The sequence below is a fragment of the Hippopotamus amphibius genome, chromosome 4, assembly GCF_030028045.1.
Source record: "Hippopotamus amphibius kiboko isolate mHipAmp2 chromosome 4, mHipAmp2.hap2, whole genome shotgun sequence".
Taxonomy (NCBI): Eukaryota; Metazoa; Chordata; class Mammalia; order Artiodactyla; family Hippopotamidae; genus Hippopotamus; species Hippopotamus amphibius.
Window position 1 is genome coordinate 185,736,926 of NC_080189.1, and position 72,089 is coordinate 185,809,014.

At 43.8% G+C, this 72,089-nt stretch overlaps 1 protein-coding gene, 1 non-coding gene and 2 pseudogenes across 2 annotated transcripts; 3 read left to right on the forward strand and 1 right to left on the reverse strand.

Annotated features, from left to right (window-relative positions):
* Positions 1-32,640: 32,640 nt before the first annotated feature.
* LOC130852519 (kelch-like protein 8) lies at positions 32,641-34,492 on the reverse strand (annotated as a pseudogene).
* A 17,241-nt stretch (positions 34,493-51,733) lies between these two features.
* EIF5 (eukaryotic translation initiation factor 5) lies at positions 51,734-60,478 on the forward strand. Its single transcript, XM_057731852.1, has 11 exons — positions 51,734-51,945; positions 53,010-53,289; positions 53,401-53,482; positions 53,771-53,943; positions 54,219-54,330; positions 55,652-55,797; positions 56,050-56,208; positions 56,617-56,778; positions 57,112-57,276; positions 57,586-57,720; positions 58,157-60,478. The coding sequence occupies exons 2-11, from the start codon at positions 53,218-53,220 to the stop codon at positions 58,244-58,246; spliced, it is 1,296 nt and encodes a 431-aa protein (XP_057587835.1). The 5' UTR covers positions 51,734-51,945; positions 53,010-53,217; the 3' UTR covers positions 58,247-60,478.
* Positions 55,184-55,309, forward strand: LOC130852862 (small nucleolar RNA SNORA28). Its single transcript, XR_009053566.1, has one exon. It is a non-coding gene; the product is annotated as a small nucleolar RNA SNORA28 (small nucleolar RNA).
* A 9,005-nt stretch (positions 60,479-69,483) lies between the features above and the next one.
* LOC130851619 (40S ribosomal protein S18-like) lies at positions 69,484-69,987 on the forward strand (annotated as a pseudogene).
* Positions 69,988-72,089: the final 2,102 nt, after the last annotated feature.

Here is a 72,089-nt window from a genome sequence, read left to right on the forward strand (position 1 = left end):
CTGGGGGCTGGGCTGGGCCAGGTGACCTCCAAGGCCTCTGATTATGAAACTCAGCAACTCCCTCAGACTCTGCTGTCATTTCAGAAGCAGGAACCCTGACCAGGCCTTGTGCCCCTCCTCCCCCACAGCCAATTGTATTTCCCTGAAGAAACCAGCCTGAGGCTTTGAGGTGAGTGGGGCTTGAGCTGGGAGAGAAGGGTCTTCGCTCCCTCAGGTGTCCCCTGGAGTTCCGCTCACCCTTCGAAGAGGCTGGTCAGGGAGAACCCCACTCCATGCAGGTCGGAGAACAGCTGGGCTCTCAACCCAGCTGCACAGACCCCCTTTGTCCCACTGTTATCGAACCAAACTTGGGTCCTCTCACCTGTTCACAGTAAAACCAATCTACTGACACCAGCTTGTGGTGAAGGAAGGCACAGTGTTTATTGTAGGGCACCAGACAAGGAGTCCAGGAGATCTAGTGCTCAAAATACCCAAACTCCCTGATGGGTTCTAGGAAGGTCTTTTTAAAGGCCAGGTGAGGGAGGGGTGTTGTAGGGTATGTGATCAGCTCATGCACAATTCTCTGATTGGTTGGTGGTGGTAGCAGGACAGTGGCACAGAGGTTACACTATCAATCCTCAGCCTCTAGGAGGTCTGGGGGCTACAAGTGCTCATGATCATCAAGTGGTTAACGTCTTCCATTCAGTGGGTTTTAGCATCCATGAAACAATTCAGGAAATGTGCATCAGATACTGTTATCTGGGTACTTCTGAGAGGAGCTAGAGCAGATGATATGGGGGACGGGTCTGTCCCAGGAAGTCCCCATAGGGTCCTGCTCAATTACAATATCCTCCTTTTCTTAGATACTCCTGAATCCTGAGAACAGGGGCAACAGACAGCTCCAGCTACTTCCTGCTGAATGGGGGCAAAGTCAATTTTTCAGGATTAGAGGAGAGAAAATAATTGACTTTCATTTTAAAGAATTCTTGAGTCCCAAGTTAGCATCAATATTTTGTATTATGAAAACATTACCTTTGTTTGTTTGTTTGTTTGTTTGGGGCCATGCTGCATGGCAAATGGGGTCTTAGTTCATTGACCAGGGATTGAACCCGGGCTGTCAGCAGTGAAAGCACAAAGTCCTAACCACTGGATGGGCAGGGAATTTCCACATTACCTCTGTTTCCTTTGCTTTGTCATGGCTCCCAGACAGACATTTGAAAATTAGTAGACATATTACAATTAGGGTAATGATCAAAATGCACCCTTAGAATATTTCCTGAAGGAACCTTCCTGTTCCATGTAGCAACCAGGACAATAAGTTGTTTCATTTTTTTTAATTAGGAGAATAAGTTATGGAGCAGGTCCTCTACAAATGTCTTGTACAAGTAGGCTTTTGAATTATTCTATTTATTTGGGTTTCAATTTCTCCAGGGATATTAATATATATCTAAAGAATCCAGTGCCTTCTGCTAGGAGCCTATAGCCTGGCTGTCCAGTTTGTCACTACTGTTCCTAAAGTAAGAGAAAGATTTCATGATTACAAGAGCAGACCTTCAGACAATAAAGTTGCAGTTGGCAGTTGCTAGCAGGTATTGTTTTGAAAACAGCTGGTAGTGTCCCTAAATCTGATACAGTTCAGAAAATTCAAGTTCTCAACAATACAGGAACATGTCTAAAATCACAGCCATGATGGCCACCTTGTTTTACCTTGAATGTCTGAACCATAGCTACCCCATTTTGACTTTTAAATGCATTCCCCTCCTCAATGGCCAAAGCAGATGTACAATATACATTTAATAAGTCACAAAACAGGCCACTCTGGTCAGTAAAATTTAAGTTAAACCGTGTATAAGACAGGATGACATCGTCATACCTCGATATGTGAAGATTTTTCCATCATTTCCCCTTTTGATTATAAACCTTTCGATAGACCAAAGTATTTGTCCCTTGATGCCAGGGTCATTGCTCCCTGCCCTGGGTCTGTCATGTCCCTCATTGCTAAGACTCCTATTTTTATATATATTTGCCTACTTATCCACATGGGGAGAATGTTAATCAGACTTAGTAAATAGCTCAGATGTATGTTAACAGGGGAACATTGTATAGGTTATACATTTTTTCAATTATACCCAATTGTCACACAAGCGTTTACATGTGCTCTTAGCAATAGATTTACAGCAAGCAGTGTTACACATCATGAGTAGTAATACTCTGTGACAACTCCATTAAAGAATTCTCTCCCTATCCTAGAAATTGAGGGCAATAGTGCAGATAAAAACAAAACAACTATCAATGTTGACAGAGAGACAAACATTTGGTAAACAGTTCAGTGAGATTAGTATGATAGGTCCTACAGGCCTGATCCAGATTCTTGTGTTACCTGCCCACCTCTGCTACCTTCTTCTTCTCATCCTGGTATGCACGTTGTTTGGGGTCAGCAGTCCTTTCTATAAACTAGTCCAATGCAGAGGCCCTTCTTAAGTGGGAAATACAAATCCAAGAGTCAATTCAGTATCACAGCACATGAGCTAATTGGGAGTACCTGATAAGAGCCCTTTTATCTAGGTTGGAGACAGTCCTTTAAATAATGCCTTTTTCTATGCATAATCCCCTGGCTGCAGATCATGGGGCATCTGATATTCATCCAAAGATAGATGGCTGTGACAAGCTTCAAAAACAAACTTAGAGTATCCTTTTAATAACTAGATTAAACTTTACAATACGGAATTCCCTGGGTTCAGAGGTTAGAACTCCATGCTTCCACTGCAGGGGGCATGGGTTCAAATCCTGGTCGGCGAACTAAGATCCCACAAGCCACATGGCATGGTCAAATAAATAAACAAACTTTACAATCATATGACAAGCAACAAAGAGTTATCTGGGAAGTGAGTCTTACACAGTGCCCCCTAAATTTAATGTACATTGAAACATAATCTTTTTCTCTTTAAAATTACCCTCATTTTTAGCAATATAGCCAAATTAAGGTTAATTTGTTTGCACAATAAGTCTGGTTAATTGATCACATAGGCTTTTCAAAATTGACTTGCTGGAACTTTTCACAAGGAATCTCAGACTGAACTTCTAAAAGGCCTTTCAAGGCCAGGAAATCCACACCAAGAGCTTGTCACAGATTTCACCTTACAGATTTGGGTGAATTCCTCCCTTTCTGAGGTCCCAAAAATACCTTGAGATTCTTGAACCTCTTAGGAGGTGGCATTCTTTATTTGCCCAATAAAGCTGCTGGGAACTTAGAGTTTACAATTTCTGGAGGGATCAGGTAGAGAGAAAAGATCAATGTTTCAATTATACTTTAAAAGGTGTAATTTGCCAAATTGTTATAAATCATAATTAGCTTAAGGGGAAAGATTTCCTTTATCTGGAAAACACAAATTAAAAGCCAGCAATATTTCAGACAAAAACAAAAAAATTATAGCCATGTTCATCAGTTTACTCAATCCTATGTAACTAACCCCTTTTGCTAATAGTTTCATGAAATCAGTTTCCATTAGACTTTTAAAATATCTTACCCAGTTCAACAGTATGATCTGAAAGTTATCAGAAACATGTACTTGTCAAAAAGTCCTTTCTACGAATCCTTTTGAAGATGACAATTTTTGCAAAGCATCAGCTTAATTGTCTATGAATGACAAAAGACTTTAAAAAGCAAGGTTAAAGATCGGATTGCAATATTTTTGACAAAGAAGCTTAACCAAGTTGCTGTGACATATAACATTTTAAGATAACAACTAGAACTATGACTGATAACATTATACCAAGACATTCAAGTTTCAGGAATTTTATATAATTTCTAGAATGTCTATGTTAATAACATTTACCAATACAGTATAATCTGAGGAGGCTTATCACTCCTTTGACAATGCTTCCTGTGTAACATACCAACCAATCCTAGTTAGTTTAATATTTCTCTCTGAGATGTCTTAGGGGCCCTCTGAAGCATCCCAAAATTAGCCAGATGTCAAAAGAACTTTAATTAGAATTTGATAGGAAGGTTTTCAAAAATATCAAAAAGTTTCAAAACACTTGGTCAAATAGGATCATGGGTCACTGTGAATACTTATTCACTTAACCAAGATGACAAAAGATTTAGAAAGCAAATACAGATCACTTAAAGACAAAGCAGTTCACATGATCTGTTTTCAAAAGCAGCATTCCAAGAAAACTTTGTTCTCTTAACAGAGAGAGGAAAAAAAATCTAATCCTTCACCAGCCTACTTTTAATAACAAAATCCATTTACCTAACTAAATTTAATCTGATCCCAGCCTGTCCATGCACAAAACTCCTTTTTCAGGGTTCCCTTTTTACAAACCTTCCACAACTTTCTGTATCCATATTAATTGTCCCTTATTTTTCCACCCAGAAACGACCAGCTCTAGGATAAAAGTACATTTTTTTCCTTTGACAAAAATGTATTTTCATTCTTCACATCTTCCTTTACTAAAAACACACATCCTACTTTCCCAGCATACTGAAATGTTTCCCTTAGTATTTTAGTATTTTACATATACTTTTAACCCTTAAAAACCTTAATCTCTAGAAAAAAAAACAAGAAGCAAGCAATTGTGAACTGTCTGTCATACCAGCACTTCCTGATTGGAACTTATCAACATATTCCCTAACTTCTAGAAACATACGCTTACTCATAGCAGAATTTCTTTCCTCCGTGTGATACAAGACATGTCTCTAATAAATCCAAGCATTTTTAGTTTTCCTCTCATAATGCAAAGGCAAGTAAACTTAGACCCACCCAGCAATTAATGTTCCAATATTTTATCCTCTATGAAATGATCCACATAGTCAATGAATTCGTGTTACTTGACTTAATTTAGCAAGTTGCCAAAATCTGGAAACTATTCTCTTTTTTTTAACTTTTTATTTTACATTGGATTAACAATGTTGTGACAGTTTCAGGTGCACAGCAAAGCGACTCACCCATGCATACACATGTATCCATTCTGGGGAGACTACTCTTAAGCAGACATTCCTAAGACATAATTATTCCCAAAGCATTCACCCAAAAAATTAGTATCTAATTTACATTTAATTTCCTTAAGAGTTTTGTCACATCAAGTTACTTTCCTTGCTGACAAATTTGCAACAGATATAATAAGGTCTCATTTGACCCCTAGTAAATCTAGGTACAACAGAAGTACTATACTTAACATTGATGAGTCTAAAGACGTGTATATTAATCAAACCAATGAGCTTAAGCTAGCTTTAATACCAGATATTAGTTTAATAAGTTCATTCTGGCCAGTTTCTTTTCTATTTTTGAGAATTTATATATGTACTCAATTTTGTTTAAGCCAATTAAATAGAGCTCATTTGCAAATTAATTTTGACATCCATCCATAGAGATCTCATAGTTTTCCTGCTTAAATTTTATAAATTTATTTATTTATTTATTAGCTGTGTTGGGTCTTCATTGCTGCACACAGTGAACGGGGGCTGCTCTTCATTGCAGTGTGTGGGCTTCTAGTTCAGTGGCTTCTCTTGTTGTGGAGCACAGGCTCTAGGCATGCAGGCTTCAGTAGTTGTGGCATGAGGGCTCCATAGTTGTGACTCACAGGCTCTAGAGTGCAGGCTCAGTAGTTGTGGCACATGGGTTTAGTTGCTCTGCAGCATGTGGGATCTTCCTGGACCAGGGCTCAAACCCATGTCCCCTGCATTGACAGGTGGATTCTTAACCACTGCACCACCAGGGAAGTTCCCCTGTTTAAATTTTAAAAGTCCTTTTTTTACCCCCTGCAGTTTCACAGGCCCCACATTGGGTGCTAAAATTGTTACCGAACCAAAGTTGGTGTGCTTGCCCACATGCAGTAAAGCCAACCTATTGATACCACGTTGTAGTGAAGGAAAATGCAGCATTTACTGTAGGATACCAGACAAGGAGACCTGGACAGATAGTGCTAAAAAGCCCAGGTTCCCTAATGGGTTTCAGGGTGGCCTTTTTAAAGGCAAGATGAGGGAGGGGAATCACAAGGTATGTGATCACCTGTGTACAATTCTCTGATTGGCTGATGGTGAGGTGACCAGGTGATATCACAGGGGTTCACATTATCAAACCTCAGGCTCCGATAGGTTTGGGGGCTTCGTGTTCATGGTCATCAAGTAGTTAATTGCTTCCATGTGGTGGTGGTTTTAGCACCTGTAAAACAACTCAGGAAATGTGCATCAGATACTATGATCTGGGTACGTCCAAGAGGAGCCAAAGCAGAGGACATGGGAGAGGGAAGGGTCTGTCCCAGGAAGGGCCCATAGAATGCTGCTCAGTTACAATACTCAGCAGGACACAGAGATGGGCTTCTCTAGGAAAGGCAAAGATGGAACCATGTTGGGATAATCTCTCCCACATCCTAAATTCCTGTGAAACATGTAAAATTGCACAACATGCCTGCCACAAAACTGTCAGATCTCAAGGTTCACTTGACACCCACTTTCCTTTTCAAAACCTGACTTTGTCACCACCCCCATCCCAGGTCTGCTGGCTGGGGTGGGCGGGAGACTTGCGAGCAGAGGGGCACCAGGCCAGGTACTCAGGGCCTAGTGGAGGCAAGGCCGTGGGTAGCGGAGGTCATGCACAAGGTAAGCCCAGACCTCCGGAACCCCGGGTCAGTCTGTCCAACCTGGGTAAGAAAGGTGAATCCAGCTCAGCTCCCATGGCCAGAGGCTACAGGGACCACCCCCTCTCCCTCCTTGGACCCTAAAGAATATGGTGGAGGGTCCAGAGGGTGGGGACAGACACTCTGACCTTTGTCCACCCTTGTGTCTGCAGAGGACCTCACTGTCCACATCCTTGGAGCCCACCTGAGGGCCAGCATGGGCACAGGCTGTGGCCCCCAGGGTAGCAGCACTGGGTGGCCAGTCACTCCAGCATCCACTCCTGACCACTCCATCAGAGTCTGAATGCACCCCTACTGACCCCCACCCCTGGGAAGCCCATTGCTTCTCCTCCTCCATCCCCAGACTTTCAATTAGCCTTGACTCCCAGCAGCTCAGCAGGGGAGAAGACAGGAGAGAAGGGGTGGGGTGTGGAGGCTGGGACCCCAGACCCAGGATGAGGAAGAGGAGATGGCCTCCTTCCAGGGCAAAGCATATGAATTTCTCAAGAAGGATACCCTTCCAGCAATGTCAAGTAGCGGGGGCCACCAGTTATTTCAATAGAGTTAAATAAATCAATAAAACACAATATGAGTGTTTTTTTGGCTATTTGGTCACCTGAGTTAGAAGGAAATCAAATCCAGAAATGATTTTAGCAGAAAATTAGAGAAGATTCAACTCACCAGACTTTAAAATTAAGACAAAAAGAAAAACTTTATGCAGACATAGAAATGAGTGCTACACAAGCGTGTACACACACATGGAGGATTTATTCAAACCACTTAAGTGACAAAAAGAGAAATGACAAACTGAAATTGAAAGAAGTAGAAAATGTAAACATCAGGTTTATGCCAGATGACTCAATAATCCATGCTCATGATTATGCTTCTGAGTAATCAAAACAAGGTAAACTCAGCAAACTTAAGTCGACAAAGGTTGCAGTGAATTTAGAAGGTTTTCCATGCAGACCTTCTCCGGGTGCTTTTGCTTTTCTCCCGGCCTGTGAGGAGTAAAGTCACCCCTCTGCCCGCTGCTCCCTGCTGTGATCAGTTAAGGGAAGGAGAGGAAAACACCACCAGCAGGGAAAGGCGTGGGCGGGGTGGAAGGGCAGCAGGTGCACAGAGGCACCTGAACAACAGAGAAGGGGGGGCGCCACTGAGAAGAGGGGAAGCACTGATGGGGGGCGGGGGGCAAGTGGCCGCCCCGGGCCCCGGGAACGCTGGGCACCTCGCCTGAGCTAATCGTCACGGTCCACACCTACAGCTCGCATCTAACCCTGTCTCGGCCGCGCTCCCCTGGGGCTGACTCCTGGAGCCACACCTCGGCCTCGCCTGGAGTCCCCAGCAGGCCTGGCACCCTCGTCCCCGCGCGTCACTGCACGGGTTCCGGACACCCGAGGGCTTCTTTACTCCCGGCTGTGGCATCTGGATGAGAAGAGGATACGGCCTGGGGTTGCTGCGAGGGAAAACGAGGTGATCGACCGGAAGCGTGTTCTCCGTGTAGACCGCCTGATTGGCTCTCACAGCGTCGCTTAGAGATTGCAGCTGTGTGCCGCCACCTAGTGGCCGTGATTGGAAGTGTCCGATGGCGAAGGCACATGGCCCACCTGGGGGGCCCACCTGCGGGGCCCACCTGGTGGCGTCGGCTCCCAGGTGAGACCGGAGAGTGGAACTGGGTTCTTTCCCTTAGAAGAAAGGTGGGAGGCTGATCAACAGGGGAAATTTTCTGAGTAAAATTTCAGTAAACATTTGAAGGCTCAGAGTTCTTTCAAGAAAAATTCTCTCCAAATAAAAATAGGGAGCGAGGCAGAGAATGAGGCAACAGTGATTGTTACAGCACCAGGGGTGCCCCTGACCACACACTGGGCGCTGTTAGCACCTCTGTGGTTGTCTGACACAACCACCTGGGCTTTCACACTCCAATCCACAGCAAGAGACGCACTCCAAGTGTGACCCCACACACACCCACACAGACACCTGAAGGAACACTTACTCCTACCCTGGGGGACCCCTTCTGATCATTGCTGTTCTGTACCACTTAGCGTTGCCAGATTTAGCGATAAAGATGCAGGACTCCTAGTTAAATTTGACTTTCAGTAAACAGCAAAGACCTTTTTTAGTATGTGTAAGCCACATATAATATTGGGGATATATTTATACTGAAAAAATGTCTTAATCTGAAATTCAACGTTAACTGGATGTCCTGTATTTTACCTGGCAACCCTTTAAAATGCCCTTCACAATTCCCTAACCTGATGTTACTGGTGAGTCGCAGCCCCCAATTTGAAGACATGGCCTTAGAAGACAGGACCACAGCATTTCTTTCCACGGGGGAAACCAAATTAAGTGCAGGAATTGCATTAGAAGCCAGCAGTCACCACCACTCCTTGCTGAGACCCACCCTCCTTCTAGCTGTGGAAGAACCCCTCTCCCACCCCACCCCCACCCCACCTTCCCCAAAGGCCTGCACACACTGAGGTAAAAGGTTCGTGGTTTTTTCAGAAGATGACTTTTGGAGACTTCCTAGGTGGCGCAGTGGTTGAGAGTACACCTGGCAATGCAGGGCACACAGTTTTGATCCCTGTTCCACATGCCACAGAGCAACTAAGCCCGTGCACCACAACTACTGAGCCTGCGCTCTAGAGCCCACAAGCCACAACTACCGAAGCCCGCTCGCCTAGAGCCCGTGCTCTGGAACAAGAGAAACCACCAAAATGAGGAGCCCGTGCACCGAAATGAAGAGTAGCCCCCACTCACCGCAACTAGAGAAAGCCCGTGTGCAGCAACGAAGACCCAACACAGCCAATAAATAAATAAATAAATTTATTTTTTAAAGAAAGCTGACTTTTCTGCACATAAACAACTAGTGGCAGTCACTTTGTTTTTTAAATAAATACTCAATTTACTAAAATACTACATTTAAAAACCTAGTTTTTCCTTAAGTGTTGATTGTCAGCTTAAAAATCTTATGCTGTTTAAGCCACTATGGAGAACAGTATGGAGGTTCCTTGCAAAACTAAAAATAGAGCTACCATATATGATCCAGCAATCCCACTGCTGGACATACACCCAGAGAACACCATAATCCAAAAAGACACATGCACTCCAACGTTCACTGCAGCACTATTTACAATAGCCAGGACGTGGAAGCAACCTAAATGTCCATCAACAGATGAATGGATAAAGAAGATGTGGTACAAAAAAAAAAAAAAGAAGAAGAAGATGTGGTACATATATACAATGGAATATTACTCAGCTGTAAAAAGGAATGAAACTGGGACATTTATAAAGACATGGATGGACCTAGAGACTGTCATACAGAGTGAAGAGAGTCAGAAAGAGAAAAACAAATATCGTATATTAACACATATATGCAGAATATAGAAAAATGGTGCAAATCAACTGCTTTCAAGGCAGAAATAGAGACACAGATGTAGAGAACAAACATATGGACACCAAGTGGGGAAAGTGGGGACAGTTGGGGGGGAATGAATTGGGAGATTGGGATACCAAATTGTACACTCTAAATATATGCTGTTTATTGTATGTTAACTCTATCTCAATAAAAGTTCTTAAAAATAAATAAACAAAACATTTCATTCTTTAAAACAAAACAAAACAAAACAAAACAAAAGTTGTGCTAAATGAAAGAAGTCAGATGAAAAAAGCTACCGATTGTGTGATTCCATTTATATGAAATGTAAATAAATGTCAGGACAGGCAAATGCATAGAGAGACATGAAGTAGATTAGCAATTGCCAGGGCCTAGGGAGAGGATAAAATGGGGAGTGACTGCTAATGGGTACAGGGTTGCTTTCTGTAGTGATAAAAAGGTTCTGGAATTAGATGGGGGCAATGGTTGTACAACTTCACGAATCTATTAAAAACCACTGAATTGTACACTTCAAAAGAGTGAATTGTTACCTTGCAAATAACCTATAATGGAAAATAATCTTAAAAAAGAATAGATTTATATATATAACTGAATCACTTTGCTGTGTACCCGAAACTAACACGATAGTGTAAATCAACTATATTTCAATATTTTTAAAAGAAAAAAAATCTTATGCTGTTTATAAACTCAGTCAATTTATTTTTATTTATTTATTTATTTATTTATTGTCTGCATTGGCTTCTCCTGAGCAGGAAGGACAGGGTGGCACATTCACAGCTGGAGCTGGAGGAGGGACTGGGCTGCTTTGAGCACGGCTCAGCCGTCTATATGGTTAAAGAAAATCAGCCTTTCAAACATCTCGGGACTCTCAGCATAGTGGTTTCCCTTCGGGGTGACGGAGCCAGGCATTAGGGAAGCTTCGAAGTGCAGGTGTAGGTTCTGTTTCCTGATCTGGGCACTGGTTCCCACAAGCAGTCAGTTTGTGAACATTCATGTTCTCACACGTGTGCTTTTCTGCATGTAGATCATACTTCAGTAAAAAGTTCCAAAGTTTGCTTCAAAAGTCAGTTAAGCATCTCTTCCTCCAGACACCAAACTCATAAGCCTAAAGTTCACATCTCTGCAGGCCCAAGTGGAGCAGCCTTTTATACAATAGGGTTCCAAGAGTTTTACCCCAAAGCATGAATTTATCCCAGCGCAAGCACCCCGACGTTAACTCGTTGTTCTGGTATTTGGGTCAATCAGCTGCTCTCCACCAGCCATCATCCCAGGCCCTGGACCCTTCAGTGGGCCCCGGGGGGGGGTGCGGGGAGGCTGAGTTCCCCCACAGAGTGCCCAGCAGGGGCAGGTCGGGCTGATGTAGGGGGGAGGGGGCAGCAGGACAAGATGCAGGGGTGCGCTATGGGGGAGGGGGACGGAGAGGTGGGGGACCTGAACTACAGGGAGCACGGGGAGAATCATCGTCGTCCTAAATGCCACTTTATAGCTTCCAAAGCTCTCTCAAGTCAATTTCCTCATTGCATCCCTGCACGAACTCTTATTACATCATCCCCAGGCTATACATAAGGTCACTGGGGCCAACACAAACCAGCAAGGAGTCATGCCAGGACCGGATGCAGAGCTCCTGACCCCTGCAGGAGGTCACAGGACTGACCCCGCAAAACTCCACTCGCCAGCCAGAGAAAACTCACTCGCAAGCCAGTCGAGGCCCAGTGGTCGGAGGCCTCCCCTGGGGCCCTGGCCACCGTGTTGCCATCTAAGTACCAGCACCACCAAAGGGAGAGACAGAGCCTGGGTCCAAGCCAGTGGCCAGGAAAACTGGGGCAAGTCCTTGCTCCACCCCCATGTATGAGCAGCCAGACCCAAAGTGTGGGACACCCTGATGGACAACGTCTTAAATGTCCACAGCATTAAACTAAGGGAGCGGGGTGACAGCTCCAGTCTCAGAGGCCTTACAGACAGGTAGGTGTCTTCCCAATGCTCTTCTGATTTTTCCCTGATCATCCTAGTCAACTGCTGGAAAATTCTCCACCTTAAGGAGGTGAGAGAGACATGGTGGTCCAGTGGGTAAGACTCTGAGCTCCCAGTACAGGGGGCCAGGGTTTGATCCCTGGTCAGGGAAGTAGATCCCGCATGCTGCAACTAAGACTAATAAATAAATAAATAAAAATTTTTTTGAAAAGGAGGTGGGAGACCACACCCACACACAGATGGAGTCCAAGGCGGAGTCCCTCTGCAAGGTTGTCCCTTTTAACTGTGACCCACAGAAAGAAATTTACTTCCATCGTTACCCAGTGCACTCAGGTGTGAATACTGGGCCTTTGGAGCCGAGACCAGGAGAGACAGCTTTAAGCTCAAGTGACCAGGCCCAGGTGTGGTAACCCCAATCCCATCCCCACCCGCATCTCCCCACTGCCCCTCCGCAGCCTATCTGGGAGGAAAGCCTGGTGCGGTCTCTCCTTCCCCAAAGTCTGTGGGAAATGTGGAAAGCTAGGATTGTGGCCCCTTTTTCTTGCCCAGGAAGAAAGAAGTCTTGGGTGGGAGGAGCCTGGGACACAAGGCCTGGGACTTGAGCTCCAGCCAGAACATCAAATTAAGACACCGGTGAGTGGTTTCTCCCCAGGGCCTCACCTGTCTCCTCTACAGAATAAAACCAGGATTTGATGATTTTACTAAAGATCACTCCCACCTTACGAAAACAGACTCACAGAAACAGAGAACAAATGGATGGTTGCTGGAGGGGTGGAGGGAGGTGATTTGGAGAAGGGGATTAAGATGTACAAACCTCCAGTCATGGGGATGTAACATACAGTATAAGGAATGTGATCAATGATATTGTAACAACTTTGTATGGGTTACTAGACTTATCCTAGTGATCATTTCATAATGTATGCAAATGTCAATCATTAGTACACCTGACACTGACATGACATTGTACATTAACTGTATTTCAATTTAAAAAAAAAAAGACTGTTCCCACCTTCACTTATTCCACAAATGTTGATTAAGTTACCAAAATATACCAGACACTGTTTTCTAGGACCACCATAAAATACTGTGGACTGGAGGCTTATTTTCTCACAGTCTTGGTGGCTGGAAAGTCCCAGGTCAAGGTGTTGGCAAGGCCGGCTTCTACTGAGGCCTCTCTCCTCGGCTTATAGACTGCTGTCTTCTCCCTGTGTCCTCACACGGTCATGGTCATGCCTCTGTGAGTGTCCGGGTCCTCATTTCCTCTTTTTTTTTTTTTTTTTTTTTTGGCTGCTTTCATGGCTCACAGGACCTTAGTTCCCTGACCAGAGATCGAACTTGGGCTCAGGCACTGAAATCTCCAAGTCCTAACCACTGGACTGCCAGGGAATTCCCTCATCTCCTCTTTTTATAAGGACGCCAGTCATACTGGATCAGGACCCACCCTGATGGGCCAGTGACCTCTTGTTAACTTGACTACATCTGTCAAGACCCATCTCCAAATACAGTCACATCTGAGATACTGGGGTTAGGACTTCAACCTACCAATTTTAGGTGGACACAGCTCAGCCCATAACATGGATGTTGGAGCTTAAAAAAGATGAAGACACAGTAATGGGACCCCTCAGAGTCTGGTAGACATGACTACAGCCCAGCCCAGAGCAGAGCTCAAACCCAGGCAGGACCATCAAGGCAGGAGCCCAGAGGAGAGACGCACAAGGGCTCGCCTCACCCAAAACCACTGCAAGAAACCCCAGCTCGGCCCAAACAAATCTTGTGTGCAAGTTTCCCCCCCCCGCCCTCTTTCTCTGTGTGTGTGTGTGTGTGTGTGTGTGTTGGCCAGGCCACAGTTGCTAAGTCACCTATGCTACAGGTACCTGCGGCTCCTACCGCGTCCCCGTCTGCAGGGAAGCCTTTCCTGGAGCCCTGCTGTACCATCTTTCCAGGTGGTACCGGCAGCCTCAACACTCAGATCAATACCCCGAGAGTAAAAATAACAGCGCAGTACAGAGCAGATGTCAAATGAGTGAGTTCATGGCCAACCCTCCCCCTTCTACCTCCTCTTGCCCCCCAAGAAGTCACCCACCGTCTGGGCTGCCAGCTTCATTCAGCAAATACTATTCTTATAAACAGCTGACCCAGATTCTCAGCTTGAATTAGGACATTTCCCAGGCAGTCCAGGATATACAGGGATGAATTTAAATGTTGCTTAAAAGCACACAGGCCACTCTCTCAAGTGGAGACAACGGTGCCGGCAAAATCCAGAAGCCGCGGCCCCCAGGCAGGACCCCCTCACGGTTCATGCATCTTGGGCCTCGTTCCCCAAGCTCCATGCTGACTCAAGAACCACTGCAGAGAGATCTGTGTTTTAAACTTTAATTAACCTACATTCTTTCCTGGATCTCATGACCTGATTTTCCATTCTCTCTCCACTGGGACCTCCATGGTAGCAATAGAATCATGTTCCATTTTAACCCCAATACCCATCAGATAGGGACTTGACCCCCAAAGCAAAGGACGAAGACGTCGGGCAGCAGGCGGGACTGGTGACAAACACATTGGTTAGGGCCACTGTCCCCCCTGACCTTTGCATCTGGGATCACAGAGGTAGGGGTGAGGGGCCCTGTCCAGGACCCAGATCCAAAAATAGAAACCAGCCCAGGGTCCCAGCTGCTGAGCTCTGAAATTCATGCTTCCAACCGCCACGACCAGACAGGGACCTACTGCACCAAGGCTACAAAAGCAGGCCCGCTCCTAGGAGCTGGGGCTCCCCTGATGGCCGGCCAGACCTTTCCTAGGCCGCAGGCCCTCCAAGATGCCTTCCCTCCTTCCCTCAGGGTCATGGCTGCCCCCCTCCTCATTTTCACTTCCGTGGTCCTCCACCTCCTCAGCCAACCCCATTCCTCACCTGACAGTGGCAAAGGCCTCCCACCTCGCCTTACCACCCCACCCCCATCCCCACCCCCACAACCTGTCCTCCACGGAGCAACCGGATTGACCCCCACCCGTGGCCTGGCCCTGCTCCTCTCTGACCAGACATCCTCTGTACCCCCGTTCCGCCCTCTGCTCTGGCCAGATTGGCCCCCATCACTTTGCACTGCTATTCCCTCCACTGGAAGCTCTTCCTAGATGCCTTCCCTCCTTTGGGTTAGATGGGCCCTGACAACCCTGCTCCTGGTGCAGGCTCCCCTCCCCCCTTGCTCTGCTCCAGTTTCCTCCACGGCAAGGATCACCTTGTAACGGAAGAAACGATTGACTGCATCCCTCCCTCTGCCCCGCGGTGAGAACGAGGGCAGGCTGGTTTTCTGTTTTGCTCACCAGCAAAGCCCCAGGAACCAGGAAGCGTACCTGCATTCAACAAGGGGATGATGGAACAGAGGAAAGAAAAGCGAATAGACTTTAAACCATCATCTCCTAGGATTTTTCAAAATAAGAAAATAAAGGGGAAAGAAAGAAATAATAAAAGTTTCCAGAGCAGAAAAGAGACTCAAGTCCTCACTGAGAAAGAATAAGCCAAGTCCTAAAAGGAACAAAAGTAAAGTAAAATAAAATAAAATGAATTGTATCCAGAATATATAAAGAACTCTTGAAACTCAGAAAAGAAACACCACAATTTTTATTTTATTTTTTTTTAACACCACAATTTTTTAAATGGCCAACAGATTTGAACTGAGGCCACCAAAGAAGATACACAAATGGAAAATAAGCATATAAAAAGATGCACAACATCAGTAGTCATTAAGGAAATGCAAATTAAGGCCACAATGAGGTACACTATACACTTATTAGAAGGGCTGGAATTAAAAAGATGGACCATTTCATTGCTAGAGCTGTGACAGGTCCTTGCTCAAAACCCACCAACCCTCACCTTCAGCGGGAGTTAACACAAATCTTTAAGTCACACAGTCCGGAGATAAGAAAGGAAGACAAACAAAAACCAGGTGGAACCAGGTGGAACCAAGGTGGCGATGACTCTGACCTCCAACAGACCCCTGGTCCATTATACCCTGATCTTACTGCATTAGCGTATTAAATGACACACCTACCGGCAGCCATGACTGGAAGTTAAGGACTAAAAAACAAAATAAAAAGACGGTGGCACCCCCCTCCCTCCGAAAGCCCTGTCCCTTCCCCGCAGACTAATGCACGTGCATCCCCATTGTCATGATGTCAGATCTTAGTTCCCTGACCAGGGATGGAACCTGCGCCCCCTGCAGTGGAAACACCGAGTCTTAACCACTGGACGGCCAGGGAAGTCCCTGTCCTTACTCTTTCATAGCAAATCCCTCTCACCATATGGGCCAGAAGTTGATGTATGAACTATGTCCCTGCTTCTCCATTCTTTGGCCACTAAATAAAGCTTGTGCTGTGTCAACCTCAGCATCCGTTTTGTTATTTGGCTACGTGAACCCAAACAGAAAGAGAACCTTTTCATGCCAAGACAGAGGGTCTTGGCCAGGCTAGGGCCCAAGCAGGGTCCATATGACAATTTCTGTAACAAATTTTGGCAACTGCAGCAGCAAGCCATTGGACCCACCATTCTGTCCAATGGCTTGCTGGCTGACCTTGGGTGGACAAAGTCAGCTAAATAACAGGGCGGTTTGCCCCAATTCTTCTCCTCTGGGCCAGTGACAGCTACTGAATTCAGCGTGAGATTGAAAAGGAGCCAAGGGTCAAGTGGAAAGCTCCGCAGGTACAGACGCCACCCCTCCCCACAGCATATCTACAGCAAGGACATGAGCTACAGATTGGGGTTACGTCCAGGGGACGCCCAACACAGGGGGCGCTGACCCCGCCTCGGCCGATAAAGTCGAGGTTGGTTGTAAGGGTTGGCTGGTTAAGGGAAAAGATCCTGGCTGTCTGGTTGGAGACAGACCTCTGTCTAGAGGACTGGAGTGGGCAGTTGGTTGTCTAAATTGAGCCAATCCTCTGGTAGGTGGGGTGAGATTGGACAGTTGACCATCTGGTTGGACTGGTTCCCAGAAAGGCGACTGGACAGAAAGGGAAGCCCTCCAGAGGTCACTGCAAGGTAAGAACATCTCTTTGTTCTGTGTATGACATAAGCTCTAGTCTCTGTTCTTGATAAAAGTGAAGCTTCAGTCTCTATTCTATGTGGTCTTATCTGTCCTAACGCTCTTGGAAATCCTTCCTGCAACTATGGGCAAGGGTTGAGCACTTAAAGATGCTTGCCACTGGAAGAATCCCATGAAAGGATAAGTGGGTCAGGCTAGATGAGCAGCAGACACCCTGCCGACCAGAAGCAAATGCCTGTGTAAGCAGACACACTGTAAAACACACACAGCCCCAACAGCTGCAGCGTTCCCACCTCTAGGGCATAGTGAGAAATCCAAGAGCACACCTTCTGTGTTGTTTTGTCTCACCCCAATTTGCCATCCTGGGGCAGGGTACATGTCTCTGTCGAGTAGATCTCTCCCCACTACTCTCCATGGCAAGTCCCTAGGGATTCCTCCTCTGAAACACGAACCCTTTGAAAAATATTTTTGCCAGATTTCAGGAAAATTACTTTGCCTGGCCAAAGAAAGAAGAAGAGGATGCCCAAGTTGTCCAAAGTCCTTGGGTCCTAGTAGCTGTGAGTATAAAACATTGGATGTATACCAAGTGGGCATTGGGCCTCCCTGCCCGCGTACCTCTAACCAAGCAGGGATAAGCCCTTTCTGAACAAGCCTCCTTGACTGCCAGAGAGGCTCTCTGGCCAATTTATTTAATTAGAAAACCCTTATTTCCACTCCCCGCTTACCCTATCTCTGGGTAGTGCTCACTAAGAGCATCCACCTACATCAGGTATCTCCTATAGCCCCACAGAGGGTCCAGGAATGTCCAAAAACTTAAGAGGGGACCTTATCACCAAGACCCTCTTAGACAGCATCTCACCTTTCAGCCCCTGCAAAGATTGGTCCAGATTTCAGTTAGAGTACCTAGACCACTTGGTGTGGGCCAGATCTTTTGGGATCTGCATTGCCACCAATCTTAGGAGGAGGCTATTGGAGAGTTGAAAACAGATTAGAAATAAGGACCCCCCAGTATGGGTAACCAAGCCTCTATCCCAGCAAAAGGGCCACTGGAGTGCACCCTTCATAATTGGAAATTCTTCAAGTATCACCTGCTAACAAAGAGACTGCTTATTTTCTTTTGCAATCCCGTATGGCCCCAATATAAACTGGTGGGTGGAGAAAGTTGGCCAACTAATGGCTTTCTAAATTATAACACCATTTTCCAGGAATTTGGGAAACTGAGGTCCTACAAGCTATACAGCGCTACCCAAAAAAAACCAAACCAAACCAAACAAAAACCACCATTTTTCAATTGGACCTCTAGTGCAAGTGGGTTTTTTCATTTTTTTGTTTTTTGTTTTCCACACTGTATGGCTTGTGGGATCTTAGTTCCCCAACTAGGGAATGAACCTGGGCCCTTGGCAGTGAGAGGTCCTAACCACTGGACCGCCAGGGAATTCCTTAGTGCTAGAATTTTGAATGATGAGATTCCCTATGTCCAATTTTTTGTAGTGCTTTGCCAAAACAACGGCCTCTGTAAGAAATGCAAGATTATTTCTAATCACTCTCTCCCAGAATTAGAGTATTAGCCTGAGGATCCTCTTGACTTCCTCTCTCCACCAAGAGCAGCTGCCCCGCTCCTGACAGTTCATCTGAGACTCCTGAGTCATCTACCCCTACCTCTCCTGAATCCCTGATGCCCTCTACTTCCTCAAATTCACCACCTCTATCCCCGGTGCCCCCTCCTCCTCCATCCCCGGTGCCCCCTCCTCCTCCCAATAGGTTGGTTCCCTCCCTGACTGTCCCACCTCCATCTCTCAGTCCTCCCTTGGAGACTAGTCCAACACACACTCACAGCGGGGTTTGGTACCAGCCCTCCAGAATCAATAAGCTATTCTTACGTTCTTATATGCCACTGACCCTGTCAAAGCCCCTACCAAAGGGAGGAACTTGCAATAACATCCTGGACTGCTCTGAACTCTGACCACTGCTTCTTCCTTTGCCCCACAATTTAAGTGTTCCGGGATTGACTCCTGCGGAAATCTCACCCATCGGTTCCCTCTGCACCAACTAGATGAACACACTCAGAAACCAGACGGGACGTGTACATGTTGGGGAGGGAAGATACCGGTTGTCTGGCATGTAGTGTGTGGCCCTCCTGAGGCCTGGGCGAAAGCCACTAGTCAAGAATACCCCAGTGACCCCCACTATGCAGGTGGGCCTCTCTCCCCGCACTGCAAAGGCCCCCCACCCTTGGGCTGGCCTCTTACGGAGGAGGCTCGCTTCCTCAGAAGTGTGCCAGGCATGTGCTCCCCCTGGGTACCTGTTCCTTTGTGGCCCAGGGATAAACCAATTACCCATCAGAACAACCCCAACTCCTCCTTCCTTCTCTGGGATGGGCTCGAACCTATCCTTGTCCAGATAATGTCCAATCTTTCGCACAATGCACACTAGGCCGGCTAAGTTCCCAGGACCTAGGTATAACCATTCATAATGTCACCCAGCCCTGAGATCAAAGGGCAATAGGACTTATTCTGGCACGTGTAGGGATTGCTCTTGGATGGGAGGCCCCCGGGGGAGGTCTCACCTACCATGAAACCGCTTTACAAAGTCTCACACAGGCCCTTGAGAAATTATCCAAAAATATAGGTGATGCCTTGCGAGGACTCTGTGCCTCCCTGGACCCACTAGCAAATGTTGTTCCCAACAACAGGCTTGACTACCTCCTGGCTGAGCAAGAGGGAATTTGTGCAGTTATTAATACAACCTGCTGCACACCCGTCAATAACTCTGGTCAGATTGAGGCAAACATAAAAGAGACATGTGAGCAAGCTCAAAGGCTGCATAGATGCAGCACGCAAGGTCCAGACCCACGCACCATCTGGAGCGTGGTCACACAGAGCTTCCCCAGGTGAACCTGGTTTCTTCTGTTTCTTGGCGCCGCTAATGGTCGCTATCCCCCCGCTCATCTTGGGACCTTGCCTCTTTAACTGCCTTGTCAACTTTGTGAGTGAATGGCTTGAAGCCATCAAACTTCAGATGATGCTAACACAAGGGTACGAGCAGCTGGGGATGCAGCCTGGTGACCATCAGACACATTTTAGGCTTGTCAGGGACCAGCTCTGCTCCTCTGATCCAGAGAACAGCTGTGCCCATGTTCAGCAGGAAGCAGCTTCACAAGACAGACATCTGCCCTTCAGCGCACCTGGAGAATAAGGAGCAGTAACACGGAAAGGGGGAGTTTGTTGTCAGGGATGCTCCAGGTCCTGGCTCAAAACCCACCAACCCTCCGCTTTAGCAGGAGTTGACATAAATCTTTAAGTCACAGGTTCTGGAGATAAGAAAGGAAACTATAGGGACTTCCCTGGTGGTCCAGTGGTAAGACTCTACTCTCCCAGTGCTGGGGGCCCACGCTCCATCCCTGGTCAGGGAACTAGATTCCCCATGCATGCCACAACAAAGAGTTTGCATGCTGCAACTAGGAGTCCGCATGCTGCAACTAAGAAGTCTGGATGCTGCAATGAAGGTCCCACGTGCTGCAACGAAGACCCACCCAGCGCAGCCAAAATAAGCAAATATTTTTTTTTAAAAGGAAACTCCAGGGAAAGACAAACAAAAATCAGACAGAACCAGCTGGGACCAAGATGGTGACAAATCTGACCTCCAACAGACCCTTGGTCTCATAATACGCTGATTGTACTACGTTAGTGTATTAAATGACACACCTGTGGGCAGCCATGACTGGACATTAAGGATGAAAAAAGGATAAAAAGACAGTGGCACCCCACTCCCTCAGAAAGCCCTGCCCCTTCCCCACACACTAATGCACATACGTCCCCATCGTTAGCCTCACTCCTCCTCCCTTTGTCCTTCCATTTATTTATTTATTTATTTATTTATTTATTTATTTATTTACTGGCTGCATTGGGTCTCTATTGCTGCACGTGGGCTTTCTTTAGTTGTGGAGAGCAGGGGGCTACTTTCCATTGCGGTGCACGGACTTCTCATTGCAGTGACTTCTCTTGTTGCGAGACACAGGCTGTAGGCTCTCCGGCTTCAGTAGTTGTGGCTCAAGGGCTCAATAGTTGCAGCTCGTGGGCTCTAGAGCACAGGCTCAGTAGTTGTGGTGCACGGGCTTAGTTGCTCTGCGGCATGTGGTATCTTCCCGGACCAGGGACAGAACACATTTCCCCTACGTTGGCAGGCAGATTCTTAACCACTGCGCCACCAGGGAAGTCCCTGTCCTCACTCTTTAAAATCAAATCCCTCGCCTCGTAGGCGAGAACTTGATCTGTAAATTAAGTTTCCGATTCTCCATTCTTTGGCCACTGAATAAAACTTGTGCTGCATTCATCTCAACTTGGGTTTCATTATTTAGCTGTGTGAACCTACACGGAAAAAGAATCGTCCCACAGAGACAGAGGGCGTTGGCCCGTCTAGGGCTTAAGCAGGGTCCATATGATTTAATCGGGTAACAAAACCAAGTGTTGACAAGGATGTGAAGGAACTGGAACTCTCATACATTGTTCATGAGAATGTAAAATGGTTCAACCCCCTTGGAAAACAGCTTGTGAGTTTCTTTAAAAGTCAGACATACAGGGACTTCCTAAGTGGCTCAGTGGTTAAGAATCCACCTGCCAAGACAGGGGACACAGGTTCAATCCCTACTCCAGGAAGATCCCACATGCCACAGAGCAACTAAGCCCATGCACCACAACTATGGAGCCTGTGCCCTAGAGCCAGTGAGCCACAACTATTGAGCCTGTGTGCCACAACTACTGAAGCCCACGTGTGTGCCTAGAGCCTGTGCTCTGCAACGAGAGGAGGCACCTCAGTGAGGAGCCCATGTACTGCAATGAAGAGTAGACCCTGCTTGCCACAACTAGAGAAAGCCCATGTGCAGCAATGAAGATACAATGCAGCCAATAAATTAATTAATTAATTTTAAAAAGTCAAACGTACACCTACCATACAATCCAGCCACTCCACTCCTAGTTAATTACCCAAGAAAAAAGGAAATATATGTCTGTACAAAGATTTGTACACTAATATTCATTGCAACTTTATGCGTAATAGCCAAAGATTGCAAACAACCCAAATGTCGATCAGTGAGTAAATGGATAAACGAATGGTGGTATATCCATGCAATGGAACTTGGATACACACAACAGGAATGAATCTCAAAGTAACTATTCTCAGTGAAAGAAGCCAGACAAAACCCTGGAAAATATGAACTACAACTATTGAGCCCACATGCCACAACTACTGAAGCCCGCATGCCTAGAGCTCAAGCTCCACAACAAGAGAAGCCATCGAAGATGAGAAGCCCACGCACCGCAACTAGAGAAAGCCTGTGCATAGCAACGAAAGACCCAACACAGCCAATAAATACATAAATACATAAATAAATATTTTTTTAATTATGAAAAAAGGTTCAATTCACCAAGACAGTAATAAGATTTTAAACAACTGTGTACCTGATAGCACAGCCTCAAGATCTCAGAAGTGAAGGTTGGGAGAACTTCAGAGAGAAATGGACGGAGCCACCATCTTAGGGAGAGATTTCAACACATCCTTCAAATATTTGATCCTTCAGATATCGACCAAAAAGCAGCAAGAAGTTAAAAGATCTGGAACCTGGGACTTCCCTGGTGGTGCAGTTGTTAAGAATCTGCCTGCCAGTGCAGGGGACATGGGTTTGATCCCTGGTCTGGGAAGATCCCATATGCCATGGAGCAACTAAGCCCATGCACCACAACTGCTAAGCCTGAGCTCTAGAGCCCGCGAGTCAGAACTATTGAGCCCATGTGCCACAACTACTGAAGCCCACATGCCTAGAGCCCGTGTTCCACAACAAGAGAAGCCACCCTAACGAGAAGCGTACACACCGCAACGAAGAGTAGCCCCAGCTCTCTGCAACCAGAGAAAGCCCGCATGCAGCAACAAAGACCCAATATAGCCAATAAGTAAATAAATAAATATTAAAAAAAAAGAGAGAGAGAGAGTTCTGGAACCCAATGGACAACATATACAGAAAGAGAGTTTTGCAGCCTGTAAAGAAAGAATGCACACAGGGGTCCTTTATAAAACCCTGTCACATGCTGTCACGTGCTTCCACATGCTGCCTGTCCTCTGCCTGCCCTGTACAAGGCCCAGGGGCTTCAGAGTCCCCTGCGGACCACAGGTCCTGAAGATGGGGACAGCGGCCGGTTCGCTGGGATTTCCCAGAACCTGACGCTGGGGGAACGGTCACTCCACACCCCGTGCCTTCCCCGTGTCTGCCCTCCTGCTGCCTTGCCACACCCTGACTAAGACCTGTTTCCTCTCGTCACTGCTGTGGTCCTCTCCACACGCCCAGGAAGGGCGTAACCTGTCTGGGACACTACTCCCCAGGGGCTACTGCTCTGCTTGGAGCTTTCGAGAGCTCTCCCCTCCACCCGTTTCAGGAGCACACCCGCAGTCACACTTCAGGGGTGACACACCACTCCCTCCTCTCCCAGGAGCCCATGTCCCCTGCTTCATTCTGAGCCTTTACACCCACTGTTCCTTCTGCCTGGAACGTCCCCCACTCTGTTCATCTGGCCCCTTCCTGCTCAGAATTTGGGGCTTCATGTGACTGGTCACTTCCCAAGCCAGTGCCTTTGCTCAGCTCATCAGACTCATGCTGACCTCTTCTTTACATCCATCCATGTGCTAATCTGTCCACACCCCAAGAACAAGGACCATAGCCATCTGGGTCATCACCGTATCCCGGGGGCCTAGCACAGAGCCTGCACTTAGGAGGTGGCCGAAAAATATCCATTAATCAATCAAGAGCAGTGGATACAACACAGCACACACTTCTCTCCTAGCCAGTGGACACCCCGCAAGCACACGGCCTCACCTTTCTTCCCAACGCACTCAAAGATGTGCACGCAGCCGGCCAGGGCGACTCACGTCCTTTCTAAATGCAGGCTCTGCTTTCACACCTCCACCTCCACGCCTCTGCTCCTGCCATGCACCACTCTGAGACAGATGCCAAAGCCCCTCCTTCTCCCTCCGCTGCTGGGACTCCTTCCCTGCCCACCCCAGCCCGCGATGCGCATTGCCGCTCTGAATGCAAGGTGTTCGTGATCCACCCGTTGTCACGTGGCTTCCTACATAGACGGTCAGTTTTCTTGGAGTCACGGGATCTGGCGCCACGTGCCCAGGGGAGGTACTCAAGACATGTTCCTGGATTCAGGGAAAGCCAGTGCCCACGGAGGATATCATTGAAGATTAGCATCAGATGCCGTCTCAGGCCCTTCCCCTGAACCTGACACTTTCCTGAGCGGAAAAGAAGCTGGGGGTGACTTTTTCGCAGCTGTGTGAACAGAGGTGTTACCACACGCCATCCTCCAGGGCGATGAGGTCTCACCACTGACCCTGCTCCTCATCACTCAGGAGCTGATGTGGCAGGACGCTGCTCTGGGTGCCGCAGCAGTCCAGACGTCGATTGTAGCATCCAGTCTCCAAGAATCCGGCTGGAGAGCAACGGAGCGTCCAAAAGGGGGTCAGAGGGACCAGATGGAGGTGCAGATGGAGCTGTGTTTTCCTGTGTCCCCTGTTGGCCCTTAGGAGGATGAAGCATGATAAATAGCTCTTTTTGTTTCAAAGTCCAGGTCTCTCAAAGCAGCAAATTCTGTTGTTAGGCCTGGGAGGGTCATTGGCAATGTTGTTTCCCAAAAGAACAGCAGGAGGCTACCGGGCAGATGTGGAGCTCCCTGAACAGGCCATAACGGTCCATAAACAAGCACAAAACCTAGGGCTCATCAAGGGGGAGGGGAGAACGCAGGCATTCTCCAGGAGGAGCATGGTGAGAGCAAGAGGGGGCGTCAGGCAGAGAGAAGGCCCACAGCATCAATGGAAGAAGACCTGGTACCCAAGCCAGTCCCGGGGCAGCAGGAGCACAGGCTCCATCCGAGATGACCAAGCTCAGCCACCAAGAATCAACATCATGTGGTCACTTTGTTTAAACGTGAAAGTGGCCAAGAAAGTGGCCTGACTCCTGAAGGCATCCGGACCTGTGCTGAGACCACTCTGGGGAATTCCAGCTGGGCGAGAGAAAGAGCCAGGCATTCCTTAGTGGGAGGCCCGGCGTCCTACAGGAGTCTCCTCTGAGCCCCAAAAGTTTGCAGTGCCCACCCCTCCCTGGCCCCGAGGTCAAATCCCCACACCACGAGCAAGTCGACACAATGAACACAGTGATATCGGGGACTCTGCCCCTTGAAGCAGAACGTGACAGAATGGCCTCCAACACAATGAATCGTCCCTCACATCAGGTCAGTCATTTGGGCCCTCGGCATCTCCACTTGCACCCACACCCGCCAGCCACCTGGTCAGACACCATCTCTGCCTTCCCTCAGCCGTTCTAGGGGAGGCTGCCCCCCAAGTCTTCCTAAAGGAAGCCTGACCATAATAGTGGGTAAATTGCAGTTTCCTCCCACACTCCAGGCACTGCACCACCTGGCACTTAGCCCAATCTGCCGGGGCGGGCACCACGACCACCCTCTCCTCGCTGCCGAGAAGCAGAGTCCCCGAGGGGTTCAGTTTGTCCTGGGGTCACACGTCAGGGAGCTGTACAGCAGGAGTCGAACCCTAACCCACTCCCCAGCCTCCTGAGGCCCCAAGATGCCACAGCCTCCCCCCTCCCCCCACCTGTCCTGCCTTCCTCCCTCCGGATTCCTGGCTGTCTCCTCAATCCCTGCGCCAGCAACCCTGGGTTTCTCTCAGATGTCCTCCCCACTCCAGAGACCCCTTCCAGGTTCTCCCCAGGCTGATGTGCCCCTGGCCCTTCAGCTCCAAGCAGAGTGACTCGACCACCTGTCACCACAACCCAGTTAGGCAAGAGCCTTAGCTGACAACCCAACACACGCGTGTGTGCGTGTAAGGAAACTAGTGACCTGTTCTACTTCCTCTCATTTTCTTTGGGATGTTCTTTTAGCCGACGTTTTTTTTCATTCCACTTTATGTTATACCAAGTAATTTAGATAAAATGTGTGGCCCTCCCCAGTTTGCCTGGGACTGAGGGGGTTCCCAGGACTAGGGACTTTCAGTGGGAAAACTGCGAAAGTCCTGAGCAAGCTGCGATGACTTCGTCCCCAGAATTCCCCTCACAACCAAAGCTCTGTTAGTGTCGTGGATTCTGACTTCTAACCCTCAAAAAGAACCTTGCCCAGAACCTGCAGGAGCTGAATAGATGTGGGCCACGGTTTTATGAAGATCATTTATGTTGATGGCCCCACAGGTCCTGACTGTGGGGATGTTTCTATAAATGCTGACTGGGTTGCACTGGACCAGAATGGTTTTATTTTTTATTTCTTTATTTTTTAATTAATTTACTTATTTATTGGCTGCATTGAGTCTTCGTTGCTGCACACGGGCTTTTCTAGTTGCGGCGAGCAGGAGCTACTCTTCATTGTGGTGCACAGGCTCCTCGTTGCGGTGGCTTCTCTTGTTGCAGAGCACAGGCTCTAGACGCATGGGCTTCGGTAGTTGTGGCACACTGGCTCAATAGTTGTGGCCCATGGGCTTAGTTGCTCTGTGGCATGTGGGATCTTCCTGGAGTAGGGATCGAACCTGTGTCCCCTGCATCGGCAGGTGAATTATTAACCACTGCGCCACCTAGGAAATCCCTGGAATTGTTTTAAATTCCATTCCTAAACGGGGGTCTCCTTTGCGGTTCCTCGGGGCTCACCCCTTCCATGAGGGCACGGCTTCCAGTATTCCAGCTGAAGGGCCACATGGCGCTCCTGCACATGGCTAGATGCAGAGCAGCTAAACGGATTTGTACCCTGTCCAACGTGCCAAATCTAACAACCACACACAAGGCTGTCCAGGCAAGGTGAGATGACACTCTTGACCTCTGAACACTTTTCCTGAAGAACCTCACTTTGATAGCAGTGCACTGTGATCTCCCTTCAGTGAGACAGATCACAACCTCACCCGCCTTTGGGGGCCAGGGAGGGGCAGTGCATGTGTGAAAGATCCTCAGTGCGAGAGTGGAGGAGGGTGCCAGTATCCCCAGAGCACGCAACGACCTAAGGCATTTAATTCCCTGCCTCCCCAAAAATGGTAGCCACGTGCGACAGATCTGCAGGGGCCATATTCATTCTGGGTCTGCCAGCTCATGCCCCTGGCTCAGAGTTTTCTTAAAATAACCTAAATTCTCACACCAGATGTTAATAACCTGAGAGCCAGAGAAAAATCTATCTTTCTCAAGACATGTTAAATCTCACAGAAGGCCAGCAGAATCAGAGACATGAAAATGTTCACCAATGAATTCCTTTCGCATTTTAATTCAAAGAACCAAGTACAAATAATTGCAATTTAAAAGTTCTAGTAGGCATATAATACACACATCAAAATTTCTGCTGACTGTTGAATGTTGGATTTTGTTGGTAAATACTAAGCGCTGACTTGATCTGGCCAGTAAGGTGAAATTAAATAAATTTACCTATGTTAAAAATAGAGATTTGAATTCAAATTTGGAATGACATATTATCTGGAGAAAAAAAGTTTCTAGCCAGCAGTGAGGAAGAAAAGAGGCCTGAAATGATTATCTATGATCTAGATTCTGGACCAATTCTTTCTAAAACAACCCATATCTTCAGTCACAATTTCCTCTTCTGAAAAATTAAGAGTTGGGACCAAAAGCCCTCTCATGTCCTCCCAGATCTAAACAGTCTCTCACTCCAAAGCAGAAATTGCAAACTGGTGGCCCACAGGCTAGACATGACCCCTTCATGTTTTGTCTGATCTGCATGAAGTTTTTGGTCCTGTGTTTTGTTTTGTTTTTTTCATTTATTTTTTGGCTGCGTTTGGTCTTTGTTGCTGCGCACAGGCTTTCTCTAGTTGCAGCGAGTGGAGGGTACTCTTCGTTGAGGTGCACAGGCTTCTCAGTGTGATGGCTTCTTTTGTTGTGGAGCACAGGCTCTAGGCAGGCAGGCTTCAGTAGTTGTGGTGCTTGGGCTTGTTAGCTGTAGCTTGCAGGCTTAGTTGCTCCATGGCATGTGGGATCTTCCCAGACCAAGGACTGAAACTGTGTCCCCTGCATTGGCAGGTGGATTCTTAACCACTGCACCACCAGGGAAGTCCCTTGTTTTGTTAATTGAATATGAACGCCTTCATATGAAGGCTCTCCAGTTTGCCACAGTCCCTGCCATTCCTTACTGCCAGCTTCACACTATGCTATCACCTGTCTGGCCCTTGAAGGACTTAAGTTTACAACTCTTGCTCAGTGGGACTAAGAAATTTCCAGAATTATACTTGATTCCATTACACCTTAAACCCTGCTGAAGGGTGATCTCAATTTACTTTGGTTTCTACTCGTGTTGCAGAGTAAATTTCATGTCTTTAAATCTCCCTCCCTCCTTGGTAGCCTGTAGAATTAGCAGTCCTATTTTACAGGATGATAATAGCTCAAAATGCTAAGAAGACTTGTACTAAGTCACAGAGTAAGTCAGAGAGCTGAAATTATTTACATTTGCCAAGGGACTTTTTAACTTAAAAAAATATAGAAAAGTACAAAACGGTAAACAAATTCTATAAAACTATACATGTGATTGTTAATAATATTTACAATGTATATCATATTTAACTGCAGGAATGTGATTTTTTATATATTTTGTGTATATTTAGATACGTTCGATATATATTATATATATTTATAATGGCTTAGATTATTGTAGGGTTTTTTTTCCTATTGTGATAAAATATACATAACATAAAATGTACCATTTTGCCCATTTTTAAGTGTACGGTTCAGTGGCATTAAGTAATATACATTCTTGTGTAGCCATCACCACCATCCATCTCCAGGACTTCTTCATCTTCCCATACTGAAACTTTGTCCCTATTAGACACTAACTCTCTACTACTCCTTCCCTTCAGCCCCTGGCAGGTGCCCTTCTACTTTCTGTCTCTATAGATCTGCCTACTCTAGGAACCTCATATAAGTGGACTTATACAGTGTTTGTCCTTTTGTGACTGGCTTATTTCACTTAGCATAATGCATGAAACTTGAAGACATTATGTTAAGTGAAATAGGCCAATCATGGCTTTAAATTCTGACTGTGGTTTTAAGGTAGCAAAGGTGTGCATTAAAAAATAGCCACAAATTTTGTAAATACCTAGCAAGAGAGTATGGAATGTGAGTGACGTAGCCTGAAAGACTTCTTTCTGCACGAAATACCCAAACATACAAGCAACCTTTATGAGCTGAACTAAAAAAGGAACTCTGAGCACAGGCTCCTTGCACATAAAGCTCAGAATAGCTAAGCTTCCTTACCAAGTATAACAGTACAAAATGTCATGCTGGGAATATTGAATGTGGGCGTTGATCACCCAAGGAAAAAAATCTCTCACCTAATTTAAGGAAACTCAAAATGAATCAATTCTTTCGTTCAGAACTCTGCATTGCAAAAGTCCCATCTGGTACTAACTGTGTTTACTTAGATAGATCAGTACCACAAAATAAAGGTTATTCAGAGCATATTGTTATGGTTTCTGGATGATTCTTCCATCTACTAGAGAATGCAACAGAGACACAGGAAATTGGCCCTAAACATGGACTAAATCTTGTTTAAACATAAGCGTAGAAACATCACCCTCTGGGTCAAGAAAATAATCAGACCTTTTATACATCACACACACAGCCCCTGCAATCTCCCTGGGAAGTCCACGGAGCAGCAGGACAGCCTGCTTCACCTCCCAGGGGACTGTAAATGAGATAAGCACTAGTTTCAGGACGGTGGCCAAGATAAGCTAGCTTCACGCTGCCCACTAGAACTCGCTGTTCTGTTTCCATATGTGAGCTCTGCTCTCTTGGTGACCTTGACCACACGGTATAACCTCTCCGTGCCTCAATTTCCTCATCTGCAGAGTAGAGTCGCAACACAATCTACCTGGGAGGGCTGTGTGAGGATTAGGTACATCCATGTGTCTGAAACACTGAGACCACGGAACCATCTCATTGTGCATGCTCTAGGAAGGTTAGATTGTCACTGGCGTGTTTTGCTGACATTTTAGGAGTCTTGTCTCTCCAAGTGGATGAAAAGGGCCATGTGTTAAATTTTGGGTTGTTTGAGGTTTTCTTTTTTTAACGTCTGTTGTGAGTTGAATTGAATCCCCCCAAAACAGATGTTGAAATCCTAACCCTGAACAAGGTGAATGAGGCTTTATTTGGAGCTACTGTTTTTGTAGATGTAATTAAGTTAAGATGAGGTCATACTGAACTGAGGAGTAGGATGGGCCATTAATCCATTATGTCTGCTATCCTTCTAAGATGAGAAGAGACACAAAGACAGGCACACACAGAGAGGAAACACCATGTGAAGACACAGACCCTCCGAGGGAAGAAGGTCACATGAGAAGCAGAGACTGGAGTGATGCGGCTGCCAGCCAAGCAAGCAATGCCAAGGACTGCAGGCTACCCCCAGAAGCTAGGAGAGAGGGCATGGCCCTGCTGACACCTCTGGCCTCCAGGACCATGAGAGACTAAACCTCTGTTGTTTAAGCCAGGCAATTACAGCAGCCCTAGGAAAGGACTGCAATGTCTTAAATGTTTAAATTCCCTAGAGCCGGCACACAAAGGGCATTTGATATATATCAGTTGAATGAATGAACAAATGAATAAATTTGTGAAAACCAACCAAGGTGAGGCAGGCAATGGGAGTAACAGGACAGGTGGAGGCATAGGTACACGTGCACACCTGGATGGGGGAGGGGACAGTGGCTCTCATCCATGGGCAGTCACGCCCCATCTTAGGCTCTGAATGACAGGGACATGGTGCCTAGAAAAGCTGCCATGTGGAAATATGTCCCAATGTGCCAGGGCTTCCAACTTTCCAAAGAACCAGAAATCTGGATTTTTAGGTGAAATCTCCCAAGTTCTTAGATGTTAGTTCACAAACAAAACAAGTGTACGAGCATCTGCATCTCTCATGTCTGGCTCAGCCTTGGGCAGGAGGCAGAGTGGCTGCCTGATGAAAATCATTGGCATAAGATAAGCATCATTTATAGCCTTGCAGAACTTTTGGGAACAGACAGGGACCAAAAGATAAATGTGTCCTTCTCTTCTTCCTTCCTTCCCCTTCCTACTGCTGACAAAAATAATCAATAAACAACCTATAATAAGTTTAGAAAAGAGTTTCATTTGAGCCAAACTGAGGACTATAGCCCAGAAGCCAGTTTCCCAGATGACTCTGAGAAATTGCTCCAGAGAAGCATGGTTTTCAGCGTAGTTCTATGTCTTGTCAGAACAAAGAGTATCAAACAAGTCAAGGATATATTCCTTCAAGGTTTCAAAAAAACAAAAAAACTAGATCAGCACATACCCAGTGAGTCAATATGGCCTTGGAACCTGGGAGGGGACTTTTATCATTGAAGGAGTACAAGTGTTGGCATTCCAGGAAGGGAGGCATTTAATCTTTGTTTTTAACATGGGCATTATTTACTTGTGGTCAATGCACCCTTTTCTTTCATAATTAAAGCAGATGTAGAATGTATGTTTGATAGGCCACAAACAGGCTGTTCTAGTCAGCATAAAATTCAAGTTAACTTATGTATAAGCCAGAATGACTTCCCATACCTCAATATGTAATATTTTCTCTCATCATCCCCCCGTTTTTTTTTTCACAATATCTTTTATTGGTAATGATGGGCTTGAAGCAATCAACAGTTCAACTACAATCTATAAAGGGTTTTTGTAAAAATGCATTCATTTTCTGATAATAAATAAATCCAGATTCTGCGCAGTTTAGAAAAATTATGATGGTTGCAAATAGCAAAATAGAAAGATAATAAGTCTTGGGTTCAAAATGAAATGATTAAATCAAAGAAGGGTGTTAAACATATTTTCTGAGTCCCCTCATTAGGGAGTCATGTAATGGACACCACTCCCTCCCAAGGTCTCTCAAATGGGCACTAGAATAGTGTTGACTCTAAAGCCTTCTCTAATATCTCCTCTGGTTCAATTTTTGATTATGAAACAAATTCTTTCTGCATGAAATGAAAAAATAAAAGTAGATTTGTTCAGATGGAATTGGTTCATTTACATCTTTTGCTGTCCTAACAAGTCAAACTGAAATTAAGGGCTTCATATAGCATTCCTATAAGCTCCTGAAAACACAGCCCCAAGGGGCACTCAGAAAGATGAAACATTTTTCCTACCTCTGTAAATATCCAAGGAATTGAAAATTCAACACCTAGAAAAAAGCAAGGCATAAATTCATCGGCACCAAGTGGAAAAGATGTTCAAATGGAGCAGGTCTGTTATGTGTCCTGATATCCTTGTATTGATTAATAGGTTGCAATCTCCCCTCTAGGAAAAATCCACTGCCTAAGGAATTTTTTTTTTTTAAAAGGAATTTCAAGGTTTTGGTAGTCCTTTAAACATATTTTTTGGAGGACATATGGTTTCAGGTTAGAGTGTTTTCCTTCCCTAGTTCATTATTTGTTAAAGTGGGAAGTATCAACTTTATTACTAGTAGTTCTTCAGCTACCATTTCAAAAGCTGCACTTAGTCACAACAGTTTACATTTAAATGAAACTCTAGTAGTAGTGAAAATTGTTCAAAGGTGGCCATTACAAAATCCTGGTTATCTTTCTTGCCTACAGATATGACTAAATTGTTGGTGGCTGGAACTCAAGTCACATCCAGTCAGCCATGTTACTGGACCCACGATCTACATCTCGAATTTGGCTAATTAAACAGGCACACACAGCTACACCTGCTCCAGCTCTGCAATGAGACACAGATCCAACAAGCTCCCACCTATTCAGCACTGGATCAAACGCCTCCACTGTATTTAAGTATGCATTGCCATTATGACCACCAAGTGCAAAGATTTTGCCCATCCCTGTTGCGGTCCCCACTCCACCCCTGGGAAAGAGTGAGGGCTGCTACATACTCCCACTTGTTGCTTCTAGGATCATACTGCTCAGCTGAACTCAGAGAATTATCATCAAAACCTCCAACAACGTATAAGCAACCATGGAGCTCACTAACTCCACTGTCTGCTCTTCGCGGACCCATTTCTTTAACTGCTATCCATTTATCGAGATGTGGATCATACCTCTGCACACTAGGTAGAGAAGCTACTCCATCATTGCCACCTACTGCATAAACATGGTTCGCAAGAGCCACAGGGCCAACTCCTCCACGGAGAGTACTCATTGGTGCCACTATACTCCACCGATCAGATTCTATGTCATACACCTCCACCTCATTGGAGCAAGTGTTGTCATCTAACCCTCCAATTGCATAAATTGGGCCTCCCAAGGAGGCCAAGGCAATTCCTCGCCTCTTTGTGTTCATTGATGCCTTCATCATCCATTTATTAGTGAGAGGATCAAACATCTCCATACTACCTAAATGTTCATTTCCATCATGTCCACCCACTGCACACACTTTACCTTCCACTGAGATTACACCCACATGTCACCTTCAACTGTTCATTTCTGGTCCAAAGAATGAACAGTTTTTGTTTATAGAATAGCATTCAATACTGCAAATGGGGTTACCCAATCCACCTTAACCACCTACACAAAATAGCACAACAGCAGTATGTTTCCTTGGAGTAGTCCAAATGGAGTATCCGAAGTCAGGTACTGCTCTGCTACTCAAGTGAAGGTGGTAATTCCTTGCTTCATCCAATAGATCTCTACATTTTAGATTTTGTTTGACAATCTGTTCTTTTGCCACAACACCCATAAGAAAATCAGCTGGCAACAGTGGCAAACGAACCTGTGCAAGTTTCATCCAATCATTTGGAATGATGCTGAGGACTGGCAAGAAGCCATTGATGGCTGCACTACGGACCTGCTTTTCATCCTCAGTATTTAGACTACTGGAGGACAAAAGCTTATGGAGATGCTGGGGTGACACACTTACAAAGTCTTCACATTCCACCACTTCAGAAAAATGGTCACAGGCATACTGATCCGCCATGTCCATTAAGTCTATTCGATTGTGACTTTCTACAAAGGCTCTTACTGTCAGACAATTGGAGGCATGAAAATGTAACTTCATATATTCACAACAAGCTCTAGCCACCAGTCAACCTGTAGAATACAGGCTGCATATAAGAGAGGCTGGACATTGTCAACAGTCAAAGTGAGCCGAGCAGAATAGACAAACTTTACTAAGTCTTCTATTGCATCACCACCAAAATCTCTGATCTCAATCAGTGTTTGCTTGGCTTCAGCCATTTCAGAGAGAAACATAGCTCTGAAGTAGGGAATCACACAAGCCAATACCAGTTTTTGACAAGAAATAAGCTTTGAGCCAGCCTTCAATGTGACATCACAGAGTTTCCATTTTCATAAAACAAGAAAAGAACCATAAAAATCTTTCCAAGCTTCATTTGCCTCAAAGATAAAGGAGTCCTCTCCATCACCATCACCAAGTGAAGATCTGTTCTTTACTTGCTGGTGCTGTTGCCTTTTCCCCTTTTGTGAAACAGTCCGTAGGTTGTTTTGCATTCACAGATTCTGAAGCCATTTGCAACACTCTTCTTTTAATACAGCTCTCTTCTCAAACATCCCATTTATTCTTTTATTAAGGATAGGAAGAAGGTAGATGCAGTCTACTGGACATTTTTCAAAACCTACTCAACTGCCATTGTCCAGTTTGCTGAGACTCAGTCCTCAGCTCGTCCCTCTGCTGGGTTTCTCCCAGCCTCGCCAAGGCTGAGCCACACCACCAGGTTCCTGCAGCCCCGAGTGGTGCCACACCAGCCCCTCGCCTCCCCCTTTTGATTGTAAATCTTTCAATAGAAATCATTGATGATCAAAATATTTGTCCCTCAATGCCAGGGTGGTTGTTTCCTGCCCTGGGTCTAGCATGTCCCTTGGTCCTAGGTCTACCTCTTTTCTTTATTTTTATTTTTTTAAAATAGAAATAGAGCTGCCTAGTTATCCTCTTGGGGGGAGGGGTAATTGAGTGTAATGGATAAATACAGAGCCATATATTGATGGAGGAAGCATTTTATAATCTATATGCATTATCAACCATATAGAATTGTCACAAAAACATAGTACATGAGCTTTTATTTTTTTTTTTAAGATTTTTTCTTTTTCTTAAATAAATTTATTTATTTATCTATTGGCTGTGTTGGGTGTTCATTTCTGTGCACGGGCTTTCTCCAGTTGCGGTGAGTGGGGACTACTCTTTGTCGTGGTGTGCAGGCTTCTCATTGTGGTGGCTTCTCTTGTTGCAGAGCACAAGCTCTAGACATGTGGGCTTCAGTAGTTGTGGCATGTGGGCTCAGTAGTTGTGGCTCACAGGATCTGGAGTGCAGGCTCAGTAGTTGTGGCACATGGGCTTAGTTGCTCTGTAGCATGTGGGATCTTCCAGGACCAGGACTTGAGCCCATGTGCCCTACACTACCAGGGAAGTCCCTAAAGATTTTTTTCTATGTGGACCATTTTTAAAGTCTTTGTTGAATATGTTACAATATTGCTTGTTTTATGTTTTGGTTTTTTGGCCGCAAGGCATGTGGGATCTCAACTCCCCAGCCAGAGACTGAACCCACACCCCCTGCACTGGAAGGCAAAATCTTAGTCACTGGACCCCCAGGGAAGTCCCTACATGTGCTTTTAGACTTACAGCAAGCAGTGATACATGTCATGAGTAGCTTGATAGTTAGGAAAAGAATGATAACATATGTTATGAAAATAATAATCATTTGTAAAACAGAGTGAAAAAAATTGCTTATTCTTGAAGGGTGCCAATTAAACAGGTCACTTAAAGGGTCAGTTTTTCTTACATCTTGTAACCACCTTTCCTTTGGGGAAGTTATTTCTAGGCAAGTCTCAACTTCTCCAGGGGTATTATTATAAGTGCAACAAGTAATATGAGAAATAGCAGAAACACCTCCTTGTTTAGCCAGTAGAGCATCTAAGGCAACTAACACTACTTTGGCTAATGAATTTAGGGATGTCTGTTGTGCTGCAGTGTTTTTTGTTTGTTTGTTTGTTTGTTTGTTTGTTTTTGCAGTCTCTTCAGCTATTCAATGAATGGTGACTTTTAGATTTCTAATCATCTCTTTGTTTACATATATTCTTGCATTAGGAATGAAAAGATTGTGCCACCAGGTATGTTGGTATCTTGCCAACATGGATCTCTTGCTTCTGTAATGAAGAGAGAAAGGAGGTTCATCTATTTCCTGATGTATAGACAATGGAGTAACATAATGTCCTAATAAACATAAACCACCTATTCGTCAGCTATTAAGACATTTACGAGCCCAATCTTGGGAAGGTGGGTCAATTCCAACACCACATATGAAGACAGAACCGGGGGGAGCACAAGTGACCCCTCCCAGAGTGCTCTCATTGGTAGCGTCATGAATCAGGAGTTTGTCAACACACTTTTAAACTGTGGATCACTTCTCTTGTAGGCTTTCCAAAAGTCAACTAGGTATTTGATGTAAGGGAGTTGCTGGCACAATTTACATGCATTTTTCTCTTTAAGACATTTTTCAATTAAGTAAGGAAGAGAGTGAGGGTGTCCTGGGGTAAATTGTGTCCAGCCTCTAAGAACAGAGGATAGTGTCAGACGAGAGATATACATATGAATATGTTGAAAAATTTGAACGTGAAAGATTAGGTCAGAGGGAGATTGGTCTGGATGAGTGGTAACATTAGGAACATCTGAAAAGTCAGTGATTGATCTTATGAGGGGATTATCCCGGTAGCTATACTTTACAACAACTTTAGTAAAGAATTTTCTTTCCATCCTGAGTATTGGGGCAAAAGTATAGCTAGAAGTAAAACAATCACTTTCAATTTTGTTAGGGGGACAAACTAGTAGGATGGGCCTTACAGGTCTGGCCCAGATTCTTGGGTCAGCTGTTTGCCACTGTTGTCATTTTCTTCTCATCCTGGTGAAGGTGTAGTTTGATCTTTGTTGAAGCCAGGTGTGAGAAATAGGGGACAAAGTCCATTCAGGTGGAGAGGACCTTTGTGTGGGTGTAAGTTCAACATTCTTTTTTTTTCAATTGAAGTATAGTTGATCTACAATGTTATGTTAGTTTCTGGTGTATAGCAAAGTGATTCAGTTATATACATTTTTTTTATTTTTCATGTTCTTTTCCATTATGGTTTATTACAGGATATTGAATATAATTCCCTGTACTATACAGTAGGACCTTGTTGTTTATTCATCATATGTATAATAGTTTGCATCTGCTAACCCCAAACTCCTAATCCATCCCTCCCCCAGAGTCCCTCTTCCTCTTGGCAACCATGAGTCTTTTCTCTATGCCTATGAGTCTGCTTCTGTTTTGTAAATAAGTTCACTTGTGTCATATTTTAGATTCCACATATAAGTGATATCACATGATATTTGTCTTTCTCTTTCTGAGTTACTTTACTTAATTTGATAATCTCTAGGTCCATCCATATTGCTGCAAATGGCATTATTTCATTTTTTATGGCTGAATAATATTCTACTGTATGTATGTGTGTGTGTATATATATATATATATATATATATATCACATCTTCTTTGTCTATGCATCTATGGATGGTCATTTAGGTTGCTTCTATGTCTTGGCTATTGTGAATAGTGCTATGAACATAGGGGTACATTTCTTTTTGAAATAGAGTTTTGTCAGTATATATACCCAGGAGTGGAATTGCTGGATCATATGGCAACTCTGTTTTTAGGTTTTTAAGGAAACTTCATACTGTTTTCTATAGTGGCTGCATCAATTTACTTTCCCACCAACAGTGTAGAGGGTTTCCTCTTAGAGAGGGCTTTTTAAAATGAGAGGTGTGAATCCACGAGTCTATGACTTCTAATTTGGCAGCACATGGATCAGTTAATAATACCTGATAAGGTCCTTTCTGATGTGGCTGCAATGAATTTTTTATGTCTTTTCCAATAAAAAAAAATCTCCAGGTTGTAATCCACGATCCTTAAGGTCTTCATCTCCCAGGATCTCGCCACAAAAGGAGTTAGCTACTAATTTTCATTTCCCTTAAGTGTTTTAACAAGGCCTTGACAATACTTCAATGTAATATATCTCCTTGGAGTAAGGTTGGTTCATATATTCCCTCATCTAATCACAGAGGCCATCCTGTTATTATTTCAAAAGGACCAGGTTGTGTTTACCAAAAGGCATGAATCTAAGGTTGAGAAGCACTAGCAGAAGAGCTTTTGACCATGAGAGATGAAATGCTTCTGAAAGTTTTGCAAGTTGCATTTTGATAGCACCATTAGTCCTCTCTACCAATCCTAAAGATTGGGGATGATAAACACAGTGAAAATGCAGCATTATTGGTCAAATGTCACAAGTAAATTTAATATATTTGTCCAGTAAAATGAGTTCCCCAGTCACCGTGTAATTCAGAAGGGGTTCCCCAAGTAGGAACTATGTTTTCTAATAACAATTTACATACTCTTAAAGCCATTGCTCTCCTGCATGGAAAAGCTTCAACCCAATGTGAAAACATGCAGATCATTACCAAGATGTATTTATTTCCTCGAGAGGGTTGCGTTTGGACGAAATTCAATTGCCATATTTCAAAGGGTTGCTTAGGAAGGGGGAAATGGCCTTGTGACCCACGAAGTGACTTTCCAGGGTTATATTTAGGACATATATTTCAGTGAGCATACGCATTATGAACCACTGTGGGAGAAACTTTCCAAACGTACTGTTTTCCCCATAGAATCATTTTCTCAGGTTCTCAGCAAGTTAAAGAATATATATGTTGCAGCAATGGCAATTGAGCTCCAGCAGGTACTATAGGTTTCTGGTCAGGTCCAAACCATATTTGTGTGACAGGATTAAAAATTTCCCCTTTTTAATTGCCATATCTGTTTCTCTTCTTCAGTGGCAATTTCTTGAGCCTGTAGAAGGAAATTCTTCATTGAATTAGCAGGGTCAATAGAGAGCAGTGAACATTCTCGAGACTGGACAGAACGATTATTTAAAGCTGCTTGCTTGGTGGCAGCATCAGCAAGCTGATTTCCTTTAGCTTCCATACTCTTAGATTTGGAATGTCCTGGTGTTTTAATAATTGCTAACTCTTTTGGTAATTGTATAGCATTTAATAACTCTGCAATCTATTTTCCACTTTTTAATCTGTTTTTCATCTTTCTTGAAGTTAAAAAACCTCATTGTTGACATAGCATCCCAAAGTCGTGTGCCACTCCAAAGGCATAACAATTATCAGTATAAACACTTGCTATCTGGTCTTTAGCTAGTTGACAAGCTCCAGTTAAAGCAATTTTTCAGCTGGTTGTGCTGACTTAATTTCTGGTAAATAAGGGCTTTCAGTTATGTCCATTGTGGACGTTATTGCATATCCGGCTCTTTAATATCCTTGTTCATCTTTTAAGTAGGACCCATCTGTAAACCAAATTAGATCAGCACTGTCAATAGGAGCTTCTTGTAAGTCATTCCTAGAAGCAAGAAGATAATCCATCATAGAATGCAGCCATGGTTGTTTGATCAGCAGTCCTTTCTATGGACCAAGTCTAACGCAGAGGCCCCTCGTAAGTGGAAAATATAAATTCAAGAGTTAATTCCCTTCAGTTTTATTGTGCACATGTTACTTAAGAGTATCTGAGAAGGGTCCTTCCAACTAAGTTGGAGAGAGAGTCCTTTAAATGTCTTTTCCAGGATGCATAATCTCCTGGGTACAGATCATGGGGCATCTGATCTTCATTCAAAGATAGATTACCGTGATCAGCTTCAGAAACAAATTGAGAATATCCTCTCAAAAAACTCAATTAGAGACTTCCCTAGTGGCGCAGTGGTTAAGAAGCCGCCTGCCAGTGCAGGCAACACGGGTTCTATCCCTGGGCTGGGAAGATCCCACATGCTGGGGAGCAGCTAAGCCCCTGTGCCACAACTACTGACCCTGTACTCTGGAGCCTGTGAGCCACAACTACTGAGCCCGCGTGCTGCAACTACTGAAGCCTGCATACATAGAGCCCGTGCTCCACAACAAGAGAAGCCACTGCAATGAGAAGCCTGCACACTGCAATGAAGAGTAGCCCCCACTTGCCACAACTAGAGAAAGCCCACGCACAGCAATGAAGACCCAACACAGCCAATAAATAAATGAAATAAATAAATAAATATTAAAAAAACTCAATTAAACTTTACAATAATTAAATAACAAAGAGACATTTTGAGTGTAGGTAGTAAATACAAAACCTCAGTATATATAAAACCTCAATATCCATAAGATATATTATTGAAACATAATTTTTTCTCTCTAAGTTATCCTCATCTTTACCAAATAGTCAAATTAAGACTAATTTGTTTGCAAAATAAGTCTGTTTTCAATACACTTGGCCTGATTATTTACATAATTGTTATTGATTGTACAGATTCTTTTAAATTTGGCTTTGTTGGAGCCTTTCATAATTGATCTCAGATTGAACTTTTTTTTTTTCTCCACCACATGGCTTGCTTATAGAATCTTAGTTCCCTGACCAGGTATCGAACCCGTGCCCCATGCAGTTGAAGCGGAGTCTTAATCACTGGACCATCAGGGAAGTCTCACAGACTGAATTTTAAAAGGCGTCTCAAGGCCAGGAAAGCCATGCCAAGGACTTGCCATTAGATTCTGCCTGCAGTACCTATAGATTTAGGTGGATCCCTCTCTTCTCAAGTTCCAAAATATCTTGAGGTTCTTATATCTACCAGGAAGTGGCCTACCATATTCACCTGGAAAGGCTGCTGGGAACCTAAGTGTTTCCAGATTCTGGAGGAATCAGGCAGAGAGAAAAGATAAATGCTTCAAATCTGTTTTACAAGTGTGTAATTTACCAAATTGCTGTAAGTCATAATTAGTTTAAAGGGAAAGATTCCCTTATCTGGAAAATAAAGATTAAACTTTATTTCAGACAAAAGGTCATAAAAATTATAATCATATTTATCAGTTCATTAAATCCAATGTAATTATATTTATTTACTTATTTATTTATTTAATTGGCTGTGTTGGTCTTTGTTGCTGTGCACAGGCTTTTCTCCAGTGACAAGTGGGGGCTACTCTTCGTTGTGGTGCACAGGCATCTCATTGTGGTGGCTTCTCTTGTTGTGGAGCATGGGCTCTAGATGCATGGGCTTCAATAGTTGGGGCACGTGAGCTCAGTAGTTGTGGCTTGCGGGCTTAGTTGCTCCGCAGCATGTGGGATCTTCCTGGGCCAGGGATCAAACCTGTGTCCCCTGCATTGGCAGGCAGATTCTTAACCACTGTACCACCAAGGAAGTCCCAATCTGTAATTATTTTTTGCTCTGCTTAAGTCTAGCTTTTCCATTAGTTTTTTTTTACCTTGCCTGATAATTGAGAATCATAGTGACAATGATAACGTTAAGAAGCTTGTGAGGTTTTTGTTAAGGTTCGTATGATTTACCCAATGAAGTGGGTGCCTTGATCACTGGAGATTGTGGAAAGAGTACCCCAAGTGCAAAAACACATTCCTAACAGTTTTGCATTGTGAAGGCATCAGCCTTGCAGCAAGGGAAGGCTTTAACCCACCAAATAAAAGATAGTGTTTGCCAGAGAGCCAGGAAGAGCCAAGTGGCCATCTTGGGTTTCCCACAGCCCCAACTGTTTAATTCACAGCTATCGTTTACCCATTTAATTTCTGATTTAGGAGCAGACTGTTGCCATGTTACAAGGACATCAGGATGGCAAAAGTCTGACAATGAGGGGTTAATTTTTGTAGAAGCAGAATGGAATTTATCTGTGCCATGATCTTTACAGATTCTGTTGTTGTTGCCTTGGCATGAAAGTCAGCTAGGGCATTTCCCTAACACACAGGCTCAGCCCTTGTAGTGGGAGCCTCAGTTTTGATGACAGATAACATTTTATGTCAAGACATATAAGATTTCCAGGAATTTCATATAATTTCTGGAACACATAATACATATACTTATATAGACATAACATAAAGAAGGCTTAATGTTACCTCTTATTTGACAATGCTTCCCACATAATTTAATCTACCAAATAATCCTAGGTAATATTTTTCTAAGATGCCTCAGGGGCCCTCTGAAGCATCCCAAAGTTAGCTGGAGATCAAAAGAACTTTAATTAGAATTTGATATTTTGGAATTTTGTCAAAAATATCAAAAAGTTTCAAAACACTTGGTCAAATAGGATCATAGGACACTATGAAACAATACTTATTTACTTAACCAGAGTGACAAAAAATTTCAAAATCAGATACAGATCACTTAAAGGCAAAGAAATTCACACAATCTGTTATCAAAAGCAGCATTCCAACAAAACTTTGTTCTCTTAACAGAGAGAAAACAAACAAATCCAGTCTTGCTTCAACTACTTTTTTTTTTTTATAAATTTATTTATTTATTTTATTGGCTGTGTTGGGTCTTTTTTGCTGTGCGCGGGCTTTCTTTTTAGTTGCGGAGAGTGGGCGCTACTCTTCGTTGTGGTGCGTGGGCTCCTCATTGCCGTGGCTTCTCTTGTTGTGGAGCATGGGCTCTAGGTGCATGGGCTTCAGTAGTTGCAGCACACAGGCTCAATAGTTGTGGCTCACGGGCTCTAAAGCACAGGTTCAATAGCTGTGGTGCACGGGCTTAGTTGCTCCGTGGCATGTGGGATCTTCCTGGGGCAGGGCTCGAACCTGTGTGCCCTGCATTGGCAGGCGGATTCTCAACCACTGCGCTACCTAGGAAGCCTGCTTCAACTACTTTTAATAACAAATTTTATTTACCTAATTAAATTCAATCTAATTGTAATCAATTCTGACCATGTACAAAACTCTTTTCTCCAGTTTCCTTTTCCATAACCTTCCCTCACTCTCTGTATCCATATTCATTTGTCCCCCCACTCCCTTTTGTCCATCCAGAAACAAGCAGCTCTAGGGCAAAATTACTCTCCTTTTTTTCTCTAAACAAAGATATTTACATTTTTTATATCTTCTATCACTGAGAGTATATAGCCTACTTTTTCACACCTGAAATGCTTACTTTATTATTTTAGTATCTTTAATTACATATATTACCATTTTAACCCTTAAAAAACTTAATCTCTAGTGAAAATCAAGAAGAAAATAATTGACTCTGTCATACCAGTATTTCCTAGTTAGCAAACTTAACAACATATTCCATAACCTTTAAAAACATGCCTTTTCCTCATAGCATAATTTCTCTTTTTAATGTGGTACAAGACATGTGTCTAGTAAACCCAAACATCTTTAGTTTTTTCTTTCAAAAGAAGACAAAGTAGGTAAATTTAGATATGTTTAGCAATGAATGTTTCAGTTTTGGGGTTGTTTGTTTCTTTGTTTGTTTGTTTGTTTTTGGCTGCATTGGGTCTTCCTTGCTGCTCACGGGCTTTCTCTAGTTGTGGTGAGTGGGGGCTACTCATTCATTGTGGTGTGCTGGCTTCTCATTGCAGTGGCTTCTCTTGTTGCAGAGCATAGACTCTAGGCATGCGGGCTTCAGTAGTTGCAGCACATAGGCTCACTAGTTGTGGCACATGGGCCCTCAAGTGCACAGGCTTTCTCTAGTTGTGGCAAGCAGGCTTTAGGGCACAGGCTTGGTAATTGTGGCACATGGGCTTAGTTGCTCTGTGGCATGTGGGATCATCCCAGACCAGGGATGGAACCCGCGTCCCCTGCATTGGCAGGTGGATTCTTAACCACTGCGCCACCAGGGAAGCCCCTGAAGTATTGTTGATGTACAATGTGTGTTAGTTTCTGGTGTACAGCAAAGTGATTCAAAGACGGATAGATACATAGATAAGAGATATAAGTATATAGGTATAGATATGGTATATATTCTTTTTCAGATTCTTTTCCATTATACTTTATTACAAAATATTGACTATATTTCCCTGTGCTAACACAGGACCTTGTTATCTGTTTTATATATAGTAGTTTGTATCTGCTAATCCCAAACTCCTAATTTACCCCTCCCCCACTTTGCCCTTTGGTAACCATAGTTCTTCTTCTGTCTATGAGTCTGTTTTGTAATACGTTCATTTGTATCTTTTTGGGGATTCTACATAGAACTGATATCATACGAAATTTCTCTTTCTCTGTCTGACTTATGTCACTTAGTATGATAATCTCTAGACCCATCCATGTCTGCACATGGCATTATTTCATTCTTTTTTATGGCTGAGTAATGTAAGAGCTTACTTTTAAGTAAATTAAATAGAGCTCTTTTACAAATGCATATTGATAATATCATCCAGAGTTAGAAACATATCATATTTATAACATACACACGGACATACGTACATCCAGATAGACACAGACAGAGACCTTAGCCTTCCTGCTTGAATTTTTTTTAGTAAATTTATTTATTTATTTTTGGCTGCATTGGGTCTTTCTTGCTGCCCACAGACTTTCTGTAGTTGCAGCGAGCAGGAGCTACTCTTCATTCCAGTACATGGGCTTCTCATTGTGGTGGCTTCTCTTGCTGCAGAGCATGGACTCTAGGCACATGGGCTTCACTAGTTGCAGTGTGTGAGCTCAGTAGTTGTGACTCACAGGCTCTAGAGCACAGGCCCAGGGCTCGAACCTGTGTCCCTGGCATTGGCAGGCGGATTCTTAACCACTACGTCATCAGGGAAGGCCCCTTCTTGAATTTAAAAGGTCTTTTATTCCCTCCTTTTTCCCCCCTTCAGTTTTAGGTTCTACTAATTGAATCAAGGCTGTAGTCTCAGGCAATGTGGACTGTGTTTGCATTTCAAGGACATGATAAGAGATATAACTTCAAGCTTTCTCCTAGGAGTACTTATGTCCCTTCAAAGTCAGAATTTTGATAAGATGTTTCATCAAGCCAGCTTTCTTTAATTGTGCATGCAAAAATCAGTTTTGGAATGTCAAAAAAAGTTGCATCCTGACCATTTTAGGGTTAGAAAAGTACTTGCAAGTATTGATTCTGTACCAATTGTAGAAGCCAACCAGAGTTCCAGTGGGTGGCTGCCTGAACGGGAGTTGATAGGCCTTGGAAACACAATTTCCCCCTTTCTTTTAGATTCATCTTATTATAAACTGCAAGTGTAAAATTAAATTTAAATTTCCAATTTTAAGCCACATTAAAAAAAAAAATTATCCAACCCACTTCACTCCAAAATTCCTTCCAGGAAGCTGCATGGAAATTTCCTCTAGACAGCTTGCCTAGAAATTCCCTCTAGGTCTTCTTCACATAGGAGATGTACTGGTACCCCCTTAAGACTCCAATTCTTAAGATAACAGCTCAGGTAAAAGTCGTGGACCATCACTTAATACAAGCTGATCCAGGGGACTTTCCTGGCCGTCCAGTGGTTAAGACTCCACACTTTCACTGTAGAGGGGTGCAGGTTCAATCCCCGGCCAAGGAACTAAGATCCCACATGCCATGCAGCACAGCCGAAAAAAAAAATACAAGAAGATCCAGAGAGCAGGAAAAACCCAATCACCTCACAGGTGCAGTGAAGTTGCAGGGGCTCAAGGGGCCCATGCTTGGTACCAAGTGCTGGTCTAAAGTAGACTCCAGGTGAGATTCCCTGGTGGTCCAGTGGTTAAGACTCCATTCTCCCAAAGTTGGGGCCTGGGTTCAATCCCTGGGCAGAAAACTAGATCCCACAAATTGCAACTAAGAGTCCTGCATGCTAGAATTAAGACCCAGCGCAGCCAAATAGATAATTTTTTTAAAAAAGTAGACTCCAGGTGAACTCAGTTGGGTTTTTCTGATATTCTGCCAACTAAACCAAGCAACGTTGATGAAAGTATTCAGTAAACAATCTATAATAGGTTTAGAAAAGAGTTTTATTTGAGCCAAACTGAGACTATAGCCCAGAAACCAGCTTCCCAGATGACTCTGAGAAGATGCTCCAGAGAAGAATGGTTTTCAGCACGGTTTTACATCTTGTCAGAACAAAGGACATCAAACAGGTCAGGGATACATTCCTTCAAGGTTTCAAGAAAAACAGATCAGCACGTACACAGCGAGTCAGCATGGCACCTGGTGCTGGGAAAGGAGTGTTATCATCAAAGTAGGACCAGCATTGGCATCCCGGGAAGGGAGGCATTTAATCTCCATTTTTAACATGGACATTCTTTACTTCTGGTCAATGCATCTTTTTCTTTAATTATCAAAGCAGGGGCTTCCCTGGTGGCACAGTGGTTAAGAATCCACTTGCTAATGCAGGGGACATGGGTTCAAGCCCTGGTCAGGAAGATCCCACATGCCAAGGAGCAACTAAGCCCATGCGCCACAACTACTGAGCCTGTGCTCTACAGTCCGTGAGCCACAACTACTGAGCCCACATGCCACAACTACTGAAGCCTGAGCACCTAGAGCCTGTGCTCCTCAACAAGAGAAGCCACCACAATGAGAAGCCTGCACACCACAATGAAGAGTAGCCCTCACACTCTGCAACTAGAGAAAGCCCATGTGCAGCAAAAAAGACCTGACACAGCCAATAAATTAATTAACTTAAAAAATAATAATTAAAGCAGATGTAGAATGTATGTTGGATAGGCTACAAGCAGGCTGTTCTAGTCAGCATAAAATTCAAGTTAACGCATGTATAAGCCAGAATGACTTCCCATACCTCAATATGTGAAAATTTCATTGCTACCTTCTTTTCTTTCTTTTTCTTATTTTTTCTTTACTTAGCACTGTGCTGAGTATACAACTGGTACCTAATAAGCACTTGCACAATAGAATCAAATATTTTTAAGATATTGAAAACTACAGAGAATGATACATTAAATATCAATGCATCCCCATGTAGAGCCAGCATATTTCAATATCCTGTTGCCTTTGCTCCAGATCTTTTCCATTACTCGTGAAAGAACAAAGACAATGCAGATTCAGTTGAACCTTTTTTTAATGTGTGACGACATTGTTTTCTTCCTTAACCTCAAAGGCAGCCACATCATGGATGTTATGTTTATTCTTCACCTACATGTTATATTTAGACATATTTATCATGTAATATTTTTCATATATATGTATCAGCATTTTGTTTTTATTCCACATAATGTTTTTGAGAGATTTAGGCATATTCACAGCATGTAAATTCTTTTAACTGCCATGTAGTACTTCATTACATACATACACACCAACTTAATTAGCTCATACTGTGTTGATGGATATTTTAGATTAGAACTTCATTCTTAGTTTTAGAAACAATGATGCAATGAATGTTTTGTTCTATACATTTCCATATATTTCTAGAATATATACCTAGAAGTGGAATTTCTGAACAGCAGATAGTCATTGCTAGAATAATCTCCAATGTCACTCAATATTATACACCTATTGGTGGCTTATAATAGTTTGTACTGTTCCATGATCTGGTCAACACCTGACAAAACCAGACTTTAAAATTCTGCTGATAGGTGGGTAAAGCAGACATTCCGTCTCAGTAAGACTGAATATTTTCTCCTATTTTTAGTAGCCATTTAGATTTCTTCTCTTGTGAATCAGCTGTTAGTATTCTCTGCCCATTTTTCGATTCGGTTGTTTGGCTTTTTCTTATTGATTTGTAGAAGATTCTTTGTATATTTTGAATACTAATCCTTTCCTATCTCTTTAGATTCTGTGTGTGTGTGTGTGTTGTGTGTTAGTATGTGTGTGTAACAGTCCATTGCTTTTCTTTGTTCATTTTGTGTATGGTGACTTTCATTGAACAGAATTAAAATTTTTAATACAGTAAAAAAAAGAAAGAAAGAGAAAGAAAGAAAAAGAAAAAGGAAGGAAGGAAGGAAGAGGGAAAGAAATTACAAGGCCTAGGCCACAGCCCATCTGTAACCAGTGGCTGGCACATGGATACACTGCGCCAGACTCCCAGCTAAAGGGAACAGTGTGGCAGAGATGGCAACATGTTAAGATGTTCTCTCAAAAAGGTTTGCAGATGGCTGTCAGGAATCAGAGCTGGAATCCAGGGTCTCAGCAGGAGAGCCAGCTGCAGGGTGCCCCTCGGCCCCTTCCAGCCCCCTGAGTGCGCACGCCTCATAGGTCCTCAGCAGCACATTGCGTGAGTAAGTGACTTGGCTATTGCCGCTAGAATCATGCAGGTGAGGGTTCAATTCAGCACACATACACCTTGCCTCCCTGAAGAAAGGACCTGCGGTGAGCCAGAAGCCACCAGTGTGGTCATTATCCCATCCTGGGGTGTTGTGTGTGACCAGGACACAACCAATTCAAGAGCAGCGCCTGCTCTCCGAGTCGCCCACCTTCTCCATCATTTACTGAATCGATACCATTGTGCACTTTTTTCTCTTTCCAGGAATGACACAGGATAGACTCCCGTCGGAGTTCTATACTTGAGAGGAGGAAGATGTCACATCAGTCCCCAGTGACATCTCGCCTGGATATCTCTTTTCCTCCGAGGCATCTGTCCCCTTTGCAACTGAAGGTCTCTAGTCCTCAGCCAAAGTTCAGATTCCTTGGTTCTCCTTTCTCCTCAAGGATAAGTCTCCTGTCTGCAAGTTACTTACCGTAATGAGGAAGATGGATAAGTGAACTGGCAACTACAATAAAGTGCTGTGAATGCCAGAGGTGTGGGGTGGGGTGGGGGCCAAAGTCAGGGAGACATCCTGCCCAGAGGGTCAACAATTCCACAGAGCGGGGAAAGCTTCACTTGGGTGTCCACCAGGAAGATATTAGCCACTGCTTATTGACATGTGGTCTCCCTCGGCAGGGCCTGAGATGTAGGCAGGGCCTGTATCCTCGCTGTCTAGCAGTTCAGAAATGTTTACTGATATGGTGCATTAGATTGCCATGGTTTAGAACACTAGCCCTGAACACAGCCAACGCCCTTCACCACTTCTGTACTCACTAGATAACCTTCAGTTCCCTTCCAGCAGCTTCAAATGTCTGCCTATGGGTACACTTACAAGCTTGAGCTAGAAAGAGAACAGGGCATATCCCCTGTAGTCCATCCTCAACTGGGGGAGACAGGAGCTTAAGTAACTAATAGTGGGCAGCTTTAACAGTATGCTGGAGGTTAGAGCTGAGAGAGGGATGTCATAGAGGGAGGCCCACCATAGAGGGCAATGCCTTGATCCCCTCAGTGGCCCTCAGCTCAGAAGCACAAGTTCTCAGTCCACACAACACCTGATCTTGCTTATGGGGGCTAATTCATGCTAAACAGACCCACAGACAACAATAACTAAACAACTGTAAGGCCAATTTAATAATTTACCTTTCCAGTAGCTATTCATGTCTGCCGTCCAGGATGTTCCCTGAAATGCATAATTTGGGTACTCATTTGACAAGGATTTCATAAGCAACAAGCAGCCATTATTTAGCAAACTGTGAGCACCTGGTTGGGGGAAATAATGCAGTCAAATGAGGCAGAGACCCAGAAATGGGAGGTGGAATTGTGCAATGAGCTTGGCGTCAAGCTAGAGTTCAAATGCTGTCTACTGTTTATTAGACAGGTGACTTAGGGAAAATTACTAAACCTTCTTGAGTCTCTTTCCTCACCTGTAAAATGGGCGTAACAACACTCCCTCACATGATTGTTAACGAATTAAATGGGATTACACATGCAAATTGCCTCGTTTGATTTATGGTTATACTCGCCTGGAGAGGCTGTGACATATAATGGCTAAGGGAGCAGACTTTGGGATCAGATCTGTGTTTAAATTCTAGCTCTACCACTTACTAGATAGGATCTTGGGCAAGTTGCTTAATTCGTTCCAGTAAGCCTCAGTTTGCTCATTTGTAAAATGGGAATAAAAATTCCTCATGGAGCAAAGAAGTAAAAAAGGTTGTGTATTCAAAGGACTTAGAAAATCCTAGCTCGTGAGAAGCATTCAACAAATGGTATGTTTAACAGTGATTTTTAAAAGTTGTCTGTGATTAGACACAATGAATGGTACACATACTAAAAATTAAAGTTAAAATTAGTACAAACTTTTTAAATCAATTTAAATATGGGGCCATCAAACATTACCCAAAAAAGTGATCACTTTATATGTGGATGTTAAAACTTTTCTGAGGAAGCAGGCCTCTAATCTCAGACTAGTTTCATGTCCATATTTTTAACAGTTTCTAAAATAATCTCATTTGTGTGCAGCCATGCAAAAACTCAAAGTCTCAATACTGCTAAGTCATGCCCCAGCCTGAACCAGGGAAGCATGTTTGAGATCTATCTAGTTTGTCTGACGGGAACCCTGGTACCCATAAAGCATTATGCTTGTGGTTTAACAATTATACACCAATGTACACAGCGTGATTACAACAAAAAGCCCCTACAGCAACGGACAAATCACTTCTCTCAATTCCGGATCATCCCTTTGATTTATTTTCCCCACTGACACTGTCAATTTTAAAATGGTTTATGAAGCTTATAAAACCATGGAACAGTAATCTTCAACTTCCATAAAAATCAAAATATCTTTCAATTCTAACCTTGCAAATTGGAATGGTGTAAAACAAAGGTCAGTCCCTTAACCACCTCCCCGTCCTCAGCAACAACCCTGTTTCATCCAGATCTGGGAAGCCACACCGCTGCCCAGGCCACGGCTCCAACCGCTCGCTTATTTGGCTCTCGCTCTATTAGCGTCAAGTATGTTTTCACATTTCCGGGTGGACTCAGTGCATTTTTACAGTCGTAACAGAAATTTTACACAAAATACGTGTCTGTAAGAACGGGAGTTTCTGTAATCACCTCGACAGAACTAAAAATTGAAAGACTCTTTGTTAAGTAGTAATCGTTTTCCAGCGAACACACTGGAACCTCATTAGGAACACCTGCTTTTGGCTACGCTCTGCTCAGCAAGGAGGTCACAGTTTGTCAACACTGGAAAGGATTCCACAAACGGCAACCTGACGTGAGGCTCATTTTGAGCAAAGCAGTGACGGCGGAGGACGACGACGAGGACGAGGAGACCCCGCCCCCCGAGATCGTTTTCAGGGGGCCCCGGAGTTACGAACTAATTTGGTGTTTTCCTCTTTAGAAAACTGGTGGACGGGAGAGGCCAGTCAAGCTAGGCTTGCAGGCCGGGCGCCGGGGAGCAAGCGAGGCGGGCGGTTGAGCCACGATCGCCGCGGCCACGCACACCAGGGCTTCGGCGGATAAAAGGCGGCACCTGGGACTAAAGACCCAGGCCCTCCAACCTTCGCCCTCTGCCCAGGCCTGCGGGAGTGGGGAGGAAAAGCAACTTCTTCCTCAAGACTCGACGACGGGCGTCCCTAAGGAACAAAAGGGCAGAGCGGAGCCTCCGATAGTTCCCCACGGGAACTCGTGGGGGAACGCGGCCCCGGGATCCGCTACGCCGCGGCCCGGGCGGCGGTGGGGGGAGGGGGGACAACAGCCATCTTCCCCAGACGCCCAAACCGACAAAGCGCGGCGCAGCGGCCCAGCTCCGCCGCTGCGGCCCGCCCACTCTCGCGAGACCGCGAAGGCCTCTGGGAAAAGCGGGGGAGGGGAGAGCAAGAGAAGGAAGCAGGGACGCGGAGCTGGGGGCGGGCTGAGGCGGCGAGTGGAGACTCAGGAAGCAGAAGGGGCGGGGAAAGACGCGACTGACGCGGCATGCGGGCCAATGAAGAGCGAGCTCCGATGGACCGCCAGCCAATGGACTGTGCGACCTGGCGCGGGGGGCGGGCACTGGGGCCGAGGGTAGCTTGAGCGCGGCGGCGGCGTTGTTCAGTCACAGCGAGAACATTCCAGAGGTGAGTCCGGTGGAGGGGCGGTAGCCCCGCGCCCTGTCCGCCGTCCTCCCCGCCCCCTCGACCCCCGCGGGCCGCTGGCTGGCGGGGAAGGCGCCCCGACGCCCGCGGCTCACTGCGCCGTGTCTCCGCGCCAGGTCGCCAGGCCCCGGGCGCTGAAGGGTGTGGACCCCGGACGTCGCTGGGACAGCCCCTCCCCGCTGCTCGGCGGCGCCTGGCCCGGCCGCTGCTCGTTGTGCTGCCTCCGCCGCCGCTCCTCGGACTCGGGTTCGCGCGCGCCTCACTTCATCCCAGTCCCGGGCGAGCAGCGTTGGGTTTATGTCTTTATTTGACGAAAACGGTGAGTCGGCGGGCGGGCGCGGGCCGCCGGGGAGATGGCGGCCGCACAAGATGGCGGCGCGCCGCGTGACCCGCGAGTGAGAGTGTGTGTGTGTGTGTGTGTGTGTGTGTGTGTGTGTGTGAGCGCGCGCGTGTGGCGCAGTTCGTGCGGCGGGCGGGCGCCGCGTCCCCTCCCCTCCCGTCCCCTCCCCGCACCCTCCCCCGCCTCCACCCCACCCCCACCGCGGCCTCGCGGGCGCGCGCCGCGCGGGCCCGCCGCCGCCCGGGGCTGACTCAGGCCTAATTGCTGCATTTCTGAGTCATCGCCGCCGCGGGGCGGGGGCGGCCGGGCCGGCGCCCCTCGGCCGCTTTCGTTTCCCCGGCCCGGCCCCGCGGAGGGAGGCCCGGGCGGCGCGCGTGGCCGGCGGGCTGCGGGCGGCGTTGCGCCTCCGCCGCGCCCGCCTCGCGGGTGCAGGCGGGTCAGCCCTGACGGCCCCGGGGGGGACGGGCGCGAAGGTTGGGAGTGTGTGTGCGCGGAGAAGAGGAAGGGCTGGGCGGGCGGGCGTCCGCGCACGCTCCGGCCAGCGAGGCCGCGTTCCGCGGGCGTGGAGACGGGCGTGCTGCTCTGAGGGCAGCGTTCGCTGCCGCGGGCGCGCCTCGGCCATGAAGGACACGTCCGCGGCCTGCCGGCGGGAAGTGATGCATCCGAGAAGTTCGTTGATCCCGCAGGCCCGGCGTGGGAGAGGCGAGGTCTGGGTTCCTTTTTCAGTGGTGGTTCACCTACGGTCCTTCCACGGATGCCGACCGTTGACGCGATGACTGGTCTGATGACCCGAAGCAGCTGAAGTCCCGTAGTTCGTTGTTGCCGTCTGGCATCTCCCAAAGTCACGTCTTCGTCAAAATGGAGGCCTTTTATGTTGCTACAGGTGTCTCCTGTTACGTGAGCCCATTAGCTGGTCTTTGCACGAACGCAGGTGTTTGTAACGTAGGAGAGTTAGGCGTAATTAAACGGAACGAACAGGGAGGTGTTTCAAATGCAGGCATCAGATTAAACGTGGGGGATTTGTTTTCTCTCCTCTCTTTCAGAGCTGTTGCGCAGCCATTGGTACCTGTATTGGGGAAACATAGCATACAAGCAAGAAGCTTACAGCCTCAGTGGCGAAAAATTTTTCATGTCAGAGACCGAGAACTCTTGCAGTCGTTTATGTCATCCCTTCTTCTCCAGACAGAGGATACCAAAAAGTTGCAATCAAAGATCTCTTCATCTTATTGATAAAGCCACTAATAAGCCAAAATGTCTGTCAACGTCAACCGCAGCGTGTCAGACCAGTTCTATCGCTACAAGATGCCCCGTCTGATTGCCAAGGTAATACTAATCTTCATTTTAGTAACAAATCCTAAGCTTTTTTCATGGGTTATTACAAGATTGCTTTTCCCAGGGTAGACACTGCAAAATTAAACTTCTTGCCTCCTCTAGGTTGAGGGCAAAGGAAATGGAATCAAGACAGTTATAGTCAACATGGTTGACGTAGCCAAAGCGCTTAATCGGCCTCCAACGTGTAAGTAAGGCCTTCTGAAAGAAGTCTGAAAAGGCATTTTATTGACATAATTGTGATAATATCTGGTCTGCAAATTTTGCCTGAATTGAATGTTAATTAGCTTCTGGGTTGAATGGAAATTTGGACTTGAAACTGATGTATTAGTTGTTAGTACATAAAAGTACCTGGGCGTTTTATGTTTTAACCAAGCAATTTAAACCTATAGAGTGATATTTATATAAACGAAGGTGAGTAGCCAAAGATTAATTAGTTAACTGTAATGAATTAGACTTTTTTCCCCCCAAATAGATCCCACCAAATATTTTGGTTGTGAACTGGGAGCACAGACCCAGTTTGATGTTAAGAATGACCGTTACATTGTCAATGGATCTCATGAGGCGAATAAGCTGCAAGACATGTTGGATGGATTCATTAAAAAATTTGTTCTCTGTCCTGAGTGTGAGAATCCTGAAACAGATCTGGTGAGTGCTTTTGAGGTTTGTCAATAAAAGAAGAAAACTGTTTCTAGGGTGTCACCAAATCAAGTTCCCGAGAAGGCAGAGCGGAGTTAAAATGGAAATGAAGCGCAAAAATCTCAAATTTTGCAGATGTTTCCATACTGATTTTATGTAAAAAAATTCTTTTGATGTTAGGCTGGTGTTTTAGGTGTCTTTTGATGGTCACTTTCACACTTTGTTCTTCACAGAGTACTTATCATGTATTATGGATGACGTATTTATTTATTTTTTTTTGGCAGCATGTCAATCCAAAGAAGCAAACAATAGGTAATTCTTGTAAAGCCTGTGGCTATCGAGGCATGCTTGACACACATCATAAACTCTGCACGTTCATTCTCAAAAACCCACCTGGTAAGTGCTAAATGATAACTTGTAAAATCTTAACAGGAAGCAACTGATTGTAGGAAGCAGTGGTAGTTTCTTTGTTGTTACAAAACTGGAATAAGGTGACCCTTGAACACCTGCACGGGTGAAAATTTGCCTATAACAATAGGGTCAGCCATCTGCATCCAAGGATCACACAACCATGGGAAGTGTAATACTGTATGTGTTTATTGGAAAAAATCTCCATGTAAATGGACCTATGTGGTTTAAACCTGCATTGTGCAAAGATCAACTGTTTAAAAAATTCCTAGTCTTTGTGCCTTTTTTTTTTCTTTTAATTTGCTTATTTATTGGCTGCATTGGGTCTTTGCTGCACACAGGCTCCCTAGTTGTGGCGAGCAGGGGCTACTCTTCGTTGTGGTGCGCAGGCTCATTGCAGTGGCTTGTTGCAGAACGCAGGATTCAGTAGTTGGCGGCACATGGGCTGAATAGTCGTGGCTTGCAGGCTCTAGAGCACAAACTCAGTAGTTGTAGTTCATGGGCTTAGTTGCTCCTTGGCATGTGGGCTCTTCCTGGAGCAGGGATTGAACCCACGTCCCCTGCGTTGGCAGGCGGATTCTTAATCGCTGCACCACCTAGGAAGTCCCATGTTCTTCTGAACTTAGAACTTTTTTGATAAATGTGCTGTTTCATGTACTGTTAAAGGGGAAATATAGGCTGCCAAGTAAACTACCATATTCTCAATTTTCAAGGCATATCTTAGGATGTATGACATAGTAAAACAAATCGTGATGGGATCCTAGTAAAGGATCTACTTCTGGAATACTGTTTTGTAAATGGAGGTCTTGCCTTACTAAGCCAAAGTGGCTTTAGAGCATGCAGGCAACACTCTGTGGCAGATGCTCAAAACTGTCTGACACAATTTGAGCTTGCTATAGCAAGAAAGTCTAACCTATTCCGGTGTTCTCTTCTCCATGAGACAAGCCGTTATATAGACTTAAACAGTGTTCTAGCAATTGCCTAAAGTGCAATTGAGAAATACTCTTGTTCAAGAGGGATGGAAGGAGAGGGTCATGAGTGCCAACCTTGCCTGGTTTTCAGAGGTATCACCATTTGGTCTTAATTTTACCCAATAGTTAGTACCGCTGATTCTTAGAGAGATTCCATTCTTAGCTTGAGTTGCTTACCTATGAAATACAGTGGATGAATTTGATTTGTGAGTCCTTTTAGAATAGCATGGGGCGGGGGGCAGGGTTTCAAAGCAAAATGGCAAGGTTTTAAATGTTCATGGTAAGCAGTAAGGTGTAATGCAAGTCACTGTGCTAAACTTTCTTTTTTGTCTCTGTAGAGAATAGTGACAGTGGTACAGGAAAGAAGGAAAAGGAAAAGAAAAATAGAAAGGGCAAAGACAAGGAAAATGGCTCCGTGTCCAGCAGTGAGACACCACCACCACCACCACCACCAAATGAAATCAGTCCTCCTCCACATGCTATGGTGAGTGCAAGGTTGATGGGTGTGGTGGGCACTAAAATTGTGTAAAATGTGACCTTTGGTTGAGGTGGACAGAATAAACTGCTCTTCAGTGAACAATACACCAGTATTTTGGGTTCCAGGTGCTATTGGTTGATTAAGGTGAATGCAAATTTATTAGGAAATTGATGTTAAGTTGACTAGAAATCTGGAATGTGTTTTTTTTACACCTTTAAGGTCTCTTTTTGGCCAAATGTTTTTGTTTTTAAAAAAAAGGAGGAAGAGGAAGATGATGACTGGGGGGAGGATACAACAGAGGAAGCTCAAAGGCGCAGAATGGATGAAATCAGTGACCATGCAAAAGTTTTAACCCTCAGTGATGATTTGGAAAGGACTATTGAAGAGCGTGTCAATATCCTGTTTGATTTTGTTAAGGTAAAAAATTTGCTTCAAGAGCAGTTAAACATTTTGTTGATTAGTAAATCAGCTTCTACTCAGCCTTGAGCTTTTGTTAGGTATTTGTTACTTTACGCTGGGTACTTGGCAAATAGTTTGTTGTTGCTATTGTTGGGTTTTTTGTTGTGGTTTGTTTTTGTTTTTGATGTGGTTTTTTGTTGGGTTTTTTCATGCTGTTTTTTGAAATACTCAGATAAAAGTCTTAACCCTTTTACTTTTTCTGTCCAAATATTTTTTCAAGGGTAGTTCCAGGCACTGTCTTTGGCAGGTATTATTTAGAAGTCATAGAACCTTCTTGAATGGGAAAAGTTGATGAAAGCAGGGACTGTGGTGTCTCTATAGCAAAATATGCCTCCATCTCACTGAATTGCTTCCTTTTATTTGCAGAAAAAGAAAGAAGAGGGTATTATTGACTCATCTGACAAAGAAATTGTAGCTGAAGCAGAAAGACTGGATGTAAAAGCCATGGGCCCTCTTGTTTTAACTGAAGTTCTTTTTAATGAGAAGATTAGAGAACAAATTAAGAAATACAGGCGCCATTTCTTACGAGTAAGCAAATCCTTTTAAATTGATAAGTAAGATTTATAGCTGTGTGACCTTGGAAACATTGCTTTAACCCTTTGTTTAATTTGTTCTGTCATCCTGAAAATGGAGATAACTGACCTACCTTAAGTGTGGGAGTATCTGGAAAATGTTTCCTGTAGTGCCTTAACACATGAAGTAAATTAGAGATCTTGAAGCATTGAGTTCTTTTAATGACTGTTGTAGGGCCATGGCTTCAAGGAATAATCTTAAGGCAATGAATATGTTTAGAACATATATTAGAATTGTCAACTTGGAACATATAAGAACGCTTGTTAATGCCCAGATGTCTATTTGCAGTTTTGTCACAACAACAAAAAAGCTCAGCGGTACCTTCTTCATGGTTTGGAGTGTGTGGTAGCAATGCATCAAGCTCAGCTCATCTCTAAGATTCCACACATCTTGAAGGAGATGTATGATGCAGACCTTTTGGAAGAAGAAGTCATCATTAGCTGGTCAGAAAAGGTGAGGAATAATATGTAAATGGTTCTGCAAGATTAGAAGTATTGGGGGGTTTTGGAAGAAGTTATCTTCTAATAGTCTACATGCTTGACAGGTATAATCTGCAGAGTGATTCCCACCACGGTAGCTTTCTAGTAAGGTTTCTAAAAAAAACCTTACACTCTGATGCTTTTTGCTAAATACATTTATTCTGTTTAGGGTTCAAGATTAGGATGTGACCCAGTCCTCTCAGAGATCGGTATGGGCAATTATATAAATAACTCATTGTTATAAATTCCTCAAACTAAGAAAATTTTACTGAATATTTTTTAGGCCTCTAAGAAATATGTCTCAAAAGAACTTGCCAAAGAGATTCGTGTCAAAGCAGAACCTTTCATAAAATGGTTGAAGGAAGCAGAGGAAGAATCTTCCGGTGGTGAAGAAGACGATGAAGATGAGAATATTGAGGTAAATGCTAGGGAGGTTGTTAAATGCAATGGGTGGGTGTTTGAGAACTATAAAACGCCAATATTGGGTATTTCCAAATTAAAAACTTTTAGATGCAATGAAATACAGCCTCTTAATTTGGAAAGTAATCACATTAATAGAAAAGGTGCTGGAAATCTCTCCTACCCCCAGACATTGATTCCAAATAAACACTGAATTCCCAAAGGGAGAGTTTATTTAACCTGAGTATAGGGTGCTGATTGTCGATAATAATAAGATACTGTTGGGCTGTGGAGGATTAAATAACTGAGTTTTTACATATTCAAAAATTTCCATGAAGAACAATGATTGTTTCTAGGTAGTTTTTCTCCTTTGTTGACCATTGACTTATTACTGTTTTTATAAGCAGATTTACTGGGATAAAGGTTTGCAATAAAAAAAATCTTTGTTTTATCAGGTGGTGTATTCAAAGACTGCCAGTGTACCGAAAGTTGAAGCTGTAAAGTCTGACAACAAGGATGATGACATTGATATTGATGCCATTTAAAGGGGTGGGTGCAGCCCAGCTTAATGCTGAGAACGTTTTTGCATCATCAACCAGAAGTGCAACATGTATGTGCAAAAGCTAAAATGGCTTAACATCATGCTACACTTTCTACTAAAAATGTATTGCTGTGAGTGGTCTGTATTTAAACCCAACAAGACATCTAGGGAGTCCATACACACATCAGTGAGCAGATGTAGTTTGCTTATTTATAGCATGTTTCCTTTTGAAAAATTAGTGGTGGACACATTTGGATCACATTTATACAGTTATAAAAATAAAGATTTGATTTTGGTCATTCTTCAGATTTTTGGCTCTGAATGACTTAAGTAAGCTGAGATAATTGGCTCCCTTAAAAAATGTTGCGCCATCATTTAACCTGATAGGATTATTGGAGCCTGTTAGATACTGTTAGGTGCTGAGGCTATAAAGAGGTCTTCAGCAGAATGTGAACGTAAATTTACTTATAAATACCTTACTCAGTCATTTAGAAGTATAGTACTTTTAAGTCTTATCTCCAGTCCCTCCAGTTGGCATCTGGTAATGTATATTCTTCCCATGCCAAGGTGGACTGATAATCAAATGACAGTGCAACACCTTTATCTTACTAAGAATTTAAAATGACCTGAGTGTCCTATAAATAATTTTAAGAACAGGTTTTGAAACTTGAATTGTGGTTTTGTGTTTTTGGGGGTTTTTTCTGGGTTTTTGTTTTGTTTTTTTAATCTATACTTGCCCCAAATTGTAGTCTTTGAAGTCATGTGCATTGCGCGTTGGATGAGCCAGGGGAGTTATTACATTAACATATAAGCATTTTATTATGCATATGTAGCTGTTGCTTTATACTGAGAGAAAGCAAACTTTGGTTAGTGATTAAATAGTAAGCTCTACAATTTTATTTGGGGGAAGCAGGGAAATGTGCACTTAATCCCTAGCAGAGGCTGAGCTTAATTTTTCAGCATTTACTCAATTCAAATTACAATTTCAAAGTAACACACTGTATCTTTTGTTCAGTGTGGATTTTTTTTCCCCTGATACTATGGTTCTTTGATGACTTATGCATTTGGACACATAGTGTATACTGTTTAGGTTTTCGTTGTTATCTTGCCAAAATAAGTGTTAACTATGTCGTGGTCCCCCCCCCGCAAATGTCTTATTTTTTAGAAAAGCTAAAAGCATACTTCTAAGTCAGAGCCTATGTTTTGGTATAAAGACTTGGGGTGGGTTTTTTTTTTTTCCTCACATTGAATGTATTGAGATACCCAAGAAGTCTGTGATGATGGCAACTGAAAGCAGGTGACTAGGGCCTTGACCGCAGCCCATCCTGGAAATAGATTAGGAAATAACTTCCGTGTGAGTTGCTTCCCCAATTTGCTGATCTAAACTCAATAAAAGGGCTTATGACCACATCTGAGAAATCATCTTGAAGATACAAATTTATACAAAGTACACTGTGAGAATCAAACATGCATGGAATGAATTTTGTTTGGAGCACTGGCTTAAATCATTCAGGCTTCTCAGTGATGCATCTCCCAGATAACAATGAGACCTTAACAAGTGTGTGTGTATTTTTTTCACATTGAAATTATACAAACATTTGGTATAATAAAGTCTCATTAGCTTGATATTTTAAGAAATTAAGCCCTGGCAGTCTTACTGGAGGTACAAATTGGTCTCCAGCTTCCTTTTTTGATAGATTTTGATGAGATTGAAGGAGAGCCATATACCTACCAGGAAGGAATGTGCTTTGTCACACCAAAGAGAAGAGGTTTTTGCAAATTCACATCTCACCTAGATTTCAGATTTTTTGCCATTATCTGAAATTCTTTAGGGGGTATCAAGTTGCATTCAGCATACCAATTATCAAGCTAATGAGGTTCTGTTATAGGAGGGTTTTTTTTCCCTTTTGCTTCCTTTTGTTTTTGGTGGTTTTTTTTTAATTTGAAGGAAAACTTTCATAGCTTCTAAACACTAAAGAGGAAATTTTGGCTTAGACCAGTATTCAGTCTAGTGCCAAACTCACAGTGGAATTCAAATCCACATAGTAAGGAATTCATTCATAGTGGCTATCATAATAGAGTGATCTTTCACTTTGCTCTGTTCAACTGTCTTAAAACTTCCTGTTTGAAACAGCTATGTTACTTGATTAAAACGATGTTAAAATTATTTTTTGTCTCTGCTTTAATATTAAATTAACCTAAATTTTTGTTTATAAAATTGGAGCATTGAAATCTCCTCTTTTGTAGCTGTTGCTTTAAATTCGTGTTGTGTGTTTCCTTCTGCATTTGCCCGTTACAGTGGCATTCCTTACATCTTGTGTTCTTATTCTGTAACTCAAGTTGATTACAAACTAAGAGGGTCTTCATCTGATTTCTTAAAATCTTGCCTGGGTGCTAATTAGGGACTTACGGTTAAATAATTGGCTATATGGTGTTTATCTTTAGTTAAGGAGTGTTTTTAAAGTTCTTGTCAAGGTTAATGAACTTACAAGGTACTGTTGGGTCCTAAAGGTTTGGGAGGTGGCGGGGCGTGTTATCTGAAATTCAGTGTTTCCAACTTTTGGCTGTTAGGATTGCTTTCCACTGTTCACTCCAGTGTGCAAGCCTTTGACCTGGACATGACAGAAACAAAAGCTGGCCTTCCCAAGAGTGGAAAGCACAGGGTACTGGTGTGAATGAGCCTTCTGCATTTTATATCTGTTAGGTCAATCCTTATGGTAACCCTGAGGTGTAGTTACTGTTATCCCAAGATCACTTACCTAGTCTGGCTCATGAGTCTGTTTTGCACTGCTTAGATAACATGTTTAAAACCCAAACAAAAAAATTCTGCTGGAATCTACTTAGAATTTATTTTTTACAAAACCAAGCTGTAAAGTAACAACTATGCAAACCTTACCTAGTGAACTCTGTTACAGCTTCACCTAACAGTATTAAGAATAGACCCAAAATGCAAGTTTGTCCAATCTATGCATTGGCAGTTTTGATGTTCAGATTTCAGCCTCTTTGACCACTCAAAGCTTTAAAGTGCTCTCAGTACCAGGAACAGTATTGCCCTTGAATCTCCGCTCTCTCCAGCTGTCATGTGGTTTGTGTTCCATCTTTCCTGAATGGACAGAGTCATGCTTAGGTCTTCTCTATCCCCAGGGCTCTGTATAGACCTTTACTCCTCAAAGAATGACACTCCGTAAGACTTGTCAAAGTTGTCATGACCTGTACTCAGCCTCCAGAATTTGTCCCTTTAAGCCTGTGTTGATAGAAGGTTGGGAGCTCAGGCATTATGCACACCTGCCTCAGGGTTCTGTATTCCAGCCCTAGTCCAATGAAAAGGTCTTCGAATATCAGATTGCTGGTTCTTTACAGACAGAAAATTGAACCATTCTGTGTATTAGGATATGAAAATAACAGAAGTTCTTCCTTAGAACCCAAACCGGGACGTACATGTACATTGTTCCCAATGATTGGCATTTGGTTGTGCATTCTGTGAGTTTAAGGGGCATGTTCACTTGGCCTCTAGAATCCTCTAGGCTCTGGAATGCTCTAGTTCTTGCAGGCCCACCCTATAAAACTGGAAGCCCATCTTCCTATTTCTAATGGGGATGATAACCCCTGTGTACAGCACTTCGAATACTGGAAGCAGTAGAGCTAATGCCTGGCTGGGGCAGCTAGGGAAAACTGCTCTGTCTGGAAGAGGGATAAAAGGGAAGAGCTCAGGTTGGCACCTCCAGACATTCAGAACAGGGGTCACAGTAGGTTGAGAGCAGTAGGTAGTTGAAAGGGCTGTTTTTGGCTTGAGCAGTTTTAGGGTGGTACAGTTTTGTCTCAAGCACCTGTTAATGTGCAGTGATGCTCAGACCAGTCTAGATTAGAGGCTGAGGCAGGGCACAGCCCCACCTGGGGGTCCCATAACAGTTGTACATAGCACCTTAGAGCAGAAGCCAGCCCAGCCTGAGGTGAGGATTGATGGATATAGGGCCAGTGTATGAGGCTGGGTTTAGTCTGGTCTCAGTGATCCACCCAGGGAAGGAATCCTTCCAAAGTACTTAGGGGGTTGGCATTAAGATCAGTAACATGCACTCCACAAAGAAGGAACAGGTCCTGAGGAGGAGACTGGCCTAAGGTCCCACAGCACACCCACATAGGGCCTGGACCCCATCACTTCTGTGTAAGCTTACATTTTGTCCCCCATACAGTTTTCAGGTCCTATTCAACTGTGAAGGATTTAGGGCAAGGTTAAGGAGTGACTTTTTGGTCCTTAGGGGTGGTTAGTGGGAGGGAAGACCAGATAGCAGCTCTCAGGGTCCGAGGTTGACCTTGGATGAATCTCCAGACAGAAACTGAGGCAAGGTGACAACCTCAAACACCCCACCTGTACTGCTGGCCTGCACCTCACACTTGCTCCAACCTTGTCCACTTTGTCCCCAGTTCAAAGGAGCTCACAGGCCGAAGCAGATGGCAGAAGAGTAGAACTTTGGAGGAGAGAAGAAATGATTGGGGACTTTGAGGAATGTCTTAGAGAAGAGATAGCATTGCAAAGGAGAAGTATTTGCCTGGGAGGAAGAAGCAGGGGAGCACGTCTAGAAAGTAGAAGCTACTCTGTTTAGTTGAATGCAGTGCATGGTGGGGATGAGGCTGGAGGAGGTGGCAGGACCTCATCTGCAAGCTGAACCCTGGAGGATTGAATCTTAACAAGCTGCAGGAATTGGAATTAAATTTGTATGCTGCTACCAGGAATGCTAGGCCACTTTGGGAATGAGGAGAGATGGGGTGAAGGGCTGTTATTCCATTGCTGACAAAGTCAGCAGCTATTACGAGGGTGGACTGGTACGACAAGGATGCACTTTAGTCTGGGAAGGTTGGGGTCCCCAATCAGGTGGGCTGTCTTGGGGGCACGGTGTCAGAGTGGAAGAATTAACAAGCCCTTGTGCTGCAGGCAGCAGAATCCGAGCATCAGGAATGATGGAACTTTCCCTCAATACCAAGATCTCGTTTGGGGTTAGGGCAGCAACTCGGAGAGGGTTGCAAGAGGCTCAGGGCTTGAGTGAACACAGGGTTTTTCTGTTATGACCAAGTTAGGAACAGCCCTCTGTAGTTCTAGGGTTGGATTCCTCAAAGAGCAAAGAAAAGCATCCTCAAGTGTGATCACAGGTCTTAAACGTTAGTCAAGTTCTTTTGGTGACAACCCTGAGTCATGGAGTCAGCAGGGGGGAAGGGTTTCCCAAGGATTCACATTATGATGGAATCATTGGTAACCTCACTGCACAAGCGAGGCCTTGCAGGGATTCAGAGACACCAGCAGGTCCAGCCTTGTGGACAAAGATTGTACCAACTTGGACTCCAGGTACCTGGGCAGGAAATAACATTCCTCCAGGGTGCTGCCCACTTGTTTGCTGTTCTCTAGGTTTCTCAAATTCTCCGTCCACTGCCCGTGAGCTTCCTGGCCTTGTAAGTAAAGCTGCATGGAACCTCCTCATGACTTGGCTTTCTCGTGGTCCCCCTGTGGCCATCAAGCTTCTGTTCCTGCTGCTTAATGCTCAGTTCTCCAGACTTCCCAGTTCAGATTCCTAAGAAGATATGTATGAGAGGCTCCACTGGTCTTCAGCATTTTTATCAGGTTGATTTTTTTTCACGTCCAGCACCATGAGCTTCACTGGCATCTCTGGTGAAATGTGACGGAGGGGTGGGGGGCAGGGTGTTAAAAGGGATTTGAAACATGGTTGCCAAAGGCTACCTCACAATAGGGATTTGTGCTTGGAGCAAGAGAAACCCAGGCACTTGGAGACATCTAGGACACTTGCTTTCTCTGTAACCTATTTCCTCTGTAAAGGACATCTGCTCAGCAGCCTCCCTGTATAACCAGTCAATCAAACAGCAAGTGGACTCTGCCCTTCTGTGAGTGCTCAGCACTTCAGTTACCCTGTGTGGGAGGCAAGAGGACAGGATAAGAGCCCTGCTGAAGAGATCTTACAATCTGATGGGGAGGCACTATTTGCTTTCAGGAAACTATTGGAGGTTACCTGATAGGTGACCTTGCACAGCTGTGGTTAGAGTCTGTGTGAAAGGCTGTCAGTGAAGGTTTCCTGGGAGAAAGCAGCACAGAGGAGTCCCTGAGTTAAATAATACCCTGTGGGTCACAAGGAGACCCAAATGCTGGAGCCAGATGGAGATGCAAGAGGAACATTTTGTGTGGAAAAAAAAAAAAAAAGGCAGACTGGTACCAGGCTATAGATATAACAAGATATAACAAGGGACATCAGGGAACTAAAGACGTGGAAAAAGTCAAGAATATGATGTCTCAACAAAATGTAGATACCAATAAAGAGAAAACCTAAAAAGAAAACAAAAATAAATTATGAATTTGAAAAGTAGAATGAATAAAGTGAAAAATTCACTGGAGGGATTCTAAGGCAGCATTTGAGCACACCAAAGACTCGGTGAACTTAAAGGTAGGACGGTGGAAATTATTGAGTCTAAAGAACAGAAAGAAAAAAGATTGAAAAAAAGAAAAATGAGCAGAACCTAAGTGACCTGTGGAAAACCATGAAGAGGAACAACATATGCATTGTGGGAGTCTCAGAAGAAGAAAGAGAGGGAGAGAAAAGGGCAGAGAGAATTTTTGAATACATAGTGGTTGAACATGTCCCAAAGTGAATGAAGCTCCGCAAACATCCAAGAGGCTTAACAAGTTCCAGCTAAGACACAAAGAGACCAATCAGAGACACATAATAATAGTTTTGAAAGATAAAAGAGATCTTGAAAGCATCAAGAGAAGCAACTCATAACATGCAGGGCCCCAATAACAGCAGATTTCTCATCAGACACCTCGGAGGCCAGAAGGCAGTGGATTGATACGTTTTTAAAAGAAAAAAACCTGTCTGGCTTCCCTGGTGGGGCAGTGGTTAAGAATCTGCCTGCCAATGCAGGAGACACAGGTTTGAGCCCTGGTCTGGGAGGATCCCACATGCCATGGAGCAACTAAGCCCGTGCACCACAGCTACTGATCCTGTGCTCTAGAACCCGCGAGCCACAACTCGAGCCCGTGGGCCTCAACTACTGAAGCCCGTGTGCCTAGAGCCCATGTTCAGCAACAAAAGAAACCACTGCAATGAGCAGCCCGCGCACTGCAACAAAGAGCAGCCCCCACTCGCCACAACTAGAGAAAGCCTGCGTGCAGTAATGAAGACCCAACACAGCCAATAAAATTATTTTAAAAAACCTGTCAACCAAGAATACAATATTGTCAAACCTATCCTTCATGGAGTGAGGAATTAAGACATTCCTGGATAAACAAAAGCTGAGTTTTACCACTAGACCTGCCCTGCAAGAAATGCTCAAGGGACTCCTGCAGGATGCAATAAAAGGACACGACAATAACTCAAAGCCACAAGAAGAAAGAAAGATCTCAATGAAGGTAAATACATGGAAAATTATAAAAGCTAGTATTGCTGTAACAGTGGTTTGTAACTCTTTTAGTTTTCTACATGATTTAAGAGAATAATACATTAAAAACAATTATTAATCTAAAAGCTAGTATTATAACTTTGGTTTGTGTTATGCGTTGGGGCACTATACTGTATAAAGATGTAATTTTGTGATATCGACAGATATGAGTATGGATGGAGCTGTAAAGGAGCAGAGATTTTGTATGTTAGTGAAGACTGTATAATTCAAATTCGAGTGTTATGATTTTAGGATGTTAAATGTAGTGCCCATTGATAACCACAAAGAAAATAGCTCTAGAATATATACAAAAGGAAATGAGGACTTCCCTGGCAGTCCAGTGGTTAAGACTCTGTGCTTCTAATGCTGGGGCCTGGGTTCGATCCCTGGTCAGGGAATTAAAATCCCACATGCTGCATGGTGAGACCAAAAAATAAATTTAAAAAAAGAAAAAAAAAAGGAAATGAGAAAATTTAAGCATTAACCTCAAAAATAAAAAAGTCAACTAAATTCAAAAGACAACAGTAATGCAGGAAATGAAAGACAAAAAACTGAGGCATATAGAAAGAAAACAAATAGCACAATGACAGAAATAAGTCCCTACTTACCAGTAATACTTTAAATGTACGTGGATTCAACTGCCCAATCAAAAGGCAGAGATTGGCAGAATGGATAAAAAAATACATGACCCAACAACAAGCTGTCTACAGGAGACTCATTTGAGATTCAAACACAAATAGATTCAAAGTGAAAGGATGGAAAAAGATATTCCATGCCAAAAGTAACCAATAGAGATAAGGAATGGCTATGCTAATATCAGACAAAATAGAGTTTAAGTCAAAAAAGTTTACAAGAGACCAAGAAGGATACTGTATGTTAATAAGTTTCAATAGATCAAGAAGATATAATAATTATAAATATGTACACACCTAATAACAGACCACCAAATAAATGAAAACTGACAGAATTGAAGGGTGAAATAGATGGTTCTAGAGTAGTAGTTGGAAACTTTAATACCCCACTGTCAATAATGCATAGAACAACCAGACAGAAGACAAGTAAGGAAGTAGTGGATTTAAACAATACAATAAACCAACTAGATATAACAAATACAAATATATACATAACACCCTACCTAACAACACCAACCCTAACATTTTTCTCAAGTGCACATGGGACATTTTCCAGGATAAACCATATATTAGGATACAAATTGTCTTAATATTTTTTTAATTGTTTTATTTTTTTAAATATTTATTTGCCACAGGGTCTCAGTTGCAGCAGGCAGGCTCCTTAGTTGTGGCATGTGTATGGGATCTAGTTCCCTGACCAGGGATTGAACCCAGAAACGCACCCCACCCCACCTCCAAATTGAGAGCTTGGAGTCCCAACCACTGCACCACCAAGGAAGTCCCCTTAATGTATTTTAAAAAGTATCATACAAAGTATCTTCTCTGACCACAGTAGAATGAAGTTAGAAATCAACAACAGAAGTAAAACTAGGAGAAAAAAATTGTAGAAATTAAGCAAAATGCTCTCACACAATTGATGGATCAAGGAAGTAATCAAGCGGCTTCCCTGATAGTGCAGTGGTTAAGAATCCACCTGCCAATGCAGGGGACACAGGTTTAATCCCTGGTCCGGCAAGATCCCACATGCTGTGGAGCAAGTAAGCCTGTGCACCACAACTATTGAGCCTATGTGCCACAACTACTGAAGCTCACTCACCTAGAGCCTGTGCTTCACAACAAGAGAAGCCCCCACTCTCTGCAACTAGAGAAAGCCCGCGTGGAGCAATGAAGACCCAACACAGCCAATGAATGAATGAATGAATAAATAAATAAATAAATAAATAAATAAATAAATAAATGTACCTTTAAAAAAAAGAAGAAATCAAGGGAAATTGGAAAATGCTTAGAGATTAATTTAAAAAAAAGGAGGGAATTCCCTGGTGGTCAAGTGGTTAGGGCTCCATGCTTTTCACTGCAGGGGGCATGGGTTCAATCCCTGGTCAGGGAACTAAGATCCTGCATGCCTCATGGTGCAGCCAAAATAAATAAAATAGAGTAAACCACACACATCATCCAAAACTTGAGACACAGCAAAAGCAGTGCTAAGAAGGAATTTTATAACTATATGTGCTTACATCGAAAAAACAATAAAGATCTTAAATTAACAACCTAACTTTACCATTTAAGGAACTGGAAAAAGAAGAACAAACTAAAAGCTAGTGGAAGGAAGGAAATAATAAAGACTAGACCAGAGATCAACCAAATAGAGAACAGGAAAATAATAGAAAAAAAATCAATGAACCCAAAAGTTTGCTCTTTGAAAAGAGCAACAAAACTGACCAACTTTTAGCTGGATGGAATAATAAAAGAGTCTCAAATTACTAAAATCAGAAATGAAAATGAGGATATTACTGTTGAGTCCATAGAAATAAAAAGGGTCTTAAGAGCAGTATGCACAATTGTATACTGACAAACTGGATAACCTAGGTGAAATGGACTTTCCTAGAAACACAAAGCCTGCCAAGACTAAATCACTAAGAAATACAAAATCTGAATAGACATGTAACTAGTAAGGAGATTGAATCAAATATAAAATTTCCAGACAATAAAAGCCCCAAACCTGATGGCTTTACTGGTTAACTCTACCAGACATTTAAATAAGAGCTAATGCAATCCTTTTCAAACTTTTCCAAAAAATTGAAAAGGAGGGAACACTACCTAACTCATTCTATGAGGCCAACATAACCCTGATACCAAAGTCAGGCAAAGACACTACAAGAAAACTATCCCTTATGTACACTGAAGCTAAAGTCGTCAATAAAATACTAACACAGTCAGAAACATATTAAAAAGATTATACACCAGGCATACATGAGATTTCTTCCTGGAATGAAATGATGGTTCATAAAAATTGGTCAGTGTAATATACCACATTAACAGAATGAAGGAAAAATCTGTGATACATCTTGACTAATGTAGAAAAAGGATTTGACAAAATTCAACAATTTTTCATGATAAAACATGCAACAACCTAGGAATAGAAGGAAACTGCCTCAACATGATAAAAGCTATAAATGAAAAGCCCACAGGCAACATCATACTCAATGGTGAGAGACTGAAAGATTTCCCTCTAAGATCATGAACAAGGCAAGGACATCTGCTTTCAACACTTCTATTCATCATGGTACTAGAAGTTCTAGCCAGAGCAATTAGGTAAGAAAGAGAAAAAAGAAAAGCATCCAAATAAGAAAGGAAGAAGTAAAACTATCTCTGCGTGCAGATGACCTGATCATATACATGGAAAACTGTAAGAATTCCACCAAAAAAAATCCAAAACAAACAAAAAAAACTATTTGAACTAATAAATGAATTGAGCAAAGTATCAGAATACAAAGTCAATGCACAAAAATCTGTCACATTTGTATACACTAACAATGAACAATCTGGGACTTCCTTGGTGGTCCAGTGGCTAAGACTCTGAGCTTCCAATGCAGGGAGGCCCAGATTCAATCCCTGGTCAGAGAACTAGATCCCACATGTCACAACTAAAAGGTCCCAAATGTTGCAGCTAAAGATTCTGCATGCCACAACTGAAAAAAAAGAAGATCCCACATAAAGCACTGAAGATCTCTCATGCTGCAACTAAGACCAGAAGCTGTCAAATAAATAAAGAAAGAAAAAATTTTAAATGAACAATCTGAAAAGGAAATGAACAATTCCATTTACAATATCATCAAAAAGAATAAAATACTTAAGAATTAACTTAACCACTTCCTCTGGAGGCCTACACGCTGCTGCTGGGGCCACCGCCATGTCTCTAGTAATCCCTGAGAAGTTCCATCACATTTTGCGAGTACTCAACACCAACATCGATGGGCGGTGGAAAATTGCCTTTGCCATCACTGCAATTAAGGGTGTGGGGTGAAGATATGCTCATGTGGTATTGAGGAAAGCAGACATCAACCTCACCAAGAGGGCAGGAGAGCTCACCGAGGATGAGGTGGAACGTGTGATCACCATTATGCAGAATCCACGCCAATACAAGATCCCAGACTGGTTCCTAAACATACAGAAGGACATGAAGGATGGAAAATATAGCCAGGTCCTGGCCAACGGTCTGGACAACAAGCTCTGTGAAGACCTGGAGCGACTGAGAAGATTTGGGCCCACAGAGGGCTACACCACTCCTGGGGACTTCGTGTCCGAGGCCAGCACACCAAGACCACAGGCCGCTGTCATCGCACTGTGGGTGTGTCCAAGAAGAAATAAATTTGTGGGCGTTGTCTGTTAATAAATAGTTTATACAGTTAAAAAAAAAGAATTAACCAAAGAGATGAAAGACTTGTACAGTGAAAACTACAAAACATTGCTGAAAGTAATTAAAGAAAACACAAATAAATGGAAACACATCCCATGTTCATGGATTGGAAGACTTAATATTGTTAAAATGTCAATACTACCCAAAATATTTAGGGATATTTAGGATTGCATCCCAAAGTTAAAAAACTCTAATTCAAATTTATACCATTTTAATTTCAATAGTGTCCTCTGCTCCTACCAAGCATTTACCACCCTTTCATTACTGTTGTCAGAAATTACATCTTTATACATTGTGTCCAAAAACAGGTGAAGTAATTGTGTTTTTTTGTTTTTTGTTTTTCAATTTTGTATCCCAATCTCCCAATTTATTCCCCCCTCCAACCCTCCCTGCTTTCCCCACTTGGTGTCCATGTGTTTGTTCTCTACACCTGTGTCTCTATTTCTGCCTTGCATTTCCTCTTTCATAGTTGTTAGCATTTGCCTTATGTATTGAGGTGCTCCTATATTGGGTGCATATATATTTATAACTGTTATCTCTTCTTGGATTGATCCCTTGATCTTTATGTAATGTCCTGGTCTCTTGTAACATTTTTTATTTTAAAGTCTATTTTATCTGATATGAGTATTGCTACTCCAGCTTTCTTTTGATTTCCATTTGCATGGAATATTTTTTTCCATCCCCTCACTTTCAGTCTGTATGTGTGCCTAGGTCTGAAGTGGGTCTCTTGTAGACAGCATATATATGGGTCTTGTTTTTGTATCCATTCAGCCAGTCTGTGTCTTTTGGTTGGAGCATTTAGTCCATTTACATTCAAGGTCATTATCAATATGTATATTCCTATTACCATTTTCTTAACTGTTTTGTTGTTATTTCTGTAGGTCCTTTTCTTCTCTTATGTTTCCCACTTAGAGAAGTTCCTTTAGCATTTGTTGTAGGGCTGGTTTGGTGGTGCTGAATTCTCTTAGCTGTTGCTTGTCTGTAAAGCTTTTGATTTCTCCATCGAATCTGAATAAGATCCTTGCTGGGTAGAGTATTCTTGGTTGTAGATTCTTCCCTTTCATCACTTGAAATATATCATGCCGCTCCCTTCTGGCTTGCAGAGTTTCTGCTGAGAAATCAGCTGTTACCCTTATGGGAGTTCCTTTGTATGTTATTTGTTGTTTTTCCCTTGTTGCTTTTAATAACTTTTCTCTGTCTTTAATTTTTGTCAATTTGACTACTATATGTCTTGGTGTGTTTCTCCTTGGGTTTATCCTGCCTGGGACTCTCTGCGCTTCCTGCACTTGGGTAGCTATTTCCTTTCCCACGTTAAGGAAGTTTTCAACTATAAGCTCTTCCAACATTTTCTTGGGTCCTTTCTCTCTCTCTTCTCCTTCTGGGACCCCTATAATGCAAATGTTGGTGCGTTTAACATTGTCCCAGAGGTCTCTTAGGCTTTCTTCAGTTCTTTTCATTCTTTTTTCCTTATTCTTTTCCGCATCAGTGATTATCACCATTCTGTCTTCCGGGTCACTTGTTCGCCCTTCTGCCTCAGTTAATCTGCTATTGGTTCCTTCTAGTGTATTTTTCATTTCAGTTATTGTGTTGCATATCTCTGTTTGTTTGCTCTTTAATTCTTCTAGGTCTTTGGTAAACTTTTCAATCTTTGCATCCAGTCTTTTTTCAAAGTACTGGATCATCTTCACTATCATTATTCTGAATTCTTTTTCTGGAAGGGTGCCTATCTCCTCTTCATTTAGTTGTCTTTCTGGGGTTTTATCCTGTCCCTTCATCTGGTACAAAGTCCTCTGCTTTTTCATTTTCTCTATCTTTCTGTGGCTGTGGTTTTCAGTTCCACAAGACGAGATACTGCTGATACTGCTGTCTGCCCTCTTGTGGAGGAAGCTATCTAGGAGGCTCGTGGGTGCTTCCTGATGGGAGGGACTGATGGTGGGTAGGGCTGGGTGGGCGGAGCTCAGTAAGACTTTAATCTGATTTGGTGGGTGAAGCTCAGTAAAACTTTAATCTGTTTGTCTGCTAATGGGTGGGGCTGTGTTCACATCTTGTTGGTTGTTTGGCCTGAGGCTACCTAGCCCTGG

Bases quoted from the DNA above. Each gene is read 5' to 3' on its own strand.
- EIF5 (XM_057731852.1), top strand. From the start codon at position 53,218: ATGTCTGTCAACGTCAACCGCAGCGTGTCAGACCAGTTCTATCGCTAC. The intron at 54,331-55,651 runs GTAAGTGCTAAA...TTGTCTCTGTAG, and splicing joins CATTCTCAAAAACCCACCTG to AGAATAGTGACAGTGGTACA. The intron at 55,798-56,049 runs GTGAGTGCAAGG...TTTAAAAAAAAG, and splicing joins GTCCTCCTCCACATGCTATG to GAGGAAGAGGAAGATGATGA.